General features: G+C 38.7%; 2 protein-coding genes across 12 annotated transcripts; one reads left to right on the top strand and one right to left on the bottom strand.

The window, feature by feature from the left end:
• The first annotated feature begins 17,296 nt into the window (after positions 1 to 17,296).
• aktip.S (AKT interacting protein S homeolog) lies at positions 17,297 to 45,109 on the top strand. 8 transcript variants are annotated; one of them, XM_018259686.2, is made up of 11 exons: positions 17,297 to 17,448; positions 19,099 to 19,162; positions 30,002 to 30,067; positions 32,099 to 32,307; positions 33,527 to 33,591; positions 36,569 to 36,669; positions 36,854 to 36,942; positions 39,077 to 39,175; positions 40,035 to 40,142; positions 41,956 to 42,016; positions 44,201 to 45,109. In XM_018259686.2, exons 3-11 carry the CDS (start codon positions 30,023 to 30,025, stop codon positions 44,303 to 44,305), a joined length of 882 nt encoding a protein of 293 aa, XP_018115175.1. In that variant the 5' UTR covers positions 17,297 to 17,448; positions 19,099 to 19,162; positions 30,002 to 30,022; the 3' UTR covers positions 44,306 to 45,109.
• Positions 45,110 to 49,490: 4,381 nt separating this feature from the next.
• n4bp1.S (nedd4 binding protein 1 S homeolog) lies at positions 49,491 to 71,628 on the bottom strand. 4 transcript variants are annotated; one of them, XM_018260664.2, is made up of 7 exons: positions 71,214 to 71,628; positions 65,242 to 66,572; positions 64,292 to 64,422; positions 62,905 to 63,001; positions 61,811 to 61,918; positions 60,433 to 60,540; positions 49,491 to 50,708 (listed from the first exon to the last, which is right to left on the bottom strand). In XM_018260664.2, exons 1-7 carry the CDS (start codon positions 71,475 to 71,477, stop codon positions 50,162 to 50,164), a joined length of 2,586 nt encoding a protein of 861 aa, XP_018116153.1. In that variant the 5' UTR covers positions 71,478 to 71,628; the 3' UTR covers positions 49,491 to 50,161. The 4 variants fall into 4 exon arrangements, with proteins under 4 accessions (XP_018116153.1, XP_018116156.1, XP_018116155.1 ...); XM_018260667.2 differs by lacking the exon at positions 49,491 to 50,708 and adding an exon at positions 53,988 to 54,237; XM_018260666.2 differs by lacking the exon at positions 49,491 to 50,708 and adding an exon at positions 54,248 to 54,397.
• Between the last annotated feature and the right edge of the window lie 461 nt (positions 71,629 to 72,089).

Genomic DNA, 72,089 nt, shown 5'->3' with positions numbered 1-72,089 from the left:
TTTTTAGTAAATCTGCACTTTTCATTTGGCTAGAGAAGTTGTTATACTCCCCAAGCTGTGAAATAGGCATTTTTAATATTTACTAAATGTAGGATATAAAGCTAAATGGGTTGGGGGTGTGTCTTGATGCCAAAGTGAACAGACGGAGGTCATGGGAGCTTCATTATTTGAATCACGGCATATTAGACCATCGGCATATTAGACCACCAAAATAAGGAAACAAAACTGCATGCATACCCCTTCTAGCTCTCAATTAACTATCCTTGTCATGAAGGACAAAGAAATAGAACATTTCTATGCCAAATCAGCTCTACCGCAGGAAGACCACAAGGATGCCATGATGGCGGACACATTATCTGGATCTGACTCGAACCCCTATTCTCCAGCTCATTCTGCACAATGGCCACAGACATCCCAGCAGGATATCTGCCTTATTGCAAAATAATTCAATGATCCTTCAACAATGGCTCTGCATAACAAGCAACTCCGATATAAATGGGCCTTTACTTTACTAAGGTTTGAATGGTAAATTTGTTTTCACAATTTTAAATTTAATTTGAATTGATCAAATCTCGACCTTGAAAACAGTTCTAATTCTATACTCCGCCACCTAAAACCTGCCAAATATATGCAGAAGTCAATTGCAGAGGTCCATTGAACCATTTGAAAATGTTAATAGCCTTGCTGACATTGATGGGTTTTTTTCATAGGAAAACGAATTGATCGAATGTTAGACGTTCGAGTTTTTTCTTAAATAACCTCCAATTTGAGTTGTGAGTACATTCGAATTTATTAAAGTTTTCAAAAATTCATATAACTTCAAAATTCAATACCCCCTAAGTATTGCTAATCTAATTGAATGTTCCCTTATGCAATCTTTTAAAGAGTACATTGTACAACCGAAATACTGTTTTCTACACTTGCAGCAAGTGATGAAATAAATCACTCCTACACTGTTAAAATTAACAAATTGTTTTATGCATTATTTTTCATTCGTAATTGTTGATTGAAATTCCTGGGAAACCTCCAAGAATTTACAGGTGATGCAGCAACGGCTGCCGCATCTACAACAGTCCTTAAAGGTTAAAAATTAGCTTGCTTTATGGTTTTACTTGTATATAAACTAGGCGATAATAAATCACCCAGCGCATATGCTCTCCTTGCCACATTACTCACACCTTGATTCAGGGTTCCAAGAAAATCTCCATCTGTATACAATTTGGACAGAAATATGTACTATTTTATTATATTGTCTGCAATATCTTGTAATAAAGGATAGTCTACTATTGCTATGCTGTTTATCTTGTCTCTTATTTTTAGACCCTATTAAGGTATCCCTGTCAATCCTAGCTGCTCTTAAAAAGGCATTCCTGCTATATATTATTCATTAATACTAAAGTATTGCCCTGTAGCCAATTTTGTTAATGTTCACCATTATTACTGCCCATTACCAAACAGATCCAATTTTAGCAGTAACTAGAGGCACACATCTTCCTCCTTCTGAAACCCAGAAAAGGTTCACAGGAACCCAGCAGCTACCGTCCAATTTCTTTGATAAACGGTGAAGTGAAGTTATTGGCTAAAATCATCTCTATGAAACTCCAAGCCTATTTACCTAAACTAATCAAATAGGGCCAAGTTGGCTTCGTGCCTGGGCGTGAATCCAGAGATAACCTAAACAGGCTGGTTAATCTGATATACTTTAATCAGAAGTCTAATTCAAGATCATTTCTACTCTCTACTGATGCTGAAAAGGCATTTGACCAAGTTAACTGGACTTTCATGATGGAATACCTAAAGAGATATGGATTGGGGCTGAAAATGCTTCATTGGTGTCACGAACGCCGCCCGGAGCAGTTCCAGGAGCTCCGGGCGGCGCGTCTATCTCTTCCGGCGTCGCTCCCAAAATGGCGGCGCCCATGACCGCCACGTGGGTAGCGGCGCCGGCGCAAACACGCCAGCGCATCGACGCCAGCGTCAGGACGTCGGTGACGTCACTATGGCGCCAAATTCAAACATAAAAACGCTACCCAGACGCCAGAATGGCGCCCAAGTATAGGAAACATTGCCTATGTGTATCCTGGGTTCCCTGACATTTGATATTACTATATTCTTGTTCCTGATTGTTATCCTGACCCTTTGCCTGGACTTTGACTTTGCTGTTATCTGCCTGCCTGTGAAACTCTTGCCTGGATTCTGACTACTCCTTTGTTTAACCCTTTGGACACCGCGACCTTGTTCCCTCAAGAGGGCTTCCTCCTCGATCCTGACTACCTCCCTGGAGGGAGCTCCCGGCTCCCTGACAATTGGATAGAATCGCTATGTACCACACCTAATGCAAAAATTTGAATAAACCAAACCCTCTCACACCCATTTTCCATTAGCAAATGCCAGGGATGCCCATTATCCCCGACAACTACTACACTTCCTAGATAAGGGCAACTTCAATGACAAGGAGAAATTAAGGAAATTTCCTTCATTCACCTTGTTTTCTCCATGGTCTTATATTATTATCATAGCCTCGAAGGTCAAGAAGTCCTTGGATGCTCTTTAACCCCATTGGAGACCATCTGTTCAGCAGATCAACCCCCTGGAATCTCTCAATGGTATATAAGATGCTATGTGATAAATCAGAATTAAACAAATTGCAATATATCAAAGTATGGGAGGAAAATCTAGGACTCAACCTGCAAGAAAAACAAGCAGGTCAATCGATCCAAAACCCGATGACCAGCTCACGTTGTTGCAGAATCCAAGAGACAAATTATAAAATATAATCGCCATGCCATAGCCCCGCCCCTGACAGCATGACCCACCCCCTGCAGTGCCACAGCCCAGCCCCATTGTGCCATGGCCCCAACCCCTGCCTGGATTCAACTAGGCCAAAAGGTGGTAACCCTATATATATGCTGACGTTGTCAAGAAGCAACAGGCTTGTTGTTCCATATCTTTTGGAGCAGTTCTAAAATACAACCCTACTGGTAATCAATCAATGTAACAATAAGTCAATGATTTTATTAAATTTTGGTGATATCAATTATTTCAAACAACAAAATTTGCCTGTGCATGGCCCCCTTTATACAGAGTTTCATCTGTGGCCCATCATATTTGAAGAGAACCTTCTTCTCTCTATAGAGTGCATTTCTGATGCATTTGTAGTACAAAGTTGCCAATTTCTCTACATGGGGTATATATTATGCGGTTTCAGGCCACAGAATAGCATCTCTGTTCTACACCTTCTGTAAAGCAAAAGGACTAAAAGGATCTTTACATACTTTAAAGCTGGGTAAAGGGTTAGATGAAAAAGAAAATCAAGAGCAATAATTTCAGGTTAGCTCATATTCAGATTGAAGAAAAGCATCACTTCTAACAGTAAGGTATTCATGTCTCAGTGAGAGCACTTTTAATTACAGAGGTCCATTTTATCTGAAGTATTATCAGATGTACCCAATCTGACAGCAATCATCCAAGCTTAAAATATCATATTTTTCTCCCACATGTGGCACAGGTAATTGTAAGAATACAATAGAGAAATGAATACTGAACATATCATTCTCGTTTTCACTCACATTTCTTTAACCCTGGTTCCATTAAGAAGATATAAATGTTTTTGTTGTGAGATGAATTTTAGTAATATACAAACTGGTCACTGTGAGGTTACTAGTTACCTCTTACTGTTATCACTCTGAGTGAAGGTCACTGAATGCCCAAGTGACAGTGATACCGTAATGTTTCATGTGAAAAAATAATTATATATTATTTCTCCAGATACATCCGTGGGTCTTCAGCTGTTGCTGAACTACATCTCCCAAAACCCAAACTGTTCTAGGAGTTGTAGTTAAACATCATATTAAGAGTTTCAGGTTGGCCAACATTGATTTACCTTGCCCCCTCACACCCTTAAGATTGGGATCCTAGATTTTCTGAATTGCTCCACATATGTATATAGTATATGTATAGGTATTTGATCCATTATCCAGAATGCACCAAATTACAGGAAGGTAATTTCCCATAGAGTCCATTTTAAGCAAATCATTTTTAAAAAGTATATACTGTACATTTTCTTTGAAGTAATATGGCAGTACCTTGTACGTGATCCCAAGTAAAATATAATTAACTGGTGGCAAAACAAACCTATTGGGTTTATTTAATGGTTACATGATTTTTAGGATGATCCATTGTCTGGAAACCCTGAGCATTCTGGAAAATGGGTCCCATGCATATCTAATATACTCACAATACAAAACAATAGAAAAGTCATCCCTCTTGCAGCACTTGAGAGGGGAATATCACACTGTCCTCCCAAATTTCTCCTGTTCTTTTCAAGGGACGCCTCAGAAGTGGAACCCAGGTGGGAATCTAGCTGTCCCTATAACTTGGCTTTTGTTCCCTGTCTAGGCCACAATGCCCTTGGGAATCTAATCCCTACTAATCTACTTGGTGGAGCCCAGAGTTGCTCAATGTAAGAACTCCTACTCCAGACTTGCTCTCCTAGAGAGGTAATTAAAGGGTCTAATTGATACTCACTTAACCCTGTGCTCTCCTGGGATTCCACTCCTTCCCACTTCTAACTTGGAGAAGCTGCTAGCAAAAAGCCCCTAAAGCTGCATGGCTCAGCCATTTATATTAGAGCATACTGCCACCTTGTGGCCAAACTCAGGATAACTATGAGTCATGCTATACCCAGAAAGTGGGGAATTACTCCCTGTATTAACTAAGGGTCCCCTTGGTGACCAATCCTTAGGGGATTGCACTATAAATGGGGATGCATTACTCAGCCCCCTACAATATATATACATCCCGACGATGGTTCAAGGAGAAACAAAACACATTAATGTGGGGAACCATGTGCAGGTTTAATAAACAAACTCTGTTTTTCATGCCCGTGAGTGCTTCCTAATCTGTGCTACTATATATACCAACAATCGCTTCTGGTGCACAAAGAAAAACGTCCTGAATAATGCCTTGGTGCCGGTTTAAAAACACATCATATTATTCTTCCAATAAACAGACCGCACTCGCAGGGCTTTTTCATTTGAAAATAAAGTGTGGTTTATTCAACGTTTCAGCTCTTGGACTAGGAAGAATATTTTATATATATATATATATATATATATATATATATATATATATATATATATATATATATATATATATATATTATATATATATATATATATAGTAATTGGATAAGGACCCGCACTCCAATGTTTCGTGAAAAAAAAATGGTTTTTATTTCAACTTGTGCATCCAATTACTGTATGCTGAAGCTTTGACCCAGCACCCACAGTATATATATATATATATATATATATGTATAGCGAAGGGACGTAACTACGCTAATTCACTAACTTGCACATTTTACTGAACGTTACCTCTTGCGCCAGACTTTACTTCGCCAGGTCAGACAAGGTGAAGTTCAATACAATAGATAGGAGTCTGTACAAAAATAGTTGAAAGTCCCAAAAAACGCTGGCGTCTTTTACTTTTTTAAGGGTGAAAGGCTGAAAAATAGCGTAAATTTTTTTGGGGGTACCCTCCTTCCCCCCTACATTTACTAACATATGGCAACTAAACGATACAGTGGGCACATGTTTAGGGCAATAGAACACCTTTATTTTATTTTTTAAAGGTTTCTTGGGCTTGTGTAGTGTAATGTAGTTGCTGCAGCATTTACGTCCTTTATATTTTAACTTCGCACCGTATGCAAATGCAAATTAGGCATCGCTAGCATAACTTTGCTTTGCCTGGTGAAGTAACGGTAGTACAACTTTGCTACCGTTCGCCTCCCTGAGCGCAACTTCGCATTTTTGTGAATTTGCATAGCGATGGCGAAACTACACCTGGCGAAGTGCGGCGAAGCTGACGCTGGTGCAACTTCAGATCTTAGAGAATTTGCCCCAGAGAGAGGCCATCCTGTTCCCTGCCAAGCTGCCAGATACTCAGAAGGAGAAAGGTGCCATTGGTGAGACTGATTCTGTAATCTCCAGTGTGATTTCCTCTGAGAGCACCCGGGTGAGTGAGCCACCCAAGGAAGGATACTGGCAAGGATACAAGCGTGGAGCCCCAAACTGACTACAGGTCTTGTGTATTTACCTGCTGCGTGGGAGTGCTGCTGGATTCCAAAGAGAGAGGTACTTTTGGGAACGGTAGAGCTACCTGGGAAATAAGAGCTCTGGGGAAGGGACATTCTGTTTGAACTGTGTGGTTATTAACCCCTTCCAGAGGATTGGGACTTGGATACTTAAAAGGACTGTGTTGGAGAAACAGTCGGGTACCTAATAGTGATTTAGGTAGTGTCCCACATATCCCAGTGCAGGAGTGCATTGTGTATTAGATTGCACAATTTCTTTATTACTGTTTTATATAAAGTTTATATTTGATTCATCTGCAAATTGTGTGTTTTATTATTTTTATTTTATTATTCCTAGTGGAAATCCCCTGAGGTGTGCTCCTCAGTTGTCCCTAGGTGGAGGCACTGTGCTGTAATTCCCAGTTCCCAGTACTTTTCATATGCAAAAGGGACTCAGGGCCCCTGGATTGCCAAGGGTAATTGCTATTTAAAGAGACAGTAACCAAATTAGAGAACCCTGACGAAGATTCCTGTGCAGAATTGAAACGTTGGTCCACCAATAAACCTTTCAAAGATTTAATGCTTTGCTCAGTCTGATTGATTATGGAGTGCTGTCCACGATGGAGATGTTTATAATAGTTTTATGGCCTGGCACCCAGCATTTGGATTACTCTTTTGGTTGTGCGTTCCTATTTCAGATATATATATATATATATATATATATATATATATAGAGCAAAGAACCGGCACTCACGAAATGGAGGTCAAGTATGCCTGGGTGCAGTCCTCGATCGATAACATCAATTGGAAGTAGTAGAGATCGCACTCACAGGTCTCTGTGAGTTCTACATTAAGACCTGTGAGTGCGATCTCTACTACTTCCTATATATATATATATATATATATATCTATATATATATATATCTATATCTATATATATATATATATATATATATATATATATATATATATATATATATATATATATATATATATATATATATAAACCAAAAAAATGAAGGAAGCACTCACGGCAGATTTTTCTTAAAAAAACTTTTTACTGGATCATGCAAACATCAACGCGTTTCGGTACCTCAAGGGACCGTCATCAGGATGTGAAAAGTGGCAAATACTGAAAATACTTAAATACCCCCCACCCAGAATACCCTATTAAAATGTAGGTACTACATTCAGCAGGACTTGAAAAAATTTCTTGATCACAAAACAGTGGCACAGAGAAAATCCCAATACACCCACATAAATAGCTGAAATGGGTTTCCATAGCATTCCATATTGTACACAACAAACAAAAGTTCACAAGTCAACAATATATGCATAGCATAAGGTTTAAGAAAGCCCCTGTATGATTCATACAGACAACATATAAATGCACATTGAAAACAGTATATAAGAGCAAATGTGGTTGCTATGGAAACTAGTGTATTTGCTAGTTGTAATGAACAATAGTAGTATTTAATAAACAAACTGTTTAACCCTGTCCTCCTCCATCTAATCACACGTAGCCGGAGCACCAAAATGGAAACATGAAACTAAGGGCCCAATTTACTAACAATCACATTGTGTTTTTTTCCATGAATCTCAAACATGCATCCTATAATTCTAAAAAGGTCTAAAAATGTTAGGTCTAGTGTAAAAACCATGATAACCTCTAAGGAAAAAAATCAGCAAGTTAAAGTTGTTAAGGTACAATATGACTCAATGGGAGCTGCGCTGATCCTATTGGAACGCTTGAAATTAATTTAAATCAATAATTTAGAGGTTTTCAGATTTTACCTTCGCTAGTAACTACCCGAAAAATGCACATTTTTAGACATATATATATATATATATATATATATATATTTTTTTTTTTTTAAATGCATCTTTTTTCGGTCATACTTTTTATATTCGGATCTGTTGTGTTCACACTGGAAGTTCTGTGGGACTCACTTGTTATGCTTAAACAACTGGTTTATTAGAGCTCCAGAAGGAAGTCTATGAAACCATAAGGAGCAAACAAGAGGATGAAGCTAGAAAAGCACATCCACTAGCAGAGAGAATGCATAGCAATAAAAGAACGTTTCGACAAGCAGCTCCTTCTAGTGGTACACAACAGGATATTTTAATAAATTCAATGACATTCGTGATTTTAGCATTAGTGAGTTTAGTTGTGGTTTCAAAAACCTCTAAAATCACTAAAATCTGAAAATAAATAAAGGCTAATAAAAAAGACTCCATGACTCTAGGAGTCCTATGCCCTGAATGCAACTGCTACAACACTAAGGGGCACAAAAGTGCTGAACCTAGGCAGTGCTTTATTAATGGGGGGGGGGGGGAGTGCAGGTCCTTGTGGTCAATTTTGGATAACTGCTGAACACAACAAGGTATTGCAAACAGGCAGATGCAAACAGGGTACGTAACCTAAAACTGGCCACAGATGTTCAGATTTTATTCTTTGACCAACAAACGTTCAGATACAGATTGTTCACATCAATGCCACAATCTTAAACTAACCGTTCATGTTTAAATTGTAGGATTAACCCTTTAAGTGTCACATGTCATGATACAGGCCTGTAATATTTAATAAAACAGGCCAAGGTATAATGAAAAAAAACATTTCTTCACCTAAATCAGACACATAAGAGGCCTCACTTCACTAAGGTTGTGAATCAGCCATGTGAAAGGGGGTCACGGCCTGTGATGCCCTTTTTCAAGCCCTGGCTAAGAGCCATTCCATGTGGAGGGGGAAGCCCAAGGAGGGGAATCTTAAAGTTCACAGCAAGGCCCCTCATAGGTGGAGTGGAGGTCACCAGTGGCGGAACTACCGGGGGAGCAGGGGGCGCAATTGGGCCAGGGCCCGCACCCCCTCAGGGCATCCCGGCAGCTCGCGCACTGCCGATTTCCGGCCGCATCGGCCGATTTCAGGGCAGATAATCTGGTATGGAGGGGGGCGGGGGCCCGGCTGCATGTCCTGCACCAGGGCCCGGCCCCCTCCAGTTACGTTACTGGAGGTCACACATAAGATATACGCAAACTTATTTATCCTCAAACTCCTACTCACAAGAGGTCATAAAAAACTCAATTTGTGTCCTGCTAGGCAATGCCCCCTTGCATTCCAAGTATAGGTTTTCCATGTTTTTCCCTTTTATTTTATAAGATGCTTGTATTATTGTTTTTTTTGTAACATCTTTTTATTTAGAATGTTTTATATTGGTACCTTACAAAATCTGGGATATATCATGGGGTAAATTGCAAGCTTTGTGATAATTTTCAGGTGTAAACTGCTATGTTAAGCATGACCTTACATTGCAGTATTTTTTCGTTGTTTGCTTACCCATTTTTGATTTGTCAGAATGTGTACTTTCGGAAAATATATGGTTTTCTGGGGTTGACTTACTAATTTGCCGCTTTTATCCCACATAAATCAGGCAGTATTTCTTCTTTTAGTAGTAGAAAAACATGTTATGAAATGTGTATGCAATATCTTCATTTTGAATCCTATGCACAATGGGTTTTCAATGTATTTTGTATTTTTACCCCCCAAAAGAATGCAGTAAATGTGTTGATTTTTCAGTAGCTGAAGTGAGATCTGGAACAATTTGCATGCACTAAATTCATTTTGGGGTCTCTAAGCACCAGATACTTTGGTAATCCTATGCACAAGGGCATCAAACTGTTCAGTGGACCCCTGGCATTCATATTTATGATGTTTTTTCTTGGTACCTTATGCTTTGTGGGAGATACAAACTTGCAAATTGAAAATTTTGAGGTGATTTTTCAGAATTTTCATAAATTTAAATAAAAACTGCCAAGTTCAGAAAAATCTCTACATTACAATCCTGCCCATAAGACACTACCGATTTCCTTTTGAGATTTAAATCTATTTCTGAAATTTGCACAAGCATAAAACTTGGGGTTTTCAAGCGTGCCCTATATAAGAAGCATAGTCAGCCTACCAATAAGTGGAATATTATGGTATGTTGTGGTTTTGTAAAATTAAAGAATAGTTGAAGGGTTGAAAATCATTTTCAGGGGAAAAGTATGAGGAATTATTGCCATCTAGTGGAATATGGATGCCACGATCTTATAACACAATCATCCGTTCCCATTTGTGTTTTCTACAAGTTGGGGTATTTTACAGTTATCATATAATTTATGATAAGGGTGGCTGGAAAGAATGACTAACCTTTACCTATAGAGCACATGCTGGGAGTTGTTGTTGAAGATCATCAGCTGAAGGGACCCAATTGTACATCTTTTTCTATAAGAATTGTAATATTTATATAAAATCATTTTGAGACAATATATTATAAATTAATTATTTGTGTGTTTAGTAAAACAGCTTTGAACAGTGTATAAATTAAAAACATAGGAATTGCCTTTGTTGTAGTAAGCAAGATCCATCACTTTCGTCAGCCCTGGCTCTAGTAAGCTTACAATCTAAGCTTTGACTAAGCACACCCAGTAATAACCCTAGCCCTAATTACTACACGTGATGCACCAAATCCACAATTTTTGAGACCTATATGTTTTGTTGTATAAAATTATTTACACTGGAAAATGGTGTAAATAGCAGTGTAAAATAAATAGTGACTTTATAAAACTGTGTTATTTTCTTTTATAGTACAATATTGGTACAAAACGTTCTGGCTTAATTCTTTTACCAGTTTGAATAAGTGTTTTATTTAAAGTAAATCTATAATATTAAAAAAATTGCTCCGTTTTCTTTTAATTTCTGTTCTTATTTACTGTATTTATACAGTAATATAATTCTCTTTGGAAGGATTAATTATCTGAAGGGTTACAGCCCCGGCCATCTGGTATACACCTTTGGGCCCTATGCATACCCCCTCAGTACATGGACATGTGACCCATGGTTAAGTACCACACTAAGCCCCCATTCCCCCAATCTACTCTGTAACTGTGAGGTCTGCATTTCATATAGTTACAAAATTGTTCACCACTTGACTCCTGTAGGGAGGTACAATTATATATTTTAGACTCATAGCTTTATTAGTATATCATACAGCACTTCAGCTGTAATATTGCCTCTTTGATATTATAATTGAAAGCAGAATTTCTGTTCTCTGGTTCTGAATCTTGAAACAATAGGGGTCATTTACGTGAATCCTCTGAATAAAAAAACCCGACCAAGGTGAACAGTGCAGCATTAACTCCTGCCTCTTATAAATACAGTGCTGCTAAATGAAACAGAGCACGACTTGCAAAAAATCTTTAAAATATGGAAAACAGTGTGCAAGGAAAAGCTCGATTGTATCTGTTTTTTGCAATTTGCACTCTGCCTTCCCAGATGTGAATAAGATATAAGAGATTCACAAAAGAGCAGTCATGATGAAGCAAATGAAGTGATGAGTACATTTGGAGTAAAATGTTCCCTTTAGGGATGCACGTAATCCACTTTTTTGGAATCTTTTGTGAAAGATTTGGCCGAATACTGAACCGAATCCAAACTCTAATTTGCATATGCAAATTAGGGGTGGGAAGGGGAAAACATTTTTTACTTCCTTGTTATCTGACAAAAAGTCATGCAATTTCCCTCCCCGCCCCTAATTTGCATATGCAAATTAGGATTCTGATTCAGTTCAGCCAGTCAGAAGGATTCGGCCGAATCCGAATCCTGATGAAAAAGGCTGAATCCTGGCCGAATCCCGAACCGAATCCTGGATTCGGTGCATCCCTAGTTCCCTTAAACTGGAAAATTATTAAATGGCATTCATAATTGTCTGCTCTACATTTTTTTTACTACACTCTACACACTCTCCAAAATGTTGGGGGGAGGGGGGATGTTTCTTCAAAAAGGCAGACTAATTTCATCAGTTTCACCAGTTTATTTGAATTTAGCATTATAAACTACAGCAAAATTTTATTGAATTTAAAAGACTTACACCTACCTTAAATTGGCATAAATTGTACTCCAGATTTGTATTTTCACTAATGTGAAAATAACATTTGGAAATTATATTTTAAACTTTGAAGTGTACATTACCAGTATATTCATAAAAAACAGGCGTTGTGGTTTGGATTTGTGATTGTTTATAAGGGAACTGTAGTACTCTTGCTTGGCCTTTCACAAGGCAGAATTGAGGCAGGAAAATAGAAATTTATAGTGAATAAAGTCTGCTTGCGTATGGGATTTCTTCCACATACGTTCAGCAGATCTTGTACAGGAGCGTAAGAATCTGGTTTGTGAATTCAGCCAGGGTCGTGGGTTCTGAGCATATGTACGCTTAGCCTGTAAAAGGGGAAATGTGCCAATGGTTGAGGATAGTATGTGATTATACTTACTCACCAGGGTATCAGGATCAGACATTTCCTTAAGGGAAATGAGACTGGACCTAAAAGACTGAGCTAAGGCTGGAAGGTCAATGTCACATGTATCCCGAACTAAGACAGTGGGGGAAGAAGCAGGTGCGCACGGAGAGTGAGAGATGGAAAATGTAACCAAATTGTGATCGGAAATTTCTATAAGAGGAATAAGTTCCTATTGTAATTATCAGAAGCTGTCAGCGTGTGAGTTTTTGCACAAGTGCAATCTGATCCTAAGACCATACAGATTTCAGCACATTTCACCCTAAAGCAGTTATCCTTGCTACATTGCAAGGTTACCCAATCATTTCAAATTTAAAAGGGTACAATGCTGCTGATTGGAATGCTGAATGAAATGCAATCAGTGTAGCCACTCTACCTGGAATTATTCCCTTGCTGCTTACATAAACTGGTATACAGATAGATATCCTTATTTATATGATGAATGTAAAGTTACCAATGATCACAACAAATATCACTGTTGAAGCATAATTGTCTAATAACATCCTGTTAAGGATGCAGAGATAAATGTTGGGAAATTGCTTTTCTCAATATTACTTTGATAATCCAGTGGCAGAACAAGAACAAGATTGTGGTGTTCGAAAAGCTCATAATTTTTTTTTCACATAATAGCATCAAACAGCTCAATCAGACTAATGAGCAAATGATGGTGGCTCTGTGCATATCAACGACAGAGACTGTTAAGTGTTTGCCTTCAGTCTCTAGAACACTGCTGAGAGTGTGACACTATAAAAATAGATCAAACTGTATTTTGTACTCATTTACATTTGTAACACTCTAGGGGTTATTTATCAAAGTCCAAATTTATCTCACTATTTTCTGGTACAAACTCCAATCAAATCCGCTCCGTTTTTTTATGCTTATTTATTAATATTCCCAAAAATTTGCTTTGTGGGAAAAAAATCATATTTTCAAAATTTTTTCAGATTTATCATCCAATTTTCACGATTTTTTCGGATTTTTCACCCGAAAACTTCGGGGTATTGCAGGAAACCCAGCGCACATCAAAATATCATTTGGACTTCTCCCATTGACTTATATGCAACTTCGACAGATCTGAGATGCCGGATTTTCTGATTCAGACTTTTCCATCCTCTGGGTTTAATAAATTCCGAAAAATTCATGATTTTTTTAAAAGTCCGATTTAAAAAAAAAAATCACAAATGTTTCGTGATTTTTGCATTCAGAATTTAGTAATTGACAAGAGTTGAAACATACATTTAGGTCCATAAATATTTGGACAGAGACAACATCTAATTTTTGTTCTGTACAATACCATAATGATTTTTTTCATGTGGCAATTCCTTCGTTATGTCATTATCATTATGTCATTATTAGTTGTATAATATATGTGACATTTTTGCAATATTTAGTACATCATTTTTTTTTGCACTTGAGAGATTTTGTAAATGACTTTTCCAATGAATCCCTTTTTATCAGAGGTTAATGCAAGTATTTGCTCTCATTGTTTCCTCAAATTCCTTCTCAGCTATGTGCGCAAAAAAATATTTTAAACTTGTTTGTGCAGTTTTTAAAAAAATTCTTTGTGCGCACCACAATTTGTGAGCACCACAATTTGTGAGCTTGCTCTTCTGTCACACGTAAACTGCACATACCAGCTTTGCCAAAGTCACCTCCAAATCACAAGAGTAGCGATCTTATAACAAATATGACATCACAGTGCTTCTCCTTTAAGTGATGTAGTTGACAAGCTATGCTCGGTAGCGAAATGGCTGTTGAGAAGTGAAAATCCCTATAGTAGAAAAGGCCCCTCTCTGATCCTGTGAACAGAAGTCTCCCATTAACAGTCTCTTCCCAAGCGCATACTGGGTGAATTTAAGAGATATGCTGCTCATTGGATGTAATTAGATGGAGGTCTTCACTGAAGCTACAGCAATGTATGGAACATTTGGTGTTTAATATCAAGTTAATCTTCATCACACCTGTAATGGTGGATAAGTATTGACGCCATGTGAAATGTTCTTATTCAATATGCTGTTAAACACTGAACTATAACTCACACTATCTAAGGATACGAGCAACACACTGACCTTATACTGATGTCAGGACCGGCACCCAATACCAGAACAAGTGCCAAGCACACTGGTCTCTGCTCCACCAGTAGTGTGACCACCGTTGGGCTTAGGGAGGAGCCCTCAGCTTACTTGGGTGCCACCTGGACCTAACGAGGGGTGCAAGGCAAGATGTTCTGGCTGGCAAAGGGGCACAGCTTTTAGCAAAGTCTTTTGGGCTGAAGGTCACGGTACAAAGGATTAGGCAGAAGGATGGTCAGACAGGCTGGGTCGAGGCAGGCGGATATCAGAATCGTCAAACAGGCAAAGGGTCAAACCGGGTGATCAAACAAAGGGTTAAGCAGAAGAGTTGTCGTAGGCAGGCAAAGGTCAGGATACAGATTGTCGGATTGTTAGGAAGCAGGCAGGGTCAAACACGGATAATCAGATCAGAATTTCAAAGACAGACGCAGAAGGCTCAGGAAAACCACTAGAACTAAGTTCTATCACGGGCACTGGCTGGGGGTCAGAATGGGCCTTAAATACGGTTAAAGTTCATGCCAAAACGTGTGTCAATGCGCGCTGTACCTTTAAGAGGCGCGCCGCGTGCGCCCTAGGAATCAAAGATGGGCGATAAATAGGCCTAACACCATAGTATGAGAAATATCCCCATATCATGATGCTTGTGCCACCATGTTTCACTGTCTTCGCTGTGTACTGTGGCTTGAATTCAGTGTTTGGCTTATTTATACAGCAGTTTGCTTTTCTTTTTTTTCCCAGTCATAGCAGGGCAAGGGAGAGGAACAAGCAGTGAAGGGAGAGGGAAGGAGGATGGACAAGGAATAGTGCAGGGAGGGGGTTAAATGAACAGGGCAGAGAGGGAGCAAAATGACCACTGTGGGGAGGGGGGTTAAATGAACAGGGCAGGGAGGAAGAGAAACAAACAAGGTAGGGAGTGGGTTAAATGAACAGAACAGAACGAAAAAAGACAGGGCAGGGAGCGGGTTAAATGAACAGGGCAGAGAGGGAGAGAAACAAACAGTGCAAGGAGGGGGTTAAATAAACAGGGCAGAGAGCGGGAGAAATGAACAGTGCAGAGAGGGAGAGAAACAAACACAGCAAGGAAGGGGGTTAAATGAACATGGCAAAGACGGAGGGAAATGAACACTGAAGGGAGGGGGTTAAATGAACAGGGCAGAGAAATGAGCAATTCAGGGAAGGGGAAAAAGGGCAGTAAGGGTGATCTGTTGTCTGCAGGGAAGGACTGAAGCAATAGAATTTTAATTGAATCAGATGCCTTTGACATAGTTGGCCAGCTTAAATATATTGCAATATGTGGACAAACAATCCTTGTTTTGTTTAAAAGGTAAAGCATTTTTTAGTAGCTGTATGCACAAAATGTCTCTGTCTTAAATATATTGATAATGGGTTGAGTGCAGAGGACTCTTGTATTAGTCTATATGCAGGGAAGGACTGAGTGTGACATCACAAACACGCCCACTCCTCCCTCAGTGGCTGCTGCTCTGGCAGAAGGTGCTGGTGGCTCCAGAGCCTGATGCCGGAGACCCCTGGACAGGAAGTTACAAAAGGGGAGGGCTGAGCACAGTTTTCTAGCTAATACAGACGTTTTTGACCAAAAGATATTCAAATAAAAACAATTTCTTCTATTTTACAATTTTAGGCTATATGTCCCCTTTAAAAAATAGAATAAAGGAACATATTTATGTTCCAATTCCCCTATAGGAAGGTACATTAAAAGTTGCACTTCGAGAGGTTCTAAAGATTTAAAGGTTCAAATCATAAAAAAAAAAGTTGAGACTCCAATAAGAAGTGGTGACCTTTAAAGGATTTTGAATTCTAGAGAAGCTTTTTTGATGTTTGAGTTAAATACAAGTGCTCCTCTGGGGTTATAATCCAGATGGGATATTTCTTATGTTATAAGCATAAATGATTTTACAATGTTCATCTTCATGACAGAGACCTGTAACTGACTAACTGTAAGGAGATACCTATTTAAAGGAGAAGGAAAGCTATGGAGGCATTTTATTGCCAATAGATTAGCTGCAATAGTGCAAGCTAGAATGCTATATTTATTTTGCAGAATGCTTTGCCATACCTGAGTAAAAAGCTTTAGAAGCGCTGTTTGTTTAGGATAGCAGCTGCAGTATTAGCTTGATGTGACATCACTTCCTGCCTGAGTCTCTCCCTGCTCACTTATAGCTCTGGGCTCAGATTACAGCAGAGAAGAGGAGCAAACTGAGCATGCTCATGCCTGGGACAAGGAGGTTTAAAGGGGAAGGAAACCTAGTGGGCGCAAACCCCCCACCCCCCTCCCGTTTGTTGGACCTGCGCAGAAAGGTAAGTAACAAGTTAGGGGCATTTGCCCAGCGGGACGGGTAGGCCCGGGGGGAGGAGGGAGGGTGGGCAACAAACGGGAGGGGGGTGGGGGGTTTGCGCCGACTAGGTTTCCTTCCCCTTTAAGATGAAAACAGGAAGTCTAATACAGAAGCCCATGTATACACTATAGAAGGAAAGAATTACAGTGTTTCTTTTGACAGAGGACTCAGAGCAGCATTACTTTAGGGGTTTCTGGTACATTTAGGTGGACCTTTCTTATAAGATTTAACATGTCCTTCTCATTTAATTAGTAGCCAGGCAAGGAGAAAGAATTCTGAACAAGAAACATAAATGACTTCTAAGGAAAATGGCAGCTGGGTGGTGGAGGCATTGTGGGGTAACCAACACGAAAGAAAAGTATTTTCTTTGTCCTCTAACAGAATTAAGATTTTCGAGCAGAGGAAGAGTGATTGCTGCGAGCCAACTACCGCAAATGACTAGCTTTGTAACGCAGAGTGAGTGTGTTACGCTGACTCGCCACTCCCACAAGGCGGCTACGTGCGCGTCACTGCGCTTACGTGTAGTCGCGACGCCAGTCTCGCGGGATGAGATTTGCAGCGTTTGGATTTTCTGTAAGACAGGAGGGTAGGACCCGCAGTTAACAGTTTTGCGGCAGGTGTAAGTAGTGATGTGGAACTGCGGGCTGTGTTGGGGGAAATTGGGACTGTCGGGCTGTGTTAGGATAATTGGCTCAGTTAGGCACTGTGTAATGGAAGCAACATGCAAGCGCTAGAACAGCCGCCCTACTTCCCGAATTCTGGAGCTCACTGACAGCTGTGGGCTCGGTAATCCGAGTAAGTGTAGCACTGCCCCCTAAACAGCCACTAGACTCTCCTCACCCTAATGGCGACCCTGTGTCCAACCTTCTTGCTCTGGATGTGTCAGGGTTAGGGTTGTAGTTTCTCCAGCGTTTGTTTCGTTGTGTTATCGGCCTGACGCTTGTGTCCTTTTCACTCGGGCAGATATGAGTTGGACAATATGGTGACATTTAGTTTAGATGGGATCAAATATGATTTACAAGGGGCAAGTGTTTTTTTGCTTTGCAACATCCTGGTTGGTCCATGAATCACAAGAGAGAGAATTTAGTAATAACTGCTAGTATTCATCTCCACTGCCATCCTGGTTGTGGGAGGCTGCCGTGAAGAATTCTAGCAATTATCTGCATATAGGATTGCCACCTTTTCTGGAAAAAAAAAATGCCAGCCTTCTTTTAAATGTCAAAGTCAATAATCCGGTTTATTTACTCTTCCTTCCTTATTTTGGTATCAGGAACCCTTGCATCCATCCAAAGCAATGTAAATATAAATTTATCTTTTTTTCCCTATTAATAACATTGGGATCAACCATCATTTTTACTGACCAGGCCGGTAAACTATCAGCCAGTATGTGTAGTATGCTTGGTCTATTTATCCCTTCCCAGATCACTAAGGCACTTGTAAATGTGCACAGGGTCCCTACCTTAATGCAACACTGACCATTAGCTTTAAAGGAACAATTCAGTGTGAAAATAAAACTGTCTAAATAGATAGCCTGTGCAAAATACAAAATGTTTCTAATATAATTAGTCAGCCAAAAATGTAATCTATAAAGAGTTACTGGATGTCTAACATAACAGAACACTACTTCCTTCTTTGCAGCTCTCTAACTCTGAGTTAGTCAGTGACTTGAAGCGGGGCCACATGGGATATAAGTGTTCAGTGAGTTTGCAATTGATCCTCTGCATTCAGCTCAGATTCAAAAGCAACAGATATGACCCATGTGGCCCCCCCTCAAGTCACTGATTGGTTACTACCTGGCAACCAATCAGTGGAAACCAAGAGGGCTGAAAAGCAGGAAATAGTTCTCTGGCTGTTATGTTAGACATCCAGTCACTCCAGCCTTTATACATTACATTTTTAGAAACATTTTTTATTGTGCACAGCCTATATATTTACATAATTTTTATTTTAACACTGAACAATTCCTTTAGTTGACAGAAATTGACAAAATCCAGCAACAGAAGGTACAGTGGGTCGTGTGGATTGCTAGAGCTAGACAGACCCTACTGTAGTGCAAGAATCCCTACAATGAGATTTTACTTTGTAGGCAAAAAAGCATTTTCTGCTCCAGTTCATTTTGTTTTGTGTGTTTTCCTCTGCATCTGCCTGCCTGGAAAAATCTCAAGAGGTGCCCTCATTACAATGTTATCATGCACATGTTTTTTATTGATAAATTAAGAGGAAAGGAAAGACAATCCTCTCAAGGTCTCTTCTGTTTACTTCTGTTTAGGAGAAAAAAAGACGCCTTTCAAAATCTGAAGTGTACATGTTCTGATTGGTGAAGCATGTGGATGGTAAGGAAGAGATCCCCTTTAATTTACTGCTATGTGAGTAAAATTTCATTAACCACCCTACTGTTACATAATAATAGCTCCTGGAGCATTTATTTTTCTCAGTTTCATCAAAATTTTGCTGCCACAGTAATTCAGACCAATCAACTTGCCTGTCCTACATGGCCTTCAAAAATTCCTGCTAAAAGACACGCAGTTTGCCGAAGACCAGTAATGCCTAGCAACCAATGAGAAGTTTGCTTTTAGATAGGTTCTCGGTAAATGCTGACTGCTGATTGGTTGCTAATGGTCATAAGTACTGCATCAAACTTTACTCCTTATATTCCGCTAACCTCCTTGGCTTACATCCACTGACTGACCTCAACATGGCAAACTGCCTCAAACCTTGACAGTCTGTTGTGCAGTCTGTCGATCAGTCTGGCCAACTTTTAGAAAGTTATGATTGGCAGTTCAGCGCTTATGTAGTTACAATTGCCTCTGGCTTTGAGAACACTGCCGGAAGCTTTCATTAGCAGGTTTAGCCCCAGACGGGCAATCTGGAAGTTCTAGCACATCCTAGAGCAGCGGGTATATGCTGCCATAGAGCAGTATTTTATGTTAAATGGATTGTTCACCTTTAAATGATTTTAAGTGTTATATAGAGAGTGATATTCTGGGACAACTTGCAATTGGTTTTCATTTTTTATTATTTATGTTTGTTTTTGAGTTATTTAGCTTAGTATTCAGCAGTTCTCCGGTTTGATTTGTCTGCAGTCTGGTAGCTAGGTTCCGAATTGCCCTAGCAATCATGCATTCATTTGAAAAAATGAAATATGAATAGGAGAAGCCCTGAATAGAGAAACGAGTAATAAAAAGTAGCAATAACAATACATTTGGAGCCTTATAGAGCTTTTGTTTTTAGATGGGGTCAGTGACCCCCATTTAAAAGTTGGCAAGAGTCAGAGGAAAAAGGGTAATAATTCAAAAATTAATAAGTAATGAAGACCAATTGAAAAATTAAACATTCTATAACGTACAAACATTTAACCTGAAGATGAAGCACCTGTTTAAGTCTACAATGGTCTGTTTTGGCCTTTGCATTTTGCTCTCTGCACACCAGTTGGCACAATCTGGCCCCCAATGGGCCTCACACAACTCTGCCAATGTGCAGGGCTGGGTGGGACCCAACAGCTTACATCTCTGTGGTTTGTTCCCATCAAATAATAGTCATTTTGGCCTCCGTGAAGCAGGTTTTACCACTGTATTTGTGCACCCCAACTTCCATGGCCGTCTGGAGAAATGTTGCCTGCAGAATGTGACTCCTCTCACTCTCATGTGGCTGATGGTTAGAGGCAACCATAGCGTTTGCTGGCCAGCATTTTTAAAACAGAGCCAATAGGTCTTGCGTCACATGAAATATACTTATACATATTTATACTTATAAATATTTACACACACAAATGTGGTGTAGTTGTATTGTTCTTGTTGTCTGTGTAGTACTGCTCCCCATGATATGTATAAATGCACAGAAATTCTGATAGAATTGGGTAATAGGGGTCACCGAACTTATTTATACAGGTATGGAAGCTGTTATCCAGAATGGTTGGGGATTAGGGTTTTCCTGGATAAGGGGTCTTTCTGCAATTTGAATATCCCAACTTTGTCCTGTTTAAACATTATTCAAACCCAATAAGATTGTTTTGCCTCTACTAAGGATTAGTTTTATCTTCGTTGGGATCGAGCATGAGGTACAGTTTTGCTATTACAAAGAATCTATGGGATATAAGACGAATTGTTGAATGAAAACAAACAATAATCCTTTCCACATGAGCTACTGTATTCATTTGTTTATCAATCCTTGCTTTTGTCACAGAAAAATATTGGTTCCACACCAATTCATTATCCACAACGCAGAAAATCTATTAAAGGGGTGGTTCTTCTTTAAGCTACCTTTTAGTGTTTTATAGAATGAACAATTTTAAGTAACTTTTCATTTGGCCTTCATTTAATATTTGCCTTCTTCTGACTTTCAAATTGGGGTCACTTACCCCATCTAAAGAACAGTTGCTCTGAAAAGCTACACATTTATTGTTATGGCTACTTTTTATTACTCATTTTTCTATTCATCTATTTTCTTCTATTCTTCTATTCATATTCCAATCTCTTAATAAAAGCCATGCATGGTTTCTAGGATAACTTGGACCCTAGCAACAAGATTGTTGAAATTGCAAACTGGAAAGCTGTTGCATAAAAAGCAAAATAACTTAAAAAACAAAAATAATGAAAATAGGAACTCTGCAGATTACTAGCTAGCTAGCTTACACTTTCTGGGTTTTTATAAAATATTCTTACATATATTAGCAATTTTGTATTTTGACACATTTATTTTTTAATTGTGAGAAAATGCAGATCTCTCCTGGAATGCTGTTAAACCTGCCCCATAGTGTGCTATACTTGGCTATACTTGGAGCTGGTTGTCAGTGATCCAGGGTGTTGTCAGACTTGACAGTACTCTGCATATCATACATATCTTTTACATTGTTTTGCTTCTACCTTGTTTTTTTATGATATCTTCATACTTGTGTAGCTGTAGGATGAGTAATCCCTAACATGAATGAATCTTTCAAGAAAGTCTTATTTTCTGCACTAGCCTTTCTTGCATTAGGTTTATGCTGAGAACCACTACCAGCCATGTGGCAACCCCTGCTCACTTGCAGCTGCAAACAGTCAAAATATCCTTTTTTGTATATAGTTAAACTCATCTATTCAAATCTATTAACAGAATGCTTTGAACCTGTTTTCTGGACAAGTGATTTTTCCAAAATATGGATACCCACCAAGTAGTAGTGTTTGCCACCAATATGGATTTATTTAGCAAAGTGACCATCATGTACAAGAAACTTTTTATTAAAGAGGAAAAATAAATCATTTGAAAAATTTGAATTATTTGCTTAAAATGGACTCTGTGGGAGATTGCCGTTAAAACAAGTGGCTTATCTGCAGGAGGAATAAAACTGGGGCATCTGAATTGCCATTATTTTCTTTTTAGCCTTTGCTACCCTGACTTGTGCTCTGCAGAGATGAGGCAAGAACTGCTGGCATTGTATTCTTGCTGTCTACTGTATATTTTTTCCCCATAGTGAGTTATAGGTTAAAACGTTTGATATGAGGCATAACAAAAGTGGTATAAAGCTGATACGGGTATGGGAACTATTATCCAGAATGCTCTGGACCTGGGGTTTTCTGAATAACAGATATTTCCATTATTTGGATCTTCATATCCTAAGTTTACTGGAAAATCATGTAAACATTAAATAAACCCAATAGGCTGGTTTTGCCTCCAATAAGGATTGATTATATTTTAGTTGGGATCAAGTACACGGTTCTGTTTTATTATTATTACAGAAAAAAAGGAAATCATTTAAAAGAATTTAGATTATTTGATTATAATGGAGTCTATGGGAGATGGCCTTTCCGTAATTCAAAGCTTTCTGGTTAACGGGCTTCTGGTTAACTGATCCTATACCTGTACCTTTATTGGCTAACTAAGGTGATAATCATAGCAAACTTTCAGAACATTTTAGTTTCTTCTTCAAAACTGATTACCTGTAGTGAGGTAATTACTACTGTCTTATATTTGGGGTATGGAATCCATTCATTATGATGTCCTATAAGACACTTCCTGGCAGGGCCGGACTGGGAGTAAAAAGCAGCCCCGGCAAAAAAATCAAAGCAGCCCACACATAAATGCATGCTTGTTTTTAACTTATATGCACGCATATTTTATACAGTATATGTATATGTTGATATCCTTATCATTTACAGTAGGGGGTACATTATCCCTTATAATACATGAGTGATACTCAGAGTTCCCTGTATAACTCAGCCTGCAGCCTTGTGCCTTTATATGGTCACAGAACCCCTCAGTGACTTCTAATATCCTTATCATTTACAGTAGGGGGTACATTATCCCTTATAATACATAAGTGATACTCAGAGTTCCCTGTATAACTCAGCCTGCAGTCTTGTGCTTTTATATGGTCACAGAACCCCTCAGTGACTTCTAATATCCTTATCATTTACAGTAGGGGGTACATTATCCCTTATAATACATGAGTGATACTCAGAGTTCCCTGTATAACTCAGCCTGCAGCCTTGTGCTTTTATATGGTCACAGAACCCCTCAGTGACTTCTAATATCCTTATCATTTACAGTAGGGGGTACATTATCCCTTATAATAAACGAGTGATACTCAGAGTTCCCTGCAGCCTTGTGTCTTTATATGGTACACTGTAGTGACATTTTTAATTAATGTAATTAAGTGCAAATTCTCAGTCTTCTAAACCAGTATGTGGTGAGGCGATAAAAATTCCCACCGACAAATTCAAAGTTTGTGCAGCCCTGTCCTTCTCTCTCTCTCTCTGCTCGAACTTTACATTAGTGAGTGTCATGCCAGAGAGTGGGGGAGGATGACAGGTTTATGTGAAGCACGTCAAGGGTCAGGGATTCTTTTAAAGATAGTATAATTAGGTGACCCCACAGTGTATGCTGGTGTCAGTGATTAAAGGAGAAGAAAGAAAGAAAAAAAATCTCTAATTATTGCCCATATAATGTAAATATATTTACATAATTTTTTCCTGCAATTTGTGAGTTATTTCTGCCAAGTGTACCTTTGCTGCATGCCATAAAATCTTCTTAGGGCACACGCATGCGCACTTCTTTTCTGTGGAGCACTGATCATGCGCACTACTGCTTAAGCTTTCCACGGTGTAGCACGGATGTTTGGGTCATGTGACTGACAAGCGTCATCGCTGACCTTTCTGCTCCTGCCTGCTGTAGCTCATGCTGTTCCGTTGTTATGGAGATGCCCCAGGAGAAGGGAAGCTTTGAAGCTCCTATACTTGCTCGCTTCATTAGCAATGTAGGAGCTGGTGGACACTGCTAGCACACAACTTTCTCAGCAGTGTTCTGGTCTGTCTGTCTGACTGAGGTCTGTATTAATAAAGCATTTATTTTTTTACAGGGTCTTAGGGAGGCTCATGTGCAGTATCGATGAGGCGCTGGGGGGGGGGGGAAGTGACGCAGCGAGTTTAAAATGGCGGCGGTGGCAAAGTCTCAGATGTGGCCAAAGTTGCTAACAATAGTGTGCGAAAACAATAATTATATCACTCTTTTAAATGCAGCGTTTCAAGAGGGGAGTAATGGTGAAGTGTTTGAGTAAGTTTCTTTATTTAAAATTTCACGCAGGCAAGAGCACCTAGCACCGGATCTAATTAGGCAGGGGCGGCCCACTTGAAAGCAGGGTAGAGCGGCCCCTCGGGCAATTGCCCGAACTGACAGATTACCAGTCCGGGCCTGCTTCCTGGGTCATTTTGGAAGACAGGAGTGCATTAATATCCCTTGGAGAGCTGGATAACCACAACTAGGCAGTCCTACTCTGCATTCAATGTGTTTGCTGCATTCAAACTAGACTGAGTTGCCAGGAAGTTTATTTTAAAGCTTTAGCTGCCTGGCTCCTGGAACAATTTCTCTGTTTGCAACGCTTTGTGCACACATTGGAACCTGCTTCATTTTTGTTTTGCTTTTTCAGTATTTCTTTAAATATCATTCTATAATCCAGGCTACATTACATTGTAGTGTCCTGTACCGCACTGTAGCATAGAGAAATACACATAACCATAAAAGCATTTAAGCTACTCAAGAAAGTTAATATAGTTTCCATTTATCACCCAGCATTGTGCAGTCTGTTAGCCATATTTTTTATATTATCTAGTCTACCCTGCACCTGTGTCTTTAGAAGGAAAGGAGAGAGCACCAGTTGAAGGCCATAACCTATTTAGCAACTGCCATTAGGAATACAGGTTTGGCACCTGTTAAAGCGGTGGTTCACCTTTAAGTTAATTTTGAGTATGTTATAGAACGACCAATTTTAAGCAACTTTTCCATTGGTTTTCATTATTTATTTTTTATAGTTTTATAATGATTTGCCTTTTTCTTCTGACTCAAATGGGCATGGCTGACCCCATCTAAAAAGCAGCTGCTCTGTAAGGCTACAAATGTATTGTTATTGCTACTTTGTATTCCTCATCTTTCTATTAAGGTCCTCTCCTATTCATAATCCAGTCTTATTCAAATAAATTAATGGTTGCTAGGGTAATTTGGACCCTAGCTATCCGATTGCTTAAAATGCAAATTGAAGAGCTGCTGAATAAAAAGGTAAATAACTTAAAAACCACAAATAATAAAAAATTAAAACCAATTGCAGATTGTCTCAGAATATCACACTCTGTATCATACTAAAAGTTAACTCAAAGGTGAACAACCCCTTGTGACCGAGGGTTTTCTGGATAAAGGGTCTTAATGAAATGTTACATAAAGTCTGCTAAAATCATTTAAACCTTGAGCAGAGTTCATTCTGATCTGCAGTACATAAGTGTGAGTAGCAATCCTGCCTTATTACCAAAAGGAACTACCTAGGACAAGTCCACCATGCGTGAAAGTAACTTGCATGGTTTGCTGAACCAATTACATGAAGTGGTGGGAGAAAACATGCTTGCATACTGTATATACACCATTTAAAAATATATTGGCATTTCTATGCACCATTAGTTTCCATACCTCAATCCAACTTTCTGAGGAAGTTGCACTGTGTTTGCTTTGCTGAGCTCCGGGGCTAGACCCTGATTTAGAATATAGGAGATTTTATAGGGAAATCTGTACCTGCTTTAAAAAAAATCCCTCTAAAGTTAGAGAATATTTTCTGGAAATTAGTGAAGTGACATTTGGTGGTAAAACTGGCAATTCAATTGTATTGTTTGCGTTAGATATTTTCCTATACCCATGCCTCTAAAGCATGTTTGTATGTTCCCATAACTTCTACATGTGAAATGTTAACTGTGCTTTATAGCATGTCAGTCTAAATAACGGAGGCTAAATACAGTGAAACCTGTTTGTGGTCCGACTAATGTATACCGGTATGGGACCTGTTATCCAGAATGCTCGGGACCTAGGGTTTTCCAGGTAAAGGATCTTTCTGTAATTTGGATCTTCATACCTTTAATCTACTGGAAAATAATGTAAACATTACATAAACCCAATAGGCTGGTTTTGCCTCCAATAACGATTAATTATATCTTTGTTTGGATTAAGTACAAGGTATTGTTTTATTATTACAGAGAAAAAGGAATCATTTTAAAAAAAAAAAGTGGATTATTTAGATAAAATGGAGTCTATGGGAGATGGCCTTTCCGTAATTCGCTGCTTTCTGGATAACGGGTTTCCGGATAACGGATCTATGGGATGCATAATGTTTTTCCATGATTTTACACCATTTGTTACTGGTCCCCTGAAAAACATAAAATGAGAATCCTACTATACATATTTTATGTTATGAGCTTTCAGTACTTCAGCTTTTGAGCAGTTGTCTGACTCAAACAACCCTGTAATATAGGAGCTGCTGCATTCCCTGTCTGCATTTTCAACCAGGTATGGATCACAGAGCAAGCCCTGCTGCATTTGAAGCCGTCCTATTCACAGCTCTCTTTGTATCCTACTATGATTGAGGCCAGTTTTATTCTCATTTGGAGCAAATAAATGCTCATATTGCCTTACATTTTGAATTCTAATAAGTTTATTCTGGTTCTGATCGTAAGTACATGTGTAAAATTTCAATCATTTTATTTGGTCAATTTTTAAGAATCTTATATTCTTACAGCTTTAACAGTTTTATATGTCTCTCTAGCATATTCTGCAGACATTCAGACTTTAAACGCGTCCAAAACTGTGTGGAGAATTCTCATTTTGGTGCATTCCTGACACACCCAGCAGAACAGATACTTCCAGCTCACATGCCGTTCCCAAAATCTTGTTGCAGACACGAACATGTCTGCTGGGATGGAATGTTTATGTATTTGTTCTGTGTGTCTTGCTGGACTTTATTTACTGTAGTGCCCTGTCATTTTTGTTTTCCTGTTTATTTCCCATTGTCCTCTTGTCACTTGGGAATGAACTAAACAGCTGCAGATTTTGCAGATCCGATTGCCTGTTTGTTTTATTGCCTGTTTGTTTATTGAAATATATTTGTACCTTTCTGAGCTGTTTTATATTCAAGCAGATATTCAAGGTCCCTGTGACCTAGGCATTGTCAAGGTTTTTCCCTGTCTCCATTTAAAATTGTATCTGTAGAAGTTGTATCATGGCTTGTTAAAGGAAAGGAATAGTTACGTTTATTGTTTATTTTAAGCAAAAAAAATCTCAATTCGCACTCTCTAGATTAATATCAATTCATTGAATTTTATTCAAATTATAGATTAATATCAACTCATTGAATTTTATTTAAATTATAGATTAATATGAATTCATTGTATTTAAATAAAATTCAAAGGAATTAAATTAATCTCGAGAGTGCAAATTGAGATTTTGTTGTTTAAAGGAGAAGGGAAGGTACAGAAGCATTTTATTGTCAATAGATTAGCCACAATAGTATAAACTAACACTATTCATTCTGTAGAATACTTTACCGTACCTGAGTAAACGGCTCTAGAAGTCCTTCTGTTTGTTTAGGATAGCAGTTGCCATATTCACTTGGTGTGACATCACATCCGACCGAGATTCCCTGCTCAGTCATAGCTCTGGGCTCAGATTACAGCAGGGAGGGGAGGAGAAAACTGAGCATGCTCAAGCCCTAGCCCTGGAGGTTTAAGATGAAAACAAAGTCTGATACAAAAGCCCATGTGTACACAATAGAGGGAAATAAATGTAGTGTTTCTTTTGACAGAGGACTCAGAGCAGCATTACTTTGAAGGTTTACTGGTGTATTTATATAGACTTTTCTGATAAAGCTTACTTACTTTTAGCCTTTCCTTCTCCTTTAAAACAATTGTCATTTTCAGTCTCACGCAGCACCAGCTATTGCTGACTAAATAGATTATCATTAAAGCAACAGTGTGCACAGCCATTCTTAAATAAATACATTTAGGCTAAGGGCACACCTGGAGATTCGGGAAGATTTAGTCACCCGGCGACTAATCGCCTCTTCTTTGGGGGCACAAATTTCCCCAAACTGCTTCCCCGTGTCTTCCGTCTGCTTCAATGAAAAAATGCCTGCGCCAGTGCACTCGCAGCGCTTCGATTTCTGAAGTCGCCGGAAGGAAACCTAATTTAATTGAATACCACATATCTATCATTACAAAGATTTGATTTTTAAATGTGTTTAAAATGGGAAGGTTAGTTAATTTTACAAAGCAATTACAAGTGGTATCACTAACAACTGAGTAAATACAGAAATAGTGCATGTTTCACAGATAATTAGATTTTGCCATATATTCAGTAAGAACGAGGGTAAAGCAATTTTTAAAAGTTTCATATTTTCCAGTGAGTACCTTATTGATTATCTTATGGAATAAAACAAACCACAATATAGAAATATAGTTTTTATAAGAACTAAAAGCCTCTTGTTTTAAGGAATTCTGCCTGCACTGTTCTCCAGCATGGAAAGTCTCAGCTGTCACGGCCTGTAATGACATTCTTGTAGAGTTTAAACTACAAATGACATCTCCTAGCTGGCCCTAAAATAAGAGCTTTGAGTCAATAATGTTGTTGTAAGTTAGTGACGATTCAGTACTGGAATGAACTACATGAACGATTGCTGCCAGAGGTATCAGGAGTGATGCATCTTGGGACGGTAAATCTCCTGTTAACTAGAGATGCACCAAATCCAGGATTCTGTTTGGGATTCGGCCTTTTTCAGCAGGATTTGGATTCAGCCAAATCCTTGTGCCTGGCTGAACCGAATCCTAATTTGCATATATATGCAAATTAGGATTTGGTGTATCTTTTGCAAAGGATTCGGGGGTTTGCCCGAATCCAAAATAGTGCATTGGGTGCATCCCTACTATTAACATAAGTGTACAGTACATAAAATAATGTACTCTCACAGAAAAAACACTTTATCAGTGTGACTAAATCTCTCATGTACCAGAGGTAAAGGAAGTTAACACACTCCCTAACTATTATATATATTTTTTAGATTTCCTCTAAACCAGATTTTCTAGTCTGAATAATAAGGCTTTCACATTCTTGTAGTGCTCATGTTAATACCATTAGGAAAAGGTTGTGTTGTAGGTAAAATAATGATCAGGATTTCCCAATTGCCAAATGTTTTCATTATTTCTCAGGGCACAATCGGTCTAAACATTAAGGATTAGTAGACCTTGAATTTTTGTTTCATTATACAGGAATGGGACCTGTTATATAGAATGCTCGGGACATGGGGTTTTCTGGATAATCGATCTTTCTCTAATTTGGACCTTAAGTCTACCAGAAAATCATGTAAACATTAAATAAACCCAATTTTGCTTCCAATAAGGAGGCTTAATTATATCTTAGTTGGAATCAAGTATTACAGAGACAAAGGAAATAATTTTTAAATATTTGGATTATATGACTATAATGTAGTCCATGGGAGACGGCCTTTCCGTAATTTGGAACTTTCTATATAATGGCTTTCCAGATAACGGATCCCATACCTCTATTGGCAAATTGCATTCCACAAATTCTCTTCTGGGTATGTGCTTATCTTGCTAGTTACAGATTTTTAGTCAGGGCCAGAACTAGGGGCAGGCAGAAGAGGCACGTGCCTAATTTGCATAGTTTAAGGGGCACCGAACCTCTTTTACCACCTTCCCCTAGTTTGGGCCCTTTTGTTGCCCACCATGGCAGTTCTTTTACACGCACCAGTGAAAATATACTCTTCTGTGCGTACACACTTGCTAGAGGTAGGCAACGTTACCTGCGGGTTGCTTAGGGCACTCCCCGGCTTGGCCCGGCACTGTTTTTAGATAATGGCTACTTGTGTTTTACAGTGACGCAAGATTGGATCTCAAATGATGAACCCTTTCTGGAACATGCCATCTGCTTCTGTTCGCAAGGTAGGTGTGTGTATATAAGTATGGGATCTCTTATCCAGAATGCTTATAACCTCAGGTATTCTGGATAAGGGGTCTTTCAGTCATTTGGATTGCCATACCTTAAGTCTCCCTAAAAAAAATATTCAAACAATTAAACCCAATAGGATTATTTTGCCTACATGTATTTATATCTTTGTTGGTGCCAAGTGCAAGGTAGTTTTATTACAACGAGGAAAAGGAAATCTTATTAAATATTTAGAATCATTTGATTAAAATAAAGTCTATGGCAGGCAAACTTTTTCTAATATGGCACTATATGAATAACTGATTTCCAGATAACAGATCTGATACCTATATAATATATGTTTTTAATGTTATGTTGTTTAATGTAAACCAAAAGAAAAAGTAATTTTTTTTAATGTCACTGTTTTCCGCAACAACCTTTTTTGACATAAGATTTGTACACTGTTCTGGAAGTAATCTGGCACCTTCTTCCAGGCAGTGTTGTTCATCTTGGTCAGATAGCACTTTAACATCCATTTTATGAAAAACTATTCCACGGATTCTTGGCTGGATTGAGATCAGGGCTTTGACTAAGCAATTGTAGGGCATTTCATTTTTCGTTCTTTGCTTTGGAATTGTATTTGCAGTGTTTCCTGCTTTTTGCACCATCACTTTTTTATTTTTTTTAGCAAGATACCCAAAAAATTTTACATTAAAGGGATACTGTCATGGGAAAAAATTTTTTTTCAAAATGAATCAGTTAATAGTGCTGCTCCAGCAGAATTCTGCACTGAAATCCATTTCTCAAAAGAGAAAACTGATTTTTTTTATATTCAATTTTGAAATCTGACATGGGGCTAGACATTTTGTCAATTTCCCAGCTGCCCCAAGTCATGTGACTTGTGCTCTGATAAACTTCAATCACTCTTTACTGCTGTACTGCAAGTTGGAGTGATATCACACTCCTCCCTTTTCTCCCCCAGCAGCCAAACAAAAGAACAATGGGAAGGTAACCAGATAACAGCTCCCTAACACAAGATAACAGCTGCCTGGTAGATCTAAGAACAACACTCAATAGTAAAAACCCATGTCCCACTGAGACACATTCAGTTACATTGAGAAGGAAAAACAGCAGCCTGCCAGAAAGCATTTCTCTCCTAAAGTGCAGGCACAAGTCACATGACCAGGGGCAGCTGGGAAATTGACAAAATGTCTAGCCCCATGTCAGATTTCAAAATTGAATATAAACAAATCTGTTTGCTCTTTTGAGAAATGGATTACAGTGCAGAATTGTGGTGGAGCAGCAATATTAACTGATTCATTTTGAAAAAAATTATTTCCCATGACAGTATCCCTTTAATGCCACATGACTGGATGGGGATTATCTACTAAAATCCAAAAATTTCCTCGACTTCGACTAAAATCTCATCCCCCTTTTTTTTTTAACCGTATCTATTAATAAATAGGGATGGGCGAATTTGACCCATTTTGTTTCGCCAAAAATTCGCTGCAGGCAAAATGTCGCTGACGCCTATTTAAGTCAAAAAAATACCGGGAAACCACAAATTCTTTGGATTACTGTACGAAACCCAGCACAGATCATGATATCTTCCAATTGTAAATGGGACACTGAATGACCTGACTGGGTGAAGCTGGCCATACATGTACCAATAATACTGTATCATTTTACGTACATGTATGACAGCCTGACAGTCCTGAAGTGCAAAGCTTGTTTTTCTGGGGTTGGCAATGTTTGAAAATCCATGATGTGAATACAATATGGTGCATTGGTGGTTTAGGAAGAGAACAGGAGCAGCTGCTGCTTACCAAGCACACTGGAACAATAGAAAGGCTGACACGCTGTCTAATAATGCTTCCGAGCAGAGAAACTTCTCTTTGTGTTAGGAGCTGTGATGGGTCTGCAGCAGCATTTTAGACCAGCAATTGTTTACATTTTTTTTGTCAAAACCACATTTTAATGCCATGGGTGTTTATATGTAGTTAGAATACACTACAAGTAAAGTAATTAATTCTATCCATCACTACCAGAGATCTGACAATGATGAGAAGATTGCGACAGCAGACCAAAAGATAAGCCCGGCCCGTTCATCTTCTGCCAAGAAACAGCTTCCTTCTATACCCAAGAATGCAGTTCCTATCACAAAGCCCATATCCCCGCCCCTATCCGTACAGTCCACTAATGGGACCCACGCATCCTATGGTCCTTTTTATCTGGAGTACTCCCTTCTAGCAGAATTGTAAGTTTGCTACCTATCTTGTTGCATTTTTTAGCATTACCTTTGCTTATCAAGATCAATGTTAACTACAGAATATGGGTGACTAGAGAACAAAACATGCCTTTTCAGTCAAAAGTACTGAAAATATGATAACCGCAGAATGTTGTTGGGGTTTTTTTTTGTTTTTTTGCTAGATTTAGATTTGAATTCATCAGATCTTGCAGAATCGAACTCTAATTTGTACTGCAATGGATAACAGAAAGCATAGCATAGCAATGTTATATATTTATGTACTTGTTTGATATTTATTATTGTATTAATCCAAACCTTTATGAACACACTATTGAACACTTCTGATATGAACATATACAGGTATGGGATCTGTTCTCCAGAATGCTTCAGATCTTTTTGTAATTTGGATCTTCATACATTAAGTCTACTAGAAAATCATATAAACATTAAAGGAGAAGGAAAGCTACCGAAGCAGTTTATGACCAATAGATAAGCCACGATAGTAAGCTAGAACACTATATTTATTCTGAAGAATTCTTTACCATACTGGAGTAAACAGCTCTAGAAGCTCTCTCTCTGTTTGTTTAAGATAACAGCTGCCATGTTAGCTTGGTGTGACATCACTTCCTGCCTGAGTACCTCCCTGCTCACTTGTAGCTCTGGGTTCAGATTACAACAGGGAGGTGGGGGGGGGGAGGAGCAGAGGGAAAGAGGAGCAAACTGAGCATGCTCAAGCCCTAGCCCTGGAGGTTTCTGCAGAAAACAGGAAGTCTGATACAGAAGTCCATGTGAACACAATAGAAGGAAAGAAATGCTGTGTTTCTTTTGACAGAGGACTCAGAGCAGCATTACTTTGAGGGTTTACTGATAAAGCTTACTTAATTTTAGCCTTTCCTTCTCCTTTAAATAAACCCAATAGGCTTTTGCTTCCAATAAGTTTTAATTATATCTTAGTTTGGATCAAATACAAGGTACTGTTTTATTATTACAGAGAAAAAGGAAATGATTTGTAAAATTTGAATTATTTGATTATTAAGGAGTCTATGAGAGACAACCTTGCCCTAATTCAGAACTTTCTGGATAACAGTTTTCCACATAATGGATCCCATACCTGTACAGGTAAACGTGCATCTATGTCCACTTCAGATCATTGCCAAATTTGAATACTGCTTTATTTCTGATTTTAACTGGCCTTTGTATATTATATATATTTTTTTTATTTCCACAGCACATTGGTGGTAAAACAGAAGTTGCCTGGTGTTTATGTGCAGCCTTCATATAGCTCAGCATTAAGTAAGATTTTTTTTACGTTATCGGTAGGGCAATGATATTTGTCTGTATTAACTCTTTAAATTAATCAACCTTAATTGCATAGACCTACAGCACTAGCCTGTTCAACATCTGTGGAAACACTCTATTGAATGGACTCTGCTTATCAGTGCAGCTGCTATCATTTTTAATTACAGAGGAGGTTATAGGATGAGGGGATGTTATGATTCTTGCCAAATTCATTTGCTCAAACACTCCTTGTGTCACTGGGAATAACCAAAGCTGCTGGTTGCTGCAATTGACCCAGTATGAAGTATAGTGAAATTATTGGTTTGCTTCTAAAATTAGAATTGGTCAATATCCCTAAGTGCTCTTACTCACGAGCGTTTTTACCTGCGCTCCCCTGCGTTCCGTTTTTCGGCTTTCAGCCGCAGGGGAGCGCAGGAATAGACGCATGTCATTATTTCAAATGGGGCTGTACTCACACAGGCGCATGTAGGCGCAGAACGCAGGTTGAGACGCAACATGCTGCATTTTTCCTGCGTTCGGCGCCTACATGCGCCTGTGTGAGTACAGCCCCATTTGAAATAATGAAATGCGTCTATTCCTGCGCTCCCCTGCGGCTGAACGCCGAAAAACGGAACGCAGGGGAGCGCAGGTAAAAACGCTCGTGAGTAAGAGCCCTTAAGAACAATGATAGTTTTCTAAATTCACATAGGTGGCTAGGTCACTCAGAGGGGACTGTTTTGATGAGGCAACTGTTCCCTAGTGCTTTATATAATTGTGAATTGAACCACTCTATTAGGGAACAAATTCAAATGCATCAATCAATTTGCATTGCTTAACTGCATTGCTTACTTAATGTCAGGATGAGGAAGGCATTTACTTCCTAATGGGGAAATACAATAAATGCATTAGAAATAAGAATATTACATTTTGCAGGGTAATCTTCCCCAAAAATGCTCCCACAAGGAATAACTTTCCTCATTGGTAACATTGTCCCACTATCTACTTTTATTGCATTCCTTATTCCTATTCCCCGTGTGGATAGATGCAGCTTTGGACCATAATATACTTAGACATACTTAAAAAGAGTGAGAACAATACCCTGACTACCAGGGAATTTTGGTTTCCCAATTAATATTGAACCAAATTGTATAACCTTTATGAAACCAATTTATCTGTTCTCCTGGTAGTCATAGGGCCACTATCAAACATTGCATGAAACCATCGTATAGATAAGACCACACATGATGTTTTATTTGAACATCCTTAAAGGGGATGTAAAGGCAGAAAAAATACAATCCCATTTTTACTTTCTTTAATGAAAAATAAATTTTAATTTTTACAAGAAACTTGACTGTATGCAGTGAAATCCCCCCTTCGTTTTACTTGCTCTGACAGCTGCAGATAGGAAACTTCAGTCAGTCCCTAACCGCTCTGCAGGGAAACAATCATACTTTCAAAACGGCCCCCACCTTACTTCCCTGACCTCGAGCAGCTTTGTTTGTTTCCCTGTAAAGCAGCCAGCGATCATGTAGGGATTTGTATCTACAGACCCAGTGCAATCTGTAAATTCTGATTATTAATCAGTCTTGCTGAATCGGCTTCTATGGCAGATATTATTTGACTTGTGCTGTTTTGATCATTTATGATGATCCCTAAGCTTAACCTCCCAACTTAAGCCCAGACCCCACTGAGCATGTGTGTAGTGGTATTGCAAAGATGTTTAACAAAGTTATAAGATGACATCCCCCTGTGCCAACTTTGAAAGCATAAGTCATTTGTTTAATTAGGCTTCTGGTGCAGTAAGTTCATGTTTATATTTAATATACAAAATACAGCATTTCTAACATTATTCTATTTTAGACTTTAGTTCCCCTTTAAAAAAGTACTCCCCTTTCCCATAAAAAGATGGAACAGGAGATACAAAGAGACCCCTCTCCACTATTAACAATGTGCTATTAATTATCCAAGCATCATTTTTAAACCACAGTACTGAATTCAAACGTTCCAAAGAATAATAAAGCAGGATTTGAATCAACCACAGTGTTCAGTTATACCAGTATCAAATGGTTTTAGAATAGGTAACATTGCTAGACCACTGTGCTGGGCTGTACAGCATCCAAGTAATCTTCTAGTTCAACAATGCATACACAGGAAATGCATCCCAGAATATAAATGCTTTTAAAAACTTAGTCACTTATGTCTAATGGTCAGTATAGCTCCTATAAGGAAGTTTATTTAATCATATTTATCCATCATAGAATTGTATAAATAAATAACATCCACATTTCCACTGCATAACCAGCACATAGTCATACCATATCAATAAGGCAAATTATATAAAATAAGAAACATTAATATGCAAAGACTAATTATAGAACCCATTCTGCAGCAGTTCAGACAGCTTAGTGTTAATAAGGTGTCTGTTCCTGATGCAAGATATGGTACTTAAATACAGAGTTCTCTATATAACTGGGCCCCATGCCTGATATGTAATGTTATAAAGGCTGGAGTGACTGGATGTGTAACATAATAGCCAGAACACTACTTCCTGCTTTTCAGCTCTCTAACTCTTGAGTTAGTCAGTGACTTGAAGGGGGGCCACATAGGACATAACTGTTGCTTTTGAGTCTGAGCTGAATGCTAAGGATCAATTGCAAACTCACTGAACAGTATATGTGACCCCCCCCTTAAAGTAGTTGACTGTAGTAGTTAGAGAGCTGAAAAGCAGGAAGTGGTGTTCTGGCTATTATGTTACACATCCACGCAATCCAGCCTTTATACATTACATTTTTGACTAACTATATTAAACATTTTTTATTTTGTGCAGCCTATCTATTTACCCAGTTTTTATTTTTACTCTCAACTGTTCCTTTAATAAAGTTGAAAAAAAAATTGTCTGGCCCAATGGCAATAGTTAATTAATAGTTTTGCTGGCCTCCAGATGTAACATTTCTGTAAAAACCAATATTTCTATCGTTTGTCCTTTTTACAGTGTGGTTTGGCGTAATATTTATAAGACACGGACTTTACCAGGATGGTGTATTTAAATTCACAGTTTATATTCCTGATAACTACCCTGATGGCGAATGTCCGGTAAGTAGAGGTTTTTAAGCTTTCAGCACACAAAACTCTTAAATTCCTCCTTCCCCCCCCCCCCAACTAAAGGTGCCCTAAGGTGCTACATTCTTCACTGCAGCACTCTGAAGAACCTAACTATTTGAATAAGTACTATTTATTCTATGTGTTCTGATTGATATGTGCTTCTTTTCTGTTTCAGCGGCTCGTATTTGATATCCCAGTGTTCCATCCATTAGTTGATCCAATTTCGGGAGAGCTGGATGTTAAACGCGCATTTACAAAATGGAGGTGAGTTTGACGATAACTTCATCCAGTCACTCATCTCAAACAACCTGACTTGCTGCACCCTCTCCCAAATCTTCTTTTCCCCACACTCATATTGCCGTGGTAAGTGTGTTTTTCACTTAATGAAAATGATGTGTAGCATTTCTGTGTAAGGATCAGTAGAGATTAAAGGACCAGTAACACTAATTGTTTTCAAGTTCAAAATCCACTCTACCCATTTCAACCTGCAGATCTATCTCTCAGGAATGGTACTATGATTAATGCTTAATAAGCTGAATAAAAAGCTAAATAACTCAAAAACCACAAATAATAGATAATAGAAATCCAATTGCAAATTGTTTTAGAATATCACTCTCTGCATCATACTAAAAGTTAAAGGGATACTGTCATGGGACAAAATGTTTTTTTCAAAATGCATCAGTTAATAGTGCTGCCCCAGCAGAATTCTGCACTGAAATCCATTTCTCAAAAGAGCAGATTTTTTTTATATTTAATTTTGAAATCTGACATGGGGCTAGAAATATTGTCAGTTTCCCAGCTGCCCCCAGTTATGTGACTTTGATAAACTTCAGTCACTCTTTTCTGCTTTACTGCAAGTTGAAGTGATATCACCCTCTCCCTTTCCCCCCCAGCAGCTTAACAGAACAATGGGAAGATAACTAGATAGAAGCTCCCTAACACAAGATAACAGCTGCCTGGTAGATCTAAGAACAGCACTCAGTAGTAAAATCCAGGTCCCACAGCAACACATTCAGTTACATTGAGTAGGAGAAACAACAGCCTGCCAGAAAGCAGTTCCATCCTAATGTGCTGGCTCTTTCTGAAAGCACATGACCAGGCAAAATGAGAGATGGCTGCCTACACACCAATATTACAACTAAAAAAAATACACTTGCTGGTTCAGGAATTAAATGTTATATTGTAGAGTGAATTATTTGCAGTGTAAACAGTGTGATTTAGAAATAAAAACTACATCATAAAAATCATGACAGAATCCCTTCAACTCAAAGATGAACAACCCTCAGAATGGTGAAAAACAAGTCATGTCTCTCAGTCAATGTGGCTTATGGAAGAGTAGGGGCTGGCTGGAAAGGTAACTATTAAAAATATGAATATCAGTAAAGTCTAACTTCAGGATCTGATCTCTTGCTGCCAGTCAGTTGCACCTTGCTTTTTAGGGCAATGGCACATGAGCAGTCTGCCGCTGCCACCCAGTTCAAAACAGAGGTGGTCAAAAAGCCCCAGTCCACTCCTGCTCTTACAAGCACTGAAGTACATGGAGTAATAACAAACAGACCTCCACAAAAAAACATTCAAGAAAGTATTTTGGCAATCTGAACAAAGCACCTCTCCATGCATCTGTATAAACATACCTTTCCTTTCCCCCAGTTGAAGGATTTGTGATTAGGAGCAGCTCATTATACAGAAGCTTCTCAGTAGATCTTTCATTTGTTTTGATTGTGTCCATACAGGCAGGAAATAGAATGCAAGTTTACTTTTCGGGTCTGGTTTAGCACAAGAAATAAAACCACCGATATGCAAAAAGCAATGTTCAGCACTAGACCTAATGAGTGAACTAATGTTTAAAAAGAAAAAGTCCTGTCCGTTTAAATAGTTTGAGATTACTATGTGTTGGTGATGTGGCGGGTCGAGAAAACCTCGACCCACAACCGACCTTAACTCCATGTGCCCGCCCCGTTGTGATGTCACGAAAGGGCCTGTGCAAGTATATAAAAAGGCATGCGCAGAAGCAGGGTAGAAGAAGGCTGCTGGCGGGAGAATGGAGGCTAAAGGTCAGTGCGAACCCACCCGAGGACGTACTGCAGAATCGTCCCGCACCTCACTATTATGTGTGTCTGTCTGTACTACTCTCCTATAGAAAAGTTAACAATGTGAGTCCTTCACCCACAGTTACCTTTACAACAGCATTCTAGGTATTAAATTGTTCAATTTAACTCTTATTTAGCACCAGTAGGATAGATAAATCTGCTTACACATATATACACACACCTGAATGAACACATATCCAGACTCATTTAGCTGAGCTGAAGATGTACGAGACTTTTGTTTATATTTGTTTTATTGCATTGTTTTGGGAAGTACCACATTATAATTCCTGTTTCCATTTCCTCCCCAGGAGAAACCATAATCACATATGGCAAGTGCTGATGTATGCACGCAGAATATTCTACAAAATAGACACTACCAGTCCACTGAATCCAGAAGCTGCTGTATTGTAAGAACTCTATTCACTTACATGACTTGCTTTCTTTCTGTACATGTTAAAAAATGGCCAGTGACTCAGATGGACAGAGGCCCAGGTTGAACTCGTAAAACCTAAAAATAAATACAACATTCCTTTGTAGTAGAATCGAAACAGGTACTTTTAGTTTGCTGAATGGTACGTTCGCGGTACAGGTATGGGACCTGTTATCCAGAATGCTCGGGACCTGGGGTTTTCCGGATAACGGATCTTTCCATAATTTGTATCTTCATACCTTAAGTCTACTAGAGAATCATGTAAACATTAAATACAGTAAATCCTATAATCTGGTTTTGATTCCAACAAGGATAAATTATATAATAGTTTGGATCAAGTACAAGCGACTGTTTTATTATTACAGAGAAAAAGTGAATCCTTTTTGAAAATTTGGATTATTTTATTATAATACACAAAAGCCATGAATATCTTGCAAATTATATCCTTATAAACGGTGAGTAGTGATGTCATTTCTGTCACATGACTCCCTGAATCTTGAGTATGATAATAAATAAAGTACTCCAAGAAATAACTGAATCTTAAACAGCTCCAAGCAGTATTTTTAAACTGCAATGTGTTTATTAGCAGTGATGGAACACAACATGCTTTGGGCAGAGCTGCCTTCTTGATATAATTAAACAATATTATTTACACTTCAGCAGAATCTTTATTTAGGAGGGGCCAGTTTCCTATTGGGATATGAATATGCCAATATAAATATGGGATATTTAGTCCATGTGTGGTTATCTGTGCTGTTCTGTAGGTTAGTGGTGATAAGCAGTAGGAACACATTTATGCATTGGGGTATTTATTCTGCTTTCTGTCTGTTATCAAGATATGAGAAGGATGTTCAGCTGTTCAAGAGCAAGGTGGTAGACAGTGTAAAACTATGCAACAGTCACTTGTTTGACAAGCCTAAAATAGAGGATCCCTACGCAATTATGTAAGTATTAACCAGTTTTGTAGGAAAGCAGTTTGTCACCTTTTATTGTCATTTAATATGTCTTTGTACAGTCTTATCTTGTCCTTTAATGTACACTGAAATACCACTTGAAGAAGAAGAAGAAGAACCCATTGTAGCGTAGTGCAATTTCAGGCATCCGTATAGAGAGTGTTGGTTTTTTTTTTTTTTTTTTTTTTTGGTGTCTAAAAATGTATGTTTATGTAACTTTTAAATAAAAGAGGCCACTTTTTTGGGCCAGTTCTTTTGTCTCCATACTAAACATGTGACAGGATCATGCTTGCACTGATTATAATTAGGTGCCAAACGTGTTTCACTGCACACCCAGGCATTAGCACTCCAAGCATTAAATGATTTAAGTGGCTTGCGTCAGGCATCTGTAAACATAGGGAGTTCCCTAGAGCAGAGCTTGACTCAGAGCTTGATAATCCTGTCTGTATGTTTTAGATTTGTGATGCTCTCTTGTTTTTGATGGACCTGCTCTGTTTATTTTTTGTTCATGGCTATGCTGCTTAAAGGAGAAGCAAACCCTAAAGTTAAAAAAAAAAAACCCTACCCTACATAGACCCCTGGCAAATGCCCCTAACTGTTTACTTACCCCTCCGTGCAGATTCTGTCCAGCGGCGTTCACGGGCGTATCTATGTAGGGTAGGGTTTTTTTTTAACTTCTCTTTTAACTTAAAGGGTTTAGTTCTCCTTTAAAGGAACAGTAACACCAAAAAAATGAAAATGTTCTAAATAAATTAACATATAATATACTGTTAGCATGCACTGGTAAAACTGGTGTATTTGCTTCAAAAACACTACTATAGTTTATATAAACAAGCTGCTGTGTAGCCATGGGGGCAGCCATTCAAACACAAAGATAACCGGTCTTATCTGTTATCTGCTGTGTATCCTGGGCCTTTTCTCCTTTTTCAGCTTTGAATGGCTGCCCCCATGTCTACACAACAGCTTGTTTATAAACACACGAGTTTTACCAGTGCAGCACATTATATTAGTTTCATTACTTTAAAAAGCCTAAGTTTTTAAACAATGTTGAACCAAACATTGAATGTAGGGCTGCAAACCGATTTGCTTCCAACATGCAGGAAAGTGAAATGGCCAATAACTGGTACAGCAAATTGTTCCAGCTGTCAGGCCAGGGCTAGGGTTGCCACTTGGCTACTAACTTTTAGTAAATTTGTAATTCGCCCTGTTTGCTAAATTTATCACTCTGACATGTCTATTTTTGGCCTGAAGGTCACCAAAGAAGTGGATCTTTCACCAATATACACACCTTGAGGTAGGGGATACTGGGCTTAACCAGATTGTTGGACTCTAAAAAATGCAGGTGGTTTGAGCAGGAGCTGCATGACGAGCCGATACAGTCCTCGCTCCGACAGGATTTCTAAACCTGTCCCAATAGGTATCTGCCAGATGTCGGTTGGGGAAGCCCATTAAAGGACCCCATGCACAGACCAATAAGAGTCTGTTAGTAGGTTTTATGAGCTTGTGTATGGCCACCTTAAGAGAATTGTTAGATTGAAGGAGCTCACAAATAAAACGTATTCATATCTCAAATTGTATAATTTGTGAAAATGCTTTATGAAACATCTTTTCATTTTAGAATTGCAGTGTCTGTTCCTCTACAGGCTTTATCCTTTAACGCTGTGTTTAAATGTTGTCACATGGTATAATGAAGACAAAGCACACCTATGTTTGAGGAATTCCTCATAGAAAATTGTATTGTTTTTTGTAGTTTTGCCATTTGTTTATTTTTTTTTATGTGTGTGTTTGTATTTTTTTTTTCCAGTTTCTCTCCCTGGAACCCAGTACTGCACGATGATGCCAGAGAAAGAATGTTGGCACAAAAAGTATGCGCCTGAATGTGTCGCCTTTCCCATACACTGGATTATCACTGTACAAGTCTCACTCTTTATGTTGAAAGGAGAAAAATATATTAGGACATACATTTAATGTGTGATATTCTTCTGGTTTCAGCTTAGCGACTATTGATTTGCTACATAGAAGGGCAGAAACGGGTGGATATAGAGACTCATGTTGGAATTATACATTTCCTGGACTGTTCACTCCAATGATTGCTCTGTTTAACTCCTGAAAGAAATTACAGGGGAACTCCACACAAACATAACTTAAGCTTTTTGAAAAGTAAACATAATTTCAAGCAACTTTGCAATATTCATCAATTTAAAAATATGCAGACTTTTCATGATTTTTAATGGTTTCTGACAGTTCCCTAAGCCTAGCCCCCTGCTGTCCTGCTGATCTGTCTGACTACTTTGCTGAGCTGGCTGACTACTGTTACTTTGTATCAACAGCCATCTGTCCTCAGCCTGCATCCTCCAAATCCCACAATTCCCTGCACACATGATTTCAATAAGGAACGGAACATCACAGTGCAATGCATTGTGGGTTATGTAGTTCCTGCATGCTGTCTGTAAGCTGTGGAGAAGTTTTTACAATTTGTAACATCAGTGTTTAGTCCCTCCTTCCTTGCCAGGATTTTAAATGATGCAGAAAGAAAAGAACTGTTAAAACAGCTGGATTGTAGCATAGAGAATGGCATTTATTCATACTTTTTGAAGAAACAAGTAAATGTGATGGGTTTATTAGGGTATATTTGTGTTATGTGGGCCTCTTTATCAAATTTTGGTTTGGAAGCTTGAGTTCCCTTTTAATTTTAAAGAGCATTCTGCTAATGCCAAATAGATACTTTAAGGTTTCATGCTGAGAATATGAACAATAACTTGGATAAAATATTCCCAAATAGCGTCAATCATTTGAAAAGCATATCCTGTTGTTTATTGGTTAGTGACCTGTATCACACTGATACATGAACACCTGATTCATGTACCTTATACTTTAAAATATAAAAAGTAACCTCCGAATTCTATGTATCAGTGGCTTCTATTGTCCTTCTAATTTGTGGGTGTGGGGGGCAGAAAGTTAATGTTTACCACTAGGAAGTGTGTTTTAATTAGGGATGCACCAAATACAGGATTTGGCTTTTTTTCAGCAGAATTCAGACAAATCCTTGTGCCTGGCCAAACAAAATTTTAATTTTAATTTTAATATGTAAATTATGGGCTGGGAGGCAAATCACATGACTTTTTGTCACAAAACAAGGAAGTAAAAAAATTTTTTTTTACATTTTCCTTTCCCAAATCTTTCGTGAAGGTTTCGGGGATTCGGCCGAATCCCAAAAAGTGGATTCAGTGCATCCCTAGTTTTCATTTTATCATAATCCGTTCAAAATTCCATACTGATTGATTCTGAATTAATTTGCTCATCAGTATCCCCCTCTTCATGCAGGAATCCGAGTTTAATGGACAGTTAGGTCTAATACTTCACTGGGTGGTGCCCTTTGCCTAGAAGATTTAGCTAGGATTTGGTTTGGAGTTGGTAATTTGGAAAGACTGGTCAGAATGAATTCCAGTTCATAATCTAAGATAAGGGACCCCATACTGATGTTCTAGGCTAAGGGCAGGCCAAGACTGGGCATTCTGGCAATGAACTGTGCTGGCCAACATGCCTAGCACTAAATGGGCTAAAGTTAAAGGAACAAGTATCATTGGAGGTGAGAGTAAAAAGGTTTGAGAATAAAACAGAGATGTTCCACCTTTTGGTAGAACACCTAAACTGTACCTAAACCACATTCTCCCATCTGAAACCATCAACCGTTTTCCTCTGAGAGTAAAAAATATCTTTCTGGCTCCAAAGTAGGGTTTGAAGTAGTTTATTACATGACTTTTCACAAACCTCAATTCCATTAAACATTTTTTTTTTTTAAGAAAGGCAATTCCAACTCTTCATTGTTTAGTCTTCTCATTCCCGGTCTTGTCAGGTAGCATTGTTGTATGTTAATGTCACCTTCTAGGAGCCTTCCTACCAGACTGAGATGTGGGTTGTAAATATAGTGAATGAGGAATAACCCTACCCCAGGACACACTGACAAGGAGTTTTTGTTTGAATGTGTGTTATCTGTACATTAATGCATGAAGAATACACTGACACATGCTTCTCATTTTTCCTAGAAGAAGTCAGAAGAACAAAGCAGAGGTCTCCATGTCTCTGGCCTGTCTTGGGTGAAGCCTGGCTCTGTTTTACCCTTCAGCAAAGAGGAGAATTCATTGCAGACCTAGTGATCTCGGGAACAGTAGCCCAGCAGTTATGGGCTTAGTTAATGACTAGTACTGGCACTTACTTTATGGTGGAGCGAGTACCTCGCAGACTCTCAAGATTTGGCTTTTTTTCCCCCCATAAAGTTGGATTTTTACCATGAATTTGCATTTTAACGCCTGAAAATGTAGGATTTTTTTGTTTTTGATTTTAAAATTCCTTTACTGATGATGCAACGCTTCCATACATCAGACATGTCGAAAAGCGAGTTATTTTAGTAGCGGAGCATGGCCACTCTCCTTCCCTCATACTACTATTGTAGTGTCGTGTTTGGCTTCGCTTGTGACTTCTGCGCTAGGAAGCCCGTGTGACTGACGCAATCAAAAGACGCTAAATCAGAGGCGGGGCCGGGAGTACAAAGGAAAGTGGAGAAGCTATGCTCATTATACACTAAATAAGATCTGTAGTATTTAACAGTTTTAAATGTTTTTTTTTTTTTTTTGTAAATATGGTTAGTATAAATAATTTGTATATATCTTGTTTGATAATTCCACATCTCGCACTTTGTGGGGAATCGGGGAGGTTATGGTTTTGAAACTGTGTTCTTAAGATACTCTGGCACTTTTACCCCTGTAGGGAACCACTGTTAAACTCTACAGTTGGTAAGTGTTAAAGGAGCAGACACGCTATTTTTTTTGTCACTGAAGCACCCATCAGTCTTAATAGAAAACAAACATTGATAAACTATTTTTTTTTTTTAATGATCACTTCCTCCAAACTGTGTTTTTTATTTGGTCACAGCTAATAAAATGACTCCACTGACCATATTGTAGGGTTCCCTTACTGTTTTATTCACACCGATCCTTCTGCAGTGACTAACGTGTGTTGTTCAAGTGACCAAAGTGCAGATGTTATTGTGCGAACATGGAAACATTTGTTGGTGTCTGTTTGCATTCTCACATACAAACCTAATGTAGCATTGCATTGGATAAATCAGATCAGCCAATGAAAGCTTTAAAGGGGAGCTATCGCGAAAATTAAAACTTGATATAACCTTCAGAATACTAAAATAAGATGTTTTCTGTACTGTTTCTGAAATAATCAAGTTTATATTCCTCTCTCAGCATCAGTTTCTCTTCATTCTCTCTTTGTGCAACAGTTGGGTGTCAGATATTCATTGACAGTTAGATCCAATATATCTTATAGGGGGCTCCTTTTGCCTATAAGATGTATTGGAGCTCATTCTATTAAAATCAGCAGAAATACTGTCTCTCTACCTGCACAATTTGTGCAAAGGGCAGTTATTTTGTTTGTGCTGGAATCAGTTATTTGAGTGAGCTCTAATACATCTGCTAAGAAAGGAGCCCCCCTTTAAGATTCACTGACAGTTAGATCCAATATGACACCCAACTGGAATAGTGAACATAAACTTAATTATTTCAGAAACAATGCAGAATATTTAATTCATTGTATTTAGAAAATTTCTTTTTTCAGCATAATGAAGTTTATATTAATTTTTCATTTTCACAATAGATCTCCTTCATGAGATTCTGCAGCAGCCCAAATAAACATATATTCAGCAGAAAGGGGTTGCTTGTACGTTACTTTCCATACACTACTGTTTTGCATTTTCAATGAGGTTTCTTATTAGTTTACTGTTCGAGTGGTGATTCAAAATCCCAAAGTTGGAATAAAGGATTCTAAAGCCCAGCAACTACAGACTAGTGCAGCATTTTTTCTTTTAAGTACAAGCACCAGGTTCCCGCTGAAATCATGCTCCTATAATAAATTCCTTTTTACAATGAATGTACTCCAGAATGTTCTCAGTGCATTAAACAAAACCATGGCATACAATAAACGTAAAGTCTTTTCACCAGCGGCCTGCTTAGTAGAATTAAATTGACTCCGTGTCATTTCTGTTAAGCTTTAAAACTTGGTGAAAGAAAATATTCATAGTTCTACTTTGGTGGAATAAAGCAATTAGACTCATGGCCAGTGAGGTAACAAAGTGGTCACCACTAATTCTAGCTATTGGTCTAGTCATCCATAGCATCTAGTCAAATGCCTTTTAAGTGCAAATGTCCTTATTTGTTGCGAAGGGTTACTGCACCTGGGCAAACTTAAGTGCTTTTTTTTGATTTTTGGGAAGATTGTCAAATCTGCGGGTGGGAATTGGGTAATGTTAATAAAGACTCCATGAAGATCTCTGGAATGTGGTTTGTAGGATGCTTTGTTAGTATTTAAAGGACAAGGATGAAGAGATGATGAAACGCGTCATGCCTCAGAAGAGAAGCAATGAAACATGCATGTGTTCCCTTATATGAGCTCATATGGACCTGTCTCAGTTTAAGCAGAAGTTCTGTTATGGCTGAAATACTAGATTTTGATATGAGGATTCTGGTACATTGGGAACAGCCATAATTTTTACCGGCCAGGTGGCAACCCTACCAGGGACCCACCATTGGTGGGCAACCCCAACCCTCTACAAGTTAAAAAAAATCCATTGTTGCCATGGGTTCCCACTACAATTAAAAAAAAATGGTGGCCATGGCTCCCACACACAAATGAAGAAAAAAACTGGTAGCCAGGGCCCGCCCACAAGTTAAAAAACTTTCAGCTATTTCGGCAACTAAAGGGGGGCCATCTAATCCAGGAAAAGGAGCATGGCTGGGAATCCCTTAAAACTTGACAGCCACCAGGCCCAACAGGACTGTCCCCCCTGATGGCAGCCCTTTGTGGAAATAACCAATGGGGTCATAGCATCCATGTAATAAGTAATATTCTGATTTATTTTTGGAGGCTTTTAACCACAAGAGGGAGCTGGTTAACTTAAAATGTCACCTGGCTAATCTCCCCGAACTGCTTTCCCACGGCTAGAATGAAAATAGCGGATGGGATGGCATTGGGTTTGGGAATCCCATGGATTGGGATGATCAATATGCAACTGTATATAATTAGACAGGGAAACATCTAGCTGGGACTGGAGTCCATGAGCTCTGCACACTCAAAACATTTGGATCATTCTAATTTGGCTCAATGCATGAGTGACCTATCAGACGTGGAACAATTGCTTCACAATTCTAAACAGACATGAGCTCACGGCTTTGCTGTGACTTCTTTAATGGGTTAGTTCACAGTAAGTTAACTCCAAGGATGTCCTATTCCTAACAACTTTTCCAACTTTTTAAAATACTTGTCTTACTCCTCTGCCTCTTTGCAGTGTGACCCCAGCAGCCAAAAACACTACTGCTCTGTGAGGCTACACTTTTATTGGTCCTTATTTTGTTACATTTCAGGCCCTCATCTATTTATCTACCATTATCACATTCAAACCACTGCCTGGTTGCTAGCATAAACTGGACCCTAGCAATCAAATAAGATGCTGAAATTCCAAACAGGAGAACTGCTACACAGTAGTAGAAAATGAAGGCCAACTGCAAATTATCTCAAAAATATCAGTTTACACCATACTTAAAGTTATATTAAAGTTGATGAGCTATCACTTTATGGTGACCACAGCCTTAAAGTTATTGTTCAGTATAAAAATAAAAACTAGGTAAATAGGCTGTGCAAAATAAAAAATGTTTCTAATATAGTTAGTTGGCTAAAAATGTAATATATAAAGGCTGGAGTGACTGGATGTCTAACATAATAGCCAGAACAATACTTCCTGCTTTGCAGCTCTCTTGGTTTCCACTGATTGGTTACCAGGCAGTAACCAATCAAAGATTTGAGAGGGAGCACATGGGTCATTTTTGAATCTGAGCTGAATGCTAAGGATCAATTACAAACTCACTGAACAGATATGTCCCATGTGCACCCCTTTAAGTCACTGACTAACTCAAGAGTTATAGAGCTGAAAAGCAGGAAGTAGTGTTCTGGCTATTATGTTAGACATCCAGTCACTCCAGCCTTTATACATTACATATTTGGCTAACTAACTATATTAGAAACATTTTTATTTTGCACAGCCTATTTACCCAGTTTTTATTTTTACACTGAACTGTTCCTTTAATGTTTGAAACCTGTCCTAGAGTCCTGCTCAGATCTATTTTTTTATACCCGTAGCCGACCCTCAATTTCCCCCACTGATCCACTACCTGAGCGTGACAAAGTACCTAAGAAGCAGACTGTGCTGATCCATAGATATACTGTAACATGTACTGTCAACAAAAATTCAAAATGAGGCTACAAAGTGTAAATGAAAAAAAAAAACAAGACAATGATGAGTTCCCAGTGCAGAATATTTTTGTCATTGTTTTGTTTAGATCTGCAGTAAATCAGCAGAAAAGAAGATGTGGAGCTACTGGGGCATCTTTGGAGACACAGATCTTTACTGCTAAAGGGCCGTGGTTGGACTGGTAGCCATCTTGAGAAACATTTCTGTCCTGCTTCTTTGGTTATGCTTTAGTTCTCCTTTAACCTGTCAAGAAACTTTAAGTCAATGCAGCAAATCACAGGTTTTATGCTCTTGAAAATGTTCCCATAGACCTCTGCTATAATTTAAATGCAATACCAATGGAGAAAAGATTTTGAGTTACAAGAATATTAAATGTGAAATGAAACAGTTTGAACTATTACTAGAATAAAATGGGATCAATTATCTCGGGTGTTCACAACATGACACCCATGGATATATGACCTTGTGGCATCTCGTAGAGAGTGTGCGGAATTTACTGGATGGGGATTATCAGACTGTATCAGACTGTGAATGGAAATGTAATATTATTTAATCTGCAGGGTTTCCACCATAAGGGTCAGTCCAAACAAGCAGATTCAGGAAGATTAGTCGCCCCAGTGAAAAAATCGCCTCTTCTACGGGGCGACAATCTCCCCAAACTGCCTGACCTCTGACCTCCTCGGGTAAAATGAAAATCGCCTGCGGCAATTCACACGTGGTGCTTCATTTTCCGAAGTCACCTGAAGTTGTCTCACAAGGAAACTTCGGGCGACTTCGGAAAATGGAGTGCAGCAGTGAATTGCCGACGACGATTTTCCTTTAAGCCGGCAGAGGGCAGGCAGTTCGGAGAGATAGTTGCCCCGAAGAAGAAGGCGATTTATCACTGGGGCAAATAATCTCCCCAAATCTGCTCGTGTGGACTGACCCTAAATGTTGTCTTGTCCCGTATTAAAGGGGCACTTAGAATAAAGAAGAATAAAGACTTTAGTGCCCAGCCAACCATTGATAAATAAAAACAAAACAGATTGTAGATTTTAAAGTCCCGGGGACTGTTTCTGTATTCAGAAACTGTGCAAGATGCTTAAAAATAGACACAAAATAAAAGTGACATTCTTGTAGGTCAAACAAAACATATGCAAATATACTTTGGGCTTGTTTACCTGCACTGGGCACTGTTGCACCTGGATGGTAACCCATAGCAACCAATCATTCATGAATTTTTTGCAGCAAGCTGCACGTAGAGCAAACCCAATTGGTTGCTATGGTTACTGGCAGTTGCAGATCTACCCACTGTTGAGACAAACTGTTTTTTGTTTTTTTGCCTGTACAAATATATAAGTATGAACTAGAAAATCCTACATAGCAAGATGTTTTGCATGGCAAAATCACAACTTATTTCTTTATATAAACGTATATAAAGACAAATAATCACGGTTTAAGAGCAACCAAAAAATCCTGGCTAAAAAGGAATTTCAACAACAAACGCCATAGTCTACAGCACAAACTCGACATTTCCAGTTTAAAAGCCTGGAATACAGACTTGCACAATATTCCCAGCACATGTTCATCATGACTAGTGTTACAGAGAGGTTTTGGCTTTACAGATTGTGTGTATAATAAGATTTGATCCCTGAGGCCACATTTCCAAAGCAAAATAACATTTCCTTCAGTAACTTTCACAGCTGGTGTTCCTTGTTCTTTAATCGAGCACCATTGCTGACAGTGCATTAAGGTCCCTCATATATGGGTGGGCTGATAAGATCTCATTTATTTTATGCCTCTGGTCTGTCTCTGGAAATATTCTCAAAAGGGCTTCTTTTAATTCCATGGTCTCAGACAGACCTCTCTGTAGAGGCATGATGGGATGAGGCTGGGCAATATTGTGCAGACCTGGCCGAAAAGGTTCTTGAGGTTTAATCCGGTGAAAAAAACTGGACTCATTAACTCCGGTTTTTGCTTCCATGGGCTGATTGAGTCTGGTTTTTGTTGATATGGGCTGATTGAGTCTGATTGTTGGTGCCATGGGTTGACTGAGTCCAATTGGGGGTGCCATGGGCTGACGGAGTCCAATTCTTGGTGCCATGGGCTGATTGAGGCCAATTCTATGTGCCATGGGCTGATTGAGTCCAATTCTATGTGCCATGGGCTGATTGAGTCCAATTTTTGGTGCCATCGCTCTTGGAGGAGCAAAATGATCCATAGGAATGAACACGGCATTGCTGGAGGGGGAACTGCTGTGGATGGTTCTGCAGAAACAGAAATACACCAATGAATAAATGACAAGTGAATGATCATATGTGGTTTTAAATTACAACAGAGAGCAGCCTGAATGACAGTAAAGGCATTAACTGTGTCATTTATTATTCACATTTTGCAGAATGACAGTAAGAAAGTGTTTGAGAACAAAATGCTCAACCCCTGTTGTGGCCATGTAGGATTTAAGCAAAAAAGTACATTAAGGTTAAAGGACATAACAGAGGAAACATCTTGATAGCAAGTTATCCATGGAGTTGTGCCATAAATGTTCTCAAACTGTGACCACATGCCACTGAGTGTTCTGGATAACCCACATAATAACACGGGAGTTGTCTGAACTCCTCAGCCTTTTACTCATTCACGTGTTGCTGCTGTAAGTTTATCTAAGGAACCATGTTGTGCTGGCAGGCCAGGATTGAGAATAACCCTACTAATATTCCCTCTAATTCCTTCTTGTCTATGTGTGCTAAAAATTATTTTATGCTTACATTTTAAACTTGCATGCGCAGTTTTCAAAAACGGTGTGCTCAATTTGTTGTGTGCTCTGGCCTCAAAATATGTGTGCGCACGCACAGCCTAGAGGGACTACTAATAAACTAGCCTGTTTGGCAAGCGAATAAGGTACCTTAAAAATAGTACATCTTTAATATCGAAACACCCAGAGCAGTATCAAACCACAAAGAACTCTCTACTCCAAAATAAACTATTTGTTTAAAAAGAACTGCCCTGATTTACAGGTTGTGCCAACATAATAACACTTGCCTTATTAGCTATAGCAGCTCAGGAAAATAAGCAGCACACCACTCTACAGGCCTGGACAGACAGACATATCATGTTGTGTGGTGTATAAAGGATCAGTTTCAAGGCATTATTTTGGGCCATTAAATACCTCCTGTGCTCCCTTACATCATATGACTCCCAAACCTGGAAGATAGTATCCATCTATTGAGCCAAGCAAGATTTTCTTTGGTAGAAAAATATCTTCTGGGTGCTTCCCAGTGTAACAGTCATAACCACAAGTTTGCAAAACCATTGCTTATTTGTTTCCTCCGCTGTCAAAATAGCTTCCTGCATTTGTATCCTCATCCTGTTCCTAGCATTATATATATATATACCCCCAAACCACCACAGCATTCTGACAGCTTCAGACTTGCTCTTTACACAGCAGCCATGCATATTGCCTATATGTATGCTATATGACAGGTCAAAGGTTCAGCTTCAGCGCTGGAGATTGGTTTTATTTTTTTCCCTTCCACAATGAAATGTAATTATAAGATGCTTTTTAGTAAACATTAAAAAAAAATTCTGATTCACACAATGCTTTGTGCATTCTGGTACACTGAAACCAGTGTAGCCCAGCAATATGCATTTATCAGAAGTGCCCCTGAACAATCACATGATCTGGTAACCATACTTTAAAGCAACTCCTCTTGTGCAGTGAGGATTTTAAATAAAATACATTTGTGGTATGGATGGTTGGGCAAAGTATAAGCCAACCCATTTTCATCCTAAAAGGTCAGTTTTTGTTTGTTTTTTATATGCTGTATAGATTCATGGGAATGGATTGGGAATTTATGCTGTAGCTCAGTGATCCCCAACCAGTAGCTCGTGAGCAACATGTTGCTCCCCAACCCCTTGGATGTTGCTCTCAGTGGCCTCAAAGCAGGTGCTTATTTTTTAATTCCTGGCTTGGAAGCAAGTTTTGGTTGCATGAAAACCAGATGTACAGCCAACCAGAACCTCCTGTAGGCTGCCAGTCCACATAGGGGCTACCAATAGCCAATCACAGCCCTTATTTGGCACCACCCAGGAACATTTTTCATGCTTATGTTGCTCCCCAACACTTTTTACATCTGAATGTTGCTCACGGGTGAAAAAGGTTGGGGACCCCTGCTGTAGCTCATACATTTCAGCTAGAGTTTTGTGTGATTTGTTGTATTTTAAGTACAGTGTACAGGTATGGGACCTGTTATCCAGAATGCTCAGGACCTGGTGTTTCCTGGATAATGGATCTTTCTGTAATTTGAATCTTCATACCTTAAGTCTACTAAAGAAATACATTTTTTTAAAAAACATTTAGATATGAATTAAACCCAACAGGCTGCTTTTGCTTCCAATAAGGATTAATTATATCTTAGTTGGGATGAAGTACAAGCTACTGTTTTATTACAGAGAAAAAAATGTGGATTATTTGGATGAAATGGAGTCTATGGGAGAAAGCCTTTCTGTAATTCGGCACTTTCTGGATAACAGATCCCATACCTGTGCTTAATTTAATAGTCCATCTAATCTTGCATAGTAAAAGTTGCCAGGCTAAAAATAAAATTATTGGTTTTGTGCCAGCTGCCATTTCAATCAGTGGTGTCACTGTAAGAGTGTCAGCGAGCACCATAATCATTCCATGTAGCATTTATTGCTGCTCTGGAGGTGTGGGCCCTCACCTCGGGTAGTTACACCACTGCTTTCAATACCAAAATATTAAAAGTAAATCAGAAGAGTTGTTTAGCTCTTTCATTGCCAGTCGCTTCTGCTCTTTCTGTGATGTTTGCAAATTCAATGTGTGGCTGATTAAAAGAAAGGAAATATATATTAGCATGTAAGCAGTGGCGGAACTACCGGGGGAGCAGAGGGTGCAATTGGGCCAGGGCCCGCTCCCCCTCAGGGCACCCCGGCAGCTTGTGCACTGCCGATTTCCAGCCCCGTCGGCCGATTTTGTGTAAAATAATCAGGTACGGAGGGGGGCGGGGGCCGGCGGCACGTCCCGCACCAGGGCCCACCCCCCTCCAGTTACGTTACTGCATGTAAGGTGCTAATTTACCAAACTTTCCCTTAAAATGATGCTCTTATTTTCTTGCACACTTATTACCCTCTGCTTGAACATGCCTTTTATTGCTCCACTCCCAGATATATCAAGCCGGTGGCACAGCTGTAGAAAGCATTGATGATACTCACTCACAACTAATCACGTGACAGCCTAGAACTTCAGCTTTGTAGCAATAATGAATCCTTTAAATAAAATGACCTGCTCCTCCCAATAACAATATATATATATATATTTATTTATTTATTACATTGTCATTTATATATAGCCCCTACACCCTCCAACTACTTTTATGTGTAAACTTTTTTTTTTTTTTCTTTACTATTAATTAGGGGGGTGAAAACATTTTACAACATCCCTTTAATAAGAATGTGCTTGATCAAGCACTCTGCAAGTGAAGAAAAAAAAAAAAGCAGCCTTTATTTTCTACATTTTATGTAATATCTTCAACATAGCCTTTATTTGTTTTATTCTTTCAGTTGTTAAAAGCAAAAAGACAATTATTCTGAATCAAAATCAAAAATCAAAAAAATGTAAAATCTCCATTCTGGCCAGATTATTTTTTGAGGTGATGCTTGAGGAAGATGAACGCACGAAATCCAAGCCGTCTTCAACCATGAAGAAGTCAGTGGTGGAAAGAGGTTCTTGCATATATTGTGCCATCGCATACATAGTGGGGTCTTGGCCTCATACGGTTACTGAAAAGCGAATCACAAATGGCTACTATGCAGCTTAGGTCATTTCTAAACTTAAGCCCAATGGCTCATTCTGCACTATACACAGGTGTAAGGACAGCTGTTTGTAGAACACCCATGCTCCCAGCTGAAAATATTGAGCCAACACATTGAAGAGCTGTTGCTATAAAAGGAATTTATAAAAATAAAAACTGGGTAAATAGATAGGCTGTGCAAAATAAAATAAAAATGTTTTGAATATAATTAGTTAGACAAAATGTAATGTTTAAAGGCTGGAGTGACTGGATGTCTAACATAATAGCCAGAATACTACTTCCTGCTGTCTTGGTTTCAACTGATTGGTTACCAGGCAGTAACCAGAGACTTGGGGGGGGCCAGATGGCTCATAACGGTTTGCTTTTGAATCTGAGCTGGGTCGGGCGGGTTCGAGCTGACCTCGGACTCTTCTTTGTGGGGTGGCTTCCACCTTCAAAGCCGCACGCCCCGCCCCTTTTGTGACATCATCCATGGGCCAGCGCAGGTCTGCAAAAGGAACCCGGATGTCGGATGCAGGCCAGCGCAGGCTAAGGGAGGGTGCGGGTCGGGAACACCCGACAAGCACATCACTAATGCACAGTGATTATTAGTGATTATTTGACCAGTGTCTAGGGACTATCATGAAAATGTAATATTAGCTTCAGCACACTGAAAGAAAATGAACTTTCTAAATACAATTAAATATTCTGTAACATTTCTGAAATAATCAAGTTTATCTTCACTATTCCTCTCTCAGCATCTTTCTCCTCATTCAGTCTTCATTCAGGAGTTAGATGTCAGATGAATGATCCAATTTATCTTATAGGGGGGCTCCTTTTGCCTAGAAGATGTATTAGAGGTCACTCTATATTAAAATCACCAGAAAGTATGTCTCTCTACATGCAGGATTTGTGCAAAAGGCAGTTATTCTATTAGACTTTGTTTGTATTGGAATCAGTTATTTGAGTGAGCTCTAATTCATCTGCTAGGAAAGGAAGCCACCCTATAAGATATATTGGATCTAACTGTTAATGAATATCTGACACCCAACAAAGAATGAAGAGAAATAGATGCTGAGAGAGGAATCGTGAAGATAAACTTTATTATTTCAGAAACCAGAATGCATACATTTTTAATTGATTGTGTTTTGAAAGTTTCTTACTTCAGTATGAGGAAACATTAAATTTTCATTTTCGCGATAGTTCTCCCTTAATTAGCAGCACCAAAAATGTGAAGTGCAGCTCTCTAAAATACAGACTATTTGGACTTGGTGCAGCATTAGAAGTGAGGTAACTTTTAGTATGCTATAGCATGGCCAATTCTAAGCACATTTTCAATTGGTCTTCATTATTCTTTCTATTGTTTATGAATTATTTGCCTTCTTCTCCTGACTCTTTCTAGCTTTCAAAAGGGGGTCACTGACCCCATCTAAAAACAAATCCCCTCTAAAGCTACACATTTATTGTTATTTTTCTGTTCCAACCCTCCCCTATTAATATTCCATATTCTCATTCAAATCAATGCAAGGTTGCTAGGGCAATTTGGACCCTAGCAACCAGATTGCTGACACTTGCAAACTGGAGAGCTGCTGAATAAAAAGATAAATAACTCAAAAACCACAAATAATAAAAAATGAAAACCAATTGCAAATTGTTTCTGAATATTGCTCTGTACAACATAATAAAAATTAAAGGAAAACTATACCCCTTGAAACAATGTAGGTCTCTATGAAAATATATTGCATAAAACAGCTCATATGTAAAGCCCTGCTTCATGTAAATAAACCATTTTCATAATAATATACATTTTAGTAGTATGTGAAACTGGGTAATCATAAAAAGAAAAGTGGCATTTTAAAAAATAAGGGCCACCCCCTGGGATCATATGATTCCCGGCGCACACAAACACACTAAACAAACTATACATGTTAGGTCACAAGAGCCAATTAACAGACAGAGTTGTGTCTTTTGCTTCCACACTTCTTCCTGTTACAGTTAGGGGCCAATTCACCAAGCTCGAGTGAAGGATTCGAGGTAAAAAAACGTTGAATTTCAAAGTGTTTTTTGGGCTACTTCGACCATCGAATGGGCTACTTTGACTTCGAATCAAAGGATTCGAACTAAAAATCGTTCGACTATTCCATAGTCAAAGTACTGTCTCTTTAAGAAAAAACTTCAACCCCCTAGTTCGCCACCTAAAACCTACCGAATCCATTGTTAGCCTATGGGGAAGGTCCCCATAGGCTTGCCTAAGTTTTTTTGGTCAAAGGATAATCCTTTGAATCGTTGGATTCAAATCCTTTGAATCGTTGGATTCAAATCCTTTGAATCGTTGGATTCAAATCCTTTGAATCGTTGGATTCAAATCCTTTGAATCGTTGGATTCAAATCCTTTGAATCGTTGGATTCAAATCCTTTGAATCGTTGGATTCAAATCCTTTGAATCGTTGGATTCAAATCCTTTGAATCGTTGGATTCAAATCCTTTGAATCGTTGGATTCAAATCCTTTGAATCGTTGGATTCGAAGGATTATTCCTTCGATCAAACTATTTGCACTAAAATCCTTCGACTTCAATATTCGAAGTCGAAGGATTTTAATTCCCAGTCGAATATCGAGGGTTAATTAAACCTCGATATTCAACCCTTGATGAATTTGCCCCTTAGAGTTGTAGTATTTCTGGTCAGGTGATCTCTTAGGCAGCACAGAGATCATCACAAAATTGTGGTTCAAGGCAAGAGATGTAAAAGGGCAATATTTACTTAAATATATATTACAGTTTGATAAGATTCTTTAATACGTCACTTAATTTGATATAAACGATCTGTTGCTCAGTATTCATTTTGGGGGTATAGTTTTCCTTTAACTCAAAGGTGAACAACCCCTTTAACAAACACCCATTTCCTGTAACCTTACCGAAATAAATATCTGAATAAAAAGCATGAATCAGGAAGGAGATTTAGACAAGTTGTTGACAGTGTCTTGAGATCTACTGATCACAAGCTAAAGGTCTACTGGTAGGTCCTGATCTACCTTTTGGGCACCCCTGCTGTAGTGGTGTCCATTATTACAAAGGTATGATATCTGTGGGAAAGCCTAGGATGGAGGAAAGCAGACTACAGTCTCAAGACCAGTCAAATCCTACATATTTTTACTCCCGACCAATTGCCTTATTATACGTTTATTTTATGATCAATGTTGTGAGTAGACAGACACAGTATTACAGCAACAGATCCTATACAGTTATACATATTTGGGACCTGGGGTTTTCCAGATAAGGAGTCTTTCCGAAAATGTGGAACTACATATCTTAGATTGAATAAACTCAGTAGGATTGTTTTGCCCCCAATAAGGATTGATTATATGTTAGCTGGGATCTAGTAAAATGTACTATGTTATTATTACAGAGAAAAAGGAAATCGTTTGAAAAATGTGAATGATTTCATTAAAATTGAGTCTATGGCCTTCCTGTAATGTGGAACTTTTTGGATAATGGGTTACTGGATAACCAATCCCATGCTTAGAGCTTTACTTTTTCACCATAGATTACTCATGGACAGTTTCATCACTAAAAAAACAAAACTCATTTGGATACGGTTCCACATATGCTGGATATATTTAAACAATAGTGGACTATTTTTTAAATGCCTCTAGCACAAATCTGCTAAAAATACATTAGACTTATAAGGAAAAGGGAGACCTCAACATTTAGCAAGTGGAAGAATTTGCAAAACACTGAAAACACATGCAGGAGGCAGTGGGTACGGAGGAACAAGCCAGGAAGAACTGTTTAAAGGATAAGTAAACCTTTGAAAAAAGTTAATGTAATATTGACGAGGGTGCAATTGTAAACACTGTTGCAATGTACATTTATTATTATTTTTTTTTTAATTCCAAGAAATTAAAGGATACATGCACGGTTAATTGAATGACTTTTGTTGTTGAATGACCAGCAGGTGGCACTGTTGTAACAAAATTCATTCATATTAACAGGACATGTATCCGTTAATATCTTGGAATTATATAAAATAAATAATGAATGTACATTGAAAAAGTGCTTAGAATAGCACCCTCATCAATTTTACATTCACTTATTTTAAAGGCTTACTTATCCTTTAATAGTAAATGCTGTCTGCAATGGTTTTATTTTAAAATGAGTAAAAAAAAATATGTTCTGAACACTCGCACTTCTGCATAACAGTATTAAAAGCAGAATCCAACATATCTTTTCACATAAACAAATTGCATCTTATCATACAAGAAAGAACCGACTGGTAGATTCGATGTAGCAAATCTGAACTGCAGGTTCTTTTCCTTCTGCCTTGTTGCCCCACAGGGACAATATAAGTCTTTAAAAAAAACACAGAAAGGTGTAGGTAGTGTTTTCACAAATCAGGTGCCCTAAACTGCAACCCAAGTTAGTTAACTTAGAAATCTGTATTGTGTGCCTTAATTAGTTAAACAGCAACCAAATAAGGCTATGTATCACTAATTTCTACCTTTCTTGAGACAGTTCTGATATTGAAAGCACAGTTTCTTTATTTTGAGCGCTCAGATATTGCTGGACTCTCCCATCATTCTTCAATTGAGAATTAACAGACAAAACATGCCGAGAGTTAAATTTTATAATCATTTAGGAACTCAAGAAGATTAAGAAACAGGCAGATTTGTACCCGAGTAATAACCCATGACAGATATTAGCTTTTTAATTCATAATGCCAGTAGAATAGGGAAACCTAATAAGTGATTCTCTGGAATTCTTTCCCCCAGTCTGTGCGACTTTCTCCCAACCTCTCAAAAGATCTCTTAAAACAGCTAAATTTAGAAAGGCCTACCCTCATTCAGTTTAGCTACTTAAAGCAATCCCATATGCTACATTACTTCTGATCTTGCCGATTCCCACACCTTGTGTTTCAACTCCTTGCAGATTCAGGGCATTGGAGTTCACAGCAACCATCTTTTTCTCTAGGGTCTTCATTGGGAAGTAAGTTCCGTATAGACGCATGCCTAGTTGGAGCAGTTTTCAGGTTTTTGTCAACTGCACAGGTGCTGAAAGTCACGCACATTGCCGAAGCACCAGAAGACCCGATGAAGACCGAAGAAGATGGCACCTGTGAACTCCGATGCCGTAAATTTGCCCTGAGGGCTAAGTAAAAAGTTAGGGCTATTTGCCCGGGGTTGCAGCTAGGCTGGGGGGGGGGGGAGGGGGGTCTATGTAGGGTTAGGGTTTTTTTTTTTAAATAAGGGGTTTACTTCTCCTTTAAGGGCAGAGACACACGTCGCCCGCCAACAAATCGCCTCCTCTTCAGGCGACTAATCTCCCCGAACTACCTTCCCGCAGGCTTAGAATCTAAATTGCTGGCGGGATGGCACTCGGAGCGCTTCGTTTTACGAAGTCGCTCGAAGTTCCCCCACGAGGAAACTAAGGAAAACAAAGTGAGCAGAGTGCCATCCCCCCGGTGATTTAGATTCTAGCTGGAAGGCAGTTTGGGGAGATTTGTGATAGCTTTTCTAATATTGAAGTTTAAAGTTTCATTTTTCACCTTCTTATAGATATTTCTGAAGCAGCAGGGAGGGGGGGGGTTACAGACTCTGTAAACTGTTCTAAATTGATAGATTAACGGATACATTTCTTATATTTGGCCCTGCTGTATAGATATGTCCAGATACAATAATAGTTAATATTCCACAGATGCTGCTGAGAATGTAGCAAATTGTAGCAGTTCAGAATCTGCACCTGGATTAATGTTCCACTCTCTGGTGTTTTAGTCTTGCGGCTCAGTAGACTAAACTTAAATTTTGTAAAAACTGTAAAAAAAATGTAACAAGAAAAGCAAGTGGAAAAGTCTATTTTTGGTGATCTAAAAACAACGAAACTGAAAAAAAGTTTTTGGAAGGTGAACAACCCCTTTAAAGACTTACACAAACTATGTGAGTAAATCAATATGCACATCTTCAAAATTATCACCACTTCAAACTTTGTAATGAATGTTGCCTTTTAAATGGTGAAGGCATAATATCGGGAGATAATGCCTTTATAAATTCCACTGTTACTATTTACACTGTTTTTGTGGAGTCAATCATTGCACACTCCTTTATAAATAGGCTACTAGAGGGAGAAAACTTCAACCATAATTTTTTTCCCAATACGACAGTTAAAATCATAAAATGTATAACTATTTTACCGGTTGCTTGGCTGCTTGCTAAGGAAATCATCCAGTTTGGGTCCATATCTTCCTAAAGGATCATCAGGTAGCATAAAAATGTCCCCAACAAAAGTGTACTGTAACAACCTGCAAGTCCAAAACAAACGGTTTAAAAGATGTAGTCCCGTACTTCTGGATATAATAATGTTCCAGTAAATAAAATAATAATAAGAATAATGATAATAAACAAACAAATTACTACTCTTTAACACAGTGTAAGATTTATTAAATGCATCAGTGGCATGTAATTTTTTTTCAGAATGATTGATGAGGTTTTTTTTGTTTTAGGTCTTCAGGTAATGCCCAGCCATCTCTAATCTACAAAAATGATGTTCATTCAGCACTATTATTTATATTTAAAGGGTTAGGTCAAGGCTACAAACTGCCAGAAAATACCCTGCCATAAATAATAATGAGAACGGTCTCTGCTTAAACACACAGTGTCTTATAAGATACAGTGTCTTATAACTACTGTATTCTGCAGCCATGACAAGTAGATCTGTGTGTCATTGCCCTAGTAGGTCGGTACGCTATTTGCCAACTAAACAATTACAATTTGCTGCAACAATAAATATATATTTCTCTGCATGGGGCAAATGTCAACAAATAATATTTCAATCAACTGTAACAGGGGTATGCTCAGAAGGACTGAAGTTAAGAAACTAAACTAATATATCAAATATTAACAGCTGCTGTAGCTGCTAAGAAGGAGTATTAAAGGAGAATGAGCTCCAATCGTTGGACAATGCCAAATGTTAGGGCACCCCTAAGGATAATAATGGCTTACCCGATACCCTGGGAGGGTGCTCCAGTTAGCAGAAAACTGCACCAGGCAAGTTTCTTTTTATCTCGCACAAGCAGACATGCCCAGTTGCGTTAAAAGTTGAACAAAAAAAAAAAATGCTTTTTTTGCTCTATTGCACATGCATCAGCCACTTGATTCTGAAGAAAGAAGGGAGGAAGAGGATTGCTCACCTGCTAGTGACCTGTGCCAGTGCAGTTTCCGCCAACAGGAGCACTCAGGTAAGTCATTACAATGCTTGGTTGGTGTCCAAACATTTGGAACCCTCTGATTGGAGCATTTGTTCTCTTTTAAAGGTGAACTATCCCTAACATAAATACCAGGCCTTTGAGCACAAGCAAATGGAAAAATGCACACGTCTACTCCACGATTACTAAATAATAATTGCAATCGTGTTTTTTCGGTTATGATTTGGTTTTGCCAACACACACACACACATCTCTGATCAATAAAGTGTAATGACTACTACAGGATTGTGTTATACTACTCCAGATGATCCCACGTTAAATATAAATATTACTTAACACAACACAATAGAAGGAGAAATAAAGATACCTTTCTTTGATAATTTCCCTCCACATAGGTGATTCGACCACAAATTCTCTGAAGTTATCATTTGTTACGATTATGCCTGCAGTCCTCTCAGCAAGATGCAAAAGAAACCTATAGTGCCAAGACAAAAAAAGGATTTGCAAGCATAAATGCAGCGCACAATGCAATTTATCCTATTCTTATTACTATTCTCAAAGCAAAAAAAAAACACATGCTTCCTACACAGTAGGAATATGAAATGGAAAACATATGTGAAGGTACCCAGCAGGTAATTTAATAAAAAGCACTAGATTTCTTACTAAAAACAGCACAGGTGTGAGTTGCCTAAATGCCAATACTATGAGGAACAAGGCATAGTACTTCTTGCACAGAGTATTCCCTTACTCACTTTTTTGAAGACAATGCAATAAAAATGCCTTACAGTTAGCGCAAACAGTATGTTTATGGGTGTTTTATGTGATTTAACTGCTCTGCAGGTAGGTAATGAAACAACCCATAATGAATTGCACCTCAGTGCAAGCTGGTCTTGCTATGCTAAGGAAAGGAATGGCTAAGGGCTATGACAGACAGTATGCTTAGTCACCCGCTCTTATTCTCCTCCAGCTCAGGTGACCGTTAAATTCCTACAGGATTAATGTAAATCACAGTGGTAAAACATGCGTCGTGTATTACTGTAGAGAGAATATGTGGTACCATGTTTGACCACCACCAATTTATCCAAGTAGGAATTTAACTTTGGGCATTTTGTTGACATGCTGGAATTAAACGTGGGCAACAAAACAAAACATCTTGTTTGCCATCACTTTAAGGAAGAAATCTAACAAAAGCTACAGATCTTACTCTTATGATGAATAATGTAAATATAAGAGACTAACCACTGCAATCTGCTTGTAAATGCAAAATGGAAGTGGCATAACAGACCTTGTGGGATGAAATATGTGACGGGATGTGAATTTAGATGGGTTACATCCTTTATAGAATTGATATAGGAGGAATTAAAAAAAAAATTAAAAAAAAGTGGAGTTTGTCTTTATTGAAAGCCAGTAATCCAGTGCAAAATATGCATTTGACATAAGGTATTCTTCTGTGATCCTCACCTGTCATCATGTGAAGCAATTCGAGCTCCCAGCACTGTCCTGGAGGGAGTAAATGAAAGAATTCCCAGTTCCTGCAGTTGCTGTAGGAAGTGCTGTTCTGTACAGATTAAGGAAAAGGATTATAATAGAGATAGGAACTGCATACTTCTCCAAGTTCCCTTTTGTTCCCTGATAAAATATTGCTTGTTGAACTGGTTTTATAACATCATTTTTGTTGTGTGCGTCACATATTTGCATACCAGGAAAAACATTAAAGGGACTGTGTCATGGGAAAACATGTTTTTTTCAAAATGCATCAGTTAATAATGCTGATCCAGCAGAATTCTGTACTGAAATCCATTTTTCAAAAGAGCAAACAGATATATTAATATAATGAATGTAATAAAGTTATATTCAATTTTGAAATCTGACATGGGGTAGGTAGACATGGTCAGTTTCCCAGCTGCCCCCAGTCATGTGACTTGTGCTCTTCAATCACTCTTTACAGCAAGTTGGAGTGATATCAACCCCTCCCTTTCCCCCAGAAGCCTAACAACAGAACAATGGGAATTTAACCAGATAGCAGCTCCCTAATACAAGTAACAGCTCCCTGGAAGATCAAAGAACAGCACTTAATAGTAAAGTCCCACTGAGACTGATTCAGTTAAATAAAGTAGGAGAAATAACAGCCTGCCAGAAAGTAGTTCCATCCTCAAGTGCAGGCACAAGTCACATGACTGGGGCTGCTCGGAAACTGACAATATGTCTAGCCCCATGTCAGATTTCAAAATTGAATATAAAAAAATCTGGATTTTAGTGCAGAATTCTGCTGGAGCAGCACTATTAACTGATGCGATACTGAAAATGTTTTCCCATGACAGTCTACCTTTAAGTTAAAAGTGTAAATTATAACTTTTTGCCAATGCTTTATATACTGCTAGAAACAAAAATAATTGTTTAAAATGCTACTTTACACAAAACTTCCCCAAAAAAAACCTTACTTTTGCAACCCATGCATTGCACTTCTTGCTGGCTGCTTTTCCAGTCTAACCTTGCACCTTCAATGTATGATGGCAGCCAATCAGCAGTTAAACAGTTCATCTGTTACTACTATCATGTTGAAAGGGGGTTAAAACACAGTAGGGGTATACATAAGGAAGCTTGTGTCAAGCTAGCCAATAAAGGGCATCTTAGGCAAAGCAAACCAGTAGGAAAATGAAAAATTGTAGATTAGCAACTACTGCTGAAAGCACAGTCTCAGATACAACAGTAACATTTTTATAAGCAATAAAATATGGACCAGTTGTGTTACAGGGATTATAAATAATATTCACATCACCACAGGTATAACTGCAACATATAAAACGTTTTAATTTAATGCAACTTGGTGTAACAAGTAGAACAGTACCTGTGATATAAGGATCACGTTTTGTTCTCCACTGAGGAACAAAAACTGTAATATTCCTGTGACCCTTCTTCCAAAAGTATTCAACAGCTAAGGCTATTCCCCGACAAGAAAAGAATTGTTGCAATCCATGACTATATACAAAAAAAACAAAAAATCTTGTTACAAAGAGAAACAGGCTGGATACAAAATGTACAGAATTTCAGTAAGCTCCTGCACATCAGTGTCACTGTTGCCCAATTTAGCACAAACACACCGTATTGTATAGTTCATACAAATACTTTTTGCTTTTTTTATCATCATCTCTTCTGCCTGCATTCAAAGCTTCCAGGCTGAGGCAGAGCAGGAGCAGCGGGGGAGCAAATTCTTGACCTGCGTTTCTCCACCGGCCAAGATCCGCAATCATGTGGCCCTAGTCTAAAGGACATTAGTGTTTGCCCCAAAAAAAATAAAATGCAGAGCAGGGTAGAAAAATAAATACATGCCCACCCCTTCTGCGGTCTAAAATAAAAGCTTTTTCAAATGCAGATAGGACTGCGTACTTCAGCAAACGCAGCTCACAGACCTCCTTGCAATCCAACTGCAATATGCTAAACACAGTTTCTCGATGCAAGTCACCATTTTTTTAGCCACATTCCATTTTTTTCCCCAGAATCGGTGCTAGGAAACCCTGAAATTACAGGCAGGTGCAGGTTTTTGGTAATTTCAGGCTTCCCCTGCAGTAACACTTGGGTGTTATTCATCAGAGCAGGTTAAAGCCACACACTGGAGCCAGATGCATGTTGCACAAGAGCATGTATAAATGCAAGTACCTTTCTGAATAGTGTCAATGCATGCATTTTAGTGTTCTGAACTTGCATTTGTAACCAGGTTTAGACAACAGCATTATACTTGAATACACAGCTGAGAAATTTAAAAAAGAAATCAAAAACAAGGCTGTTTTCACCACTGACCTCATCGCAACATTGCTTCCATCTATGATAATGTGTTTCAAGTCCCATTTTCCAGGCTCATTTTTCAGTTCTAATCGATATGGAACTTTTAAAGAGTTTTGGAATATCTGGACTCCGGTTAAAGGAGGATCAGAGTTATTATGAAAGGGTCTTTCAGCTGGTGTCATAGTAGTTCTCTGATCTTGAGGTATAGTGTTTTCCACAGTTGCTTTTGTCTGAGATTTGTCATAAGAAGAGTTGGAGGTTCCTGCTTTGTCTGCGACAAGTGGAGCTTTATATTGTGTTTTTGATGTTGCAGCAGATTGTTGTATAGTCTTGGAGATGGCAATTTTACATTTAGGTGGACTTGATGTACCTCTGGCCATCAGCAACTCTGTACTATTACGGCTGGGATGGCTGTGGGGTACAGGCAGCTCTTTTTTGCTCTGCTTTTCTATTTCTTCTAGAAGTTTTAATGGTTCCTCCGATTGGCCAAGATCTCCAATTACCTTCTCAACTACATTCTGAGAATACCCCATAGTTTTAAAGAAGTTAACAAGTATTTTATACTCTGTTTCTGAACTCACACAGTCATCAGCTTCCACAAGTATCACTGAATCCTCAAAGTCACTAGGTTCTGAGATCAAGTCAATAATGGGAACATTGTTTGTGTCAGCATTTCGGTTAACAGGGCCATCTTCTTGAACAGCCTCTAAAGAAAATGGCTTTTTGGAGAATCTTTCCTCCACTTCTGAGCTGCGCCTTTTAACGGACAACCGGTCTTGTTCAGAATACGGCCTTTCCATGAAGCATGGACCATCTTCTGCAACACTTGAAAACACAGAATCCAGCTGACTTGTTAGTTCTGTTACTGGAGTGCCTGCGCCATTTCTAGACACTTCGTCTTTCTGCTTTACTTGGCTTTCAACTTTGTCATCTGAACTCTGACTTGAGCAATCCTCACCTGAAAGTTGGTTATCGTATGCAAGACTTAAGAGTTCGCTTTTTAGTGCACTTGGCAAAAGCAATAAGTCAACAGTATACTTATCAGCATGTTTTTCAACATACAATTTAAACTTTTTTTTCACTGCAAGTTCTTTGGGATTGGGTAAACTTACATTATCTTTAAAAAGCTTAATGAACTGCTGAACATGACTCTGTGCCATTACTACTGGTTCAGTTCCTCCATTAATGCTGAGGACCCCTATGTCGAATAGAGACACATTTGAACAAGTGTCCTGAATTAGATGATTGAGAAATGATCCCTGGGCCCCTGCAAAGATGCAGTGCATTTCCTTGGGATAACTCTGCTTTTCCTCCATTTCTGGCTCACAGATGCCTTTCACATATTCCTATAGCAGACAAATGATTAAAATATGTTAAAAACAAATCTTACAATGAAAGGTTAAAAGAAAAAACATTGAAGCGTGTGAAACAAACACACATTCATTTACATAAACACACATTTTTAATTTCCTCTTTTTCTTGCTCAAGGGAGTTTTTATTAAGAGAATAACAAATTATAAGTTTACACACTGTCCAGTTTACATCTCCAGTACATATAATGCAATGCATTGGGTTTATCTTATACATCCTCAGAGCTTACATTATATCCTACAGTTCCCTTGTACAGATCAACATTATGACTAATTGCATGTTTACTGTTCACAAATTCAATATACTGCTGGTTTCAAAGGGGTTGCTCACCTTTAAATGAACTTTTAGTATAATGTAGAGAGGGATATTGTAAGAGAATTTGCAATTGGTTTTTATTTTATTATTATTTGTGGTTTTTAAGTTAAATTTTTTTTTTTCAGCAGCTCTCCAGTTTGCAATTTTAGCCGTCTGGTTGCTAGGGTCCAAATTACCCTAGCAACCATGCATTGATTTGAATAAGAGACTGCAATATGAATAGGAGAGGCCTGAATAGAAAGACTAGTAATAAAAAGTAGCAAAAACAATACATTTGTAGCCTTAGAGAATTTTTTTTTTTAAAAAGGGGTCAGTGACCCTCCTTTGAAAGCGGAGAGAGTCTGAAGAAGAAGGCAAATAATTTAAAAAAAAAAAAACTATAAAAAGAAATGAAGACCAATTGAAAAGTTGCTTAGTATTAGCCATTCCATAACCTATTAAAGTTAACGTAAAGCTGAACCACCCCTTTAACTATGCTAGTGTCAAGCCATTTCTGCCAGCAGAATGGTTGGGCAGGCTAAAATCCCACAAATTTACTATTTACTACAAATCTGACACAGAAAAACAAATGTGTGGTAGGAGTTCCCAAGAAGCCAGTCGGGAAAGTACAGTATTATGCATGCTTGATGAGGAAGTATGCTTAACAGAATCTATTGTCAGAGAACAACATGTTCATGACTGTATAGGAACTACACTTAAAGGAAAACTATACCCCTCAAACAATGTAGGTCTCTATAAAAATATATTGTATAAAATAGCTCATATATAAAACCCTGCTTTATGTAAATAAACCATTTGATCCAGTGACTAGTCCTTGATGGACGCGTGTCTTTTTTCAACCTAACTTACTATGTAATATACTTTTCCAGTAGTATGTGCCATTGGGTAATCATAAATAGAAAATTGCCATTTTAAAAAATATGGGCCTCCCCCTGGGATTGTACGATTCACTGTGCACACAAACAAACTATACTTGTTAGGTCACATGAGTCAATTAACAAACAGAGTTGTGTCTTTTGCTTCCACACTTCTTCCTGTTACAGTTAGAGCTGCAGTATGTCTGGTCAGGTGATCTCTGAGGCAGCACACAGACCATCACCAAATGGTGGTTCAAGGCAAGAGATGTAAAAGAGCAAAATTTACTTAAATATATATTCCAATTTGAGAAAATTCTTTAATATGCCACTTAATTTGATCTGTTGCTCAAGTATTTATTTAGGGGGTATGGTTTTCATGGCCAAGTAAGATAGGTTATTAGGAATATCCCCGTTGGCATACCTTTTACATAAATATACACCTGATAGAGGCTAGACAACAGGTGGAAAAACTGTCACTACTGCAAAAAACAAAAAAAAAACCATTTTATTTGCAACGATAACCAGCGCTTCCCCAATTATCCACCTAATGTATGAAAAAATCAATATATGCATTATAAAATTAAACACTCCAGGAGGGATTTGTGGTATGTCAGAGTTCCTAAGACACGTGTGAGCAGATCAATATCACCAAAAAGTTAGGTACCCCCAAGTGATTGTATTTATTTACCAATTGAAAAGTTGCTTAGAATTAGCCATTCTATAACATACTAAAAGTTACCTTAAAAGGTTTTCTCGATCAGGGATCCCATACCAACATATGAAAATGCTCAACATGAAAAGGGTGCTTTTAGAGCTTTTGTATAATTTCACATTATGCATTTTCTCCAACTTTGGTATGGGATCCCTGATCAAGAAAACCGTTATCAATAAAGCTCTGAATTGCAGGAAGACCATCTCCCATAGAGTCCATTTTAATCAAATCATGTGGGTTTTTTTTTTAAATTACTTCCTTTTTCTCTGCAGTAATAAAACAGTACCTTGTACTTGATGAGAACTAAGCTTTGTGAATCCATATTGGTACAAAACAATACTATGGGGGTTTCATTCAAATGTACGGAGATCCCTATTATGAAAAGACCCCTTATCCAGAAAATCTCAGGTTCCAAGCATTCTGGATAACAGAGCCCATAGCTGCACTGCACTGTATCTGTCATTGAGCACAGAGTACATAAAATCATTAATTTTAATTGTAATTTGAATTAAAGGAACATATTTTAAAGGAATTAAAATATAATGTAGTGTTGTCCTGCACTGGTAAAGCTGATCTATTTGCTTCAGAAAAGATACAAATGTATATGTAAACAAACTGCTGTGCAGAAATGGCAGCAACTGAAATAAAACTAAATGGCACAGGTTAAGTAGCAGACACCAGATAAGATCAGTAGAACTCCATTATTTTATACAGAGATTTTCTGCAATCTTACTTGCGCTTTTTCTGGCACCGTGGCTTTACAGCAGCTTATTTACATAAACGATTATAGCTGTAGTGTAGCAAAACAATGGTTATACCAGCGCAGGGCAACAATACATTATACAGCAGTTACTTTAAATTAAATGAATTCCAATTTAAAAGTTAGAATTATTTGCTTAAAATGGACTCTGTGGGAGATAGCCAACCCCTAAAACCAGAACTGTCTGGATATGGGGTTTCTGGATAAGAGGTGCCATACCTGACCATTAAGGCTACTAATGCCAAGGCACTGGTTGATCTGGAAGGATATCTATGGTACAAAGGTATTGGTTGGGGTACAAAGGTATTGGTTGGGCCACCAAGCACACACCACAAATGGTACAAATGTTATACATAATTCTGTTGGTATGAGTCAGGCAGATTAAAGGACCAGTAACATAAAAAAAAAATGTTTAAAAATTCGTTAGTGCACAACAAAAAATAAACACCAAGACAAATTAAACTTTTAAATAGCAAAGCCTTTATTAAGAAATAACTTACCGAAAGTCCACTTCCTGTCCTCTTCAGAAACGGCGAAAAGGCGAGCATCCATCCTGCAGCGATCGATTTCTCATCCCTAGCTATTCACTGAAAAGGCATCGCCTTCATCCTCCTCCTGGTGTCAAGCAGCAGCGGTGTCCAGCAGCAGCGGCGTCCAGCAGCAGCGGCGTCCAGCAGCAGCGGCGTCACGGTCTCTCCTGTAATTTCCCGACTCCTGGTGTGACAGCAGTGTCAAGTTTGTTCCTGTGCTGGCGCGATCAACTATTAGCAGCGGGTCCTCGCACATGCCTTCCACTAGAGTCTCCCAACGCACTCGTTCGTGCAGTAGCTGTAATAGTGCTGCCAGGACAGAGCGCAAGACTTCCCCGGGCGCAGTTTAGTTTCAGCCGGGCGCAGTCAGCCTTTCAACTTAAGAACTTTGGGGGACTTGGGGGGGGGGGGGAGCTGGCCAGTCTATGTTATCCATGTGTCTCTTTTGTTGGAAACATTATTTGGCAAAAGGCTGGAAAAAGCACTTATACTCATAAAGCAGACTCAGAAGTGCCAGCCGTGGCACAATATTATGCGTTAGTGATTATTCTCTCAGCTGATGCTAAGCAATGTGTAACCTCTGTTCATCTAATGCTCTTTTGCTTTGCGTTCATACGGTACAGACAGGCTGAAACTAAACTGCGACCGTGGAAGTATTGCGCTCTGTCCTGGCAGCACTATTACAGCTACTAGCACGAACGAGTGTGTCGGGAGACTCTAGTGGAAGGCATGTGCGAGAACCCGCTGCTGTTAGTTAATCGCGCCAGCACAGGAACAAACTTGACACTGCTGTCACATCAGGAGTCGGGAAATTACAGGAGGTTCCGTGACACCGCTGATGCTGGACACCAGGAGGAGGATGAAGGCGATGCCTTTTCAGTGAATAGCCAGGGATGAGAAATCGATCGCTGCAGGATGGATGGTCGCCTTTTCGCCGTTTCTGAAGAGGACAGGAAGTGGACTTTCTGTAAGTTATTTCTTAATAAAGGCTTTGCTATTTAAAAGTTTAATTTGTCTTGGTGTTTATTTTTCGTTGTGCACTAACGAATTTCTAAACATTTTTTTTAATGTTACTGGTCCTTTAAGACAACAATCAGGAGGCTTAGCTAGCCCTATGATAGACAGCGTGTTTCCTACAGCTAAAGAGACAAGTGCAGCCCCTGACATGAACCTAGGACCCAGTCGTTTACTGTAGGTCATTGAGGAAGGGGGACTTCTAGGGTTGTCCTATTAACAAACATACACACAGACACACACCATACATACATATACATACACACACACCATACATACATACATACATACACCATACATACATACACATACATACATACACCATACATACATACATACACCATACATACATACACCATACATACATACATACATACATACATACATACATACATACATACACACACACACATACATACATACAGTACCTTGGCTCTGTACACAGCTTGCTTCTCTCCCTTCAGCCGCAGCCATATCCGACCCGGCTTCTCCCCGTCCTCTTTCACATCAGACTGCTGGAAGGTTTCTAACGATCCCAGCACTGTAAACAGCACAGGGAACAAGGCCTGAACCCTCGGGCGGCTCCTCTCCAAAAGGCTTTTCTTGTCCCCGGGTGCAGTGAATTCATCCACCACAGTAGCCGCTTGGCTTCTTCCATTGCCGGAGGAACGCTGGGCGAAGCCCGTAGCCATGCTAACTGCCCGGCCTCAGCTCACTCCTGGAGCGCTACTCCTAAGCAGTGCAGCGGCCATGACAGCAAAAACAAACACACTGCGCGACACCGTGTGTGTGACGCACTCGTTGTACACTTTGGCTCAGAGGCGGGGCTTGGGGTTTTTCACCATTTCAACCTGCGACTAAACTAAGGACGCCTTTACAATACACTGCTCCGTCATCTGCTCTGGATTCCCCTTTACGTAACACTAAAACACGTGACATTACAGCTGTATTAGGAAATCATCAGGAGAAATCACGTCACCTTATCTGGGATAAAAGAACTGGCCTTATTTGTGATTATAAATAACATCAGTTTTTTTTGTCTGCTAGATATATTTATGCCATGGCTCACCTTAAAGGACACCTTTTGGGCAAAAATATCATCCCATACATATTAGATAGTAGGGTTGCGATTTGGCTTGACTAACTCTGGGCAGGGGGCGGTGCTGTGATGTAATGGGGGCGTCAATCATAGCAAATACCTGGCAGGTGGCAACCCTATTCCCAAACAAAGGTGCCGCTAATAGAGGCCGCATTCCTGTTGGGAGGTAAGTGTTTTGTTTTTTTTTGGTTAAACAGGTGTCCTT

Source organism: Xenopus laevis, chromosome 4S, assembly GCF_017654675.1.
Source record: "Xenopus laevis strain J_2021 chromosome 4S, Xenopus_laevis_v10.1, whole genome shotgun sequence".
Taxonomy (NCBI): domain Eukaryota; kingdom Metazoa; phylum Chordata; class Amphibia; order Anura; family Pipidae; genus Xenopus; species Xenopus laevis.
Note: the sequence above shows the minus strand (reverse complement) of the source record. Positions and strands in the feature narration are given on the sequence as shown.

Coding starts and splice junctions, on each gene's coding strand:
- n4bp1.S (XM_018260664.2), bottom strand. CDS start 71,477: ATGGCTACGGGCTTCGCCCAGCGTTCCTCCGGCAATGGAAGAAGCCAA. Junction 64,423..65,241: donor GGAAGCAATGTTGCGATGAG/GTCAGTGGTGAA, acceptor TTTTGTATATAG/TCATGGATTGCAACAATTCT. Junction 60,541..61,810: donor AGGGAAATTATCAAAGAAAG/GTATCTTTATTT, acceptor TTGGACTTGCAG/GTTGTTACAGTACACTTTTG.
- aktip.S (XM_018259682.2), top strand. CDS start 30,023: ATGATGAACCCTTTCTGGAACATGCCATCTGCTTCTGTTCGCAAG. Junction 33,592..36,568: donor TTCATATAGCTCAGCATTAA/GTAAGATTTTTT, acceptor TCCTTTTTACAG/TGTGGTTTGGCGTAATATTT. Junction 36,670..36,853: donor ACCCTGATGGCGAATGTCCG/GTAAGTAGAGGT, acceptor TTTCTGTTTCAG/CGGCTCGTATTTGATATCCC.